Source organism: Lactuca serriola, chromosome 8 (assembly GCF_051521515.1).
Source record: "Lactuca serriola cultivar US96UC23 chromosome 8, Lser_US96UC23_V15, whole genome shotgun sequence".
Classification (NCBI taxonomy): domain Eukaryota; kingdom Viridiplantae; phylum Streptophyta; class Magnoliopsida; order Asterales; family Asteraceae; genus Lactuca; species Lactuca serriola.
This window is the reverse complement of record NC_136415.1, coordinates 227,189,995-227,262,083: the sequence shown is the minus strand read 5'-3', so window position 1 is coordinate 227,262,083 and position 72,089 is coordinate 227,189,995. Positions and strand designations below refer to the sequence as shown.

The following is a 72,089-nucleotide window of genomic DNA, read 5'->3' as shown; positions in this document are numbered from 1 at the left end:
TCAGGAGAGTGGGTGCACTAGGGTTTTGTGCAACACTGTTATTCCAACACTCTATTATATTAGAGATCATTTCAGGAATAAAAATATTTTCTGCCAAAAATATCTCAGGACTATAAATAGAATTCTGAACCAAATTCATTCATTATTCACATTTCCAACTAGAGAAAAGCCATTTTCTCTCTCACGGATCTTCGGGTTTTTATCCCAAATCATGAGTACCTCTTTCTAGTAGTGTTACAAAGCTTTATATGTGTTTATAACATGATTTAGAAGGCTAAATCACTAGATCTAGGAGTTTACTCCCCAAGGTGTTCTTGGGCGGTAAACTCACGAAACATAGCTGAGACTGACCCTTGTGTTATGCAACTGCCTTAGACTCATATGTATGTGTGTTAGGGACAAGAAAAAAAACAAGAATCACCCAAGCTTGGGAGTTCACGGACAAAGAGTTTCTTAGGCCGTAAACTCCCTTTTCAAACTCAAAATGGTGTTTTAAGGCACCTAAAGCTTTAAGACTTTTATCAAGACTTGTTCCCATTTAATCTAAGGCCTTAAACACATCAAAATCACTTATCAAAGTGAGTTCATGGCCAAGACTTTGTTCTTGGGCCAAAAACATGAAAGAATGGCACCAAAGTGTGCCTAACGTCTTCATATGATTGGAATAAAAGCCTAGAACCTATACCACCTATGCTTGAGACTTGAAAACCACAAGAACACCATTCCAAGGCAGTTTACGGCCGTAAACTCCAAAGGAAATGGCCTTAGGGCCGTAAACTCCTAAATGGAGTGTTTCTAGACCTTAAACCCTTTCAAGAATTGAACCACCAAGTTGGAATAATTCTAGAAATCATTTGGGACTTCAAAACACACAAATACCCCATGGTTGGGAGTTTACGGCCGTAAAATCAAGAGTTTACAACCGTAAACTCCATGTGTGATGGTATATGGGGAGTAAACTCACATATAGGGTCCTTTGGAACCCTAATCACAAGTGCCTTGTCCCATATTAGCTTAGATGCAATCCTTAGGGCCTAAAACACTTATATAAAGTGTTTATTATGTCTAGGATGTCTTAACATTATCAATTAGTGATTTGAGACTAATTGAGTGCATATATGTGTGATTATATGTTCATTAGGATCGTAGTGTGTGTACAAGTCCTCGCTTGACACCTAGCAATCCTATACCATTAAGTTCATCCCAATCACCAACTACAGGTGAGTTCATACCCCTAATCAATGTTTTAAATGATTTTAAATGCTTTAAAGGGGGGGGGATACAAGTAGAAACAAACATGTTATTAAATCATTGATATGTATTTTATAACTGTGTTTGTCATTTAACATATTTCACATACTACAAAATGTGATGCATGAAATGGTTTTAAAACTTAAAAACATATTGTTATCAAATGTTTTACCTTTGAAATCTATATTAAAAATGACATCAAGTCATTGTTAATTATTGTTCAAAACCCATAAGATGTCTTACAAAACCATTTTACATTCTTGAACGAAACTACGCATGTACACTTATATTCTTATATATGTATTGATGTTATAGTTTACAACTTTCATTTAGTTTTTCACACCCTTGAATAGTAAGAGTGTATAAACCTACTTGAACAACCATTTACCTTTCAGTAAATTATCATAGGGATAATTTAAAGATATCAAACATTATTCTTATTACAAGGGATCACACAAGAGTCAGTTCATTCATGAGTCCACCCCAGTACATTACCTGATACATGAGTACATTCACATATACTTACCTGATACATGAACACACTTACATGAATACCATACATGAGTACTGTTACTTAGATACATTATCATGTATTCACTTACCTGGATACTTGTACCTAGAGTTATTAGGAAGATTTATTCGTACCTTCTATGTAAATTTTCCTGCCTATCCCTTTTCAATGGGATGTCTATACGGGACTAACTATTCCGGAACCCAGTTGTTAGCAACACTGGGTGATGAACATCTACGGATGTTTAAGGTTGTTTCTAATATTAGGAGTCAGTTACGGAACTAACCATTCCTCCATCTCCTATTGCAACAGAGGATGAGATGAAATTCTTCGGATGATCATTAGGTTAACGCTGTTATGGGACTAACCCCCCCTCCACCCTGATGCCGCTACAGAGGGTGAGTGGACAATCTTCGGATGTTCATAGGGTATACCTTTCGCTTCGGCGATGTCGTGTTAATCCTGGTCACCCAGGGATAACACTTTCATATTTATACTTTTTCCTGTTTACTTTATTTTGTGATACTTTCACATAAACGATGAGTTAGATTAAGTACTTTAGTACTAGTCAATCGAAAGGAAAGACTATCATTTCACTTATAGAACATTCTGGTATTGGTAGAAGAGTACATTATCATAACAAAACATTCGGGTCTTGGTAGAAGACTACATTATCATAACAAAACATTCGGGTCTTGGTAGAAGACTACATCTCACACTGATAGAAAATAAGGGATTTTCTAGGGTTTTTCATACTTACATCAACATTTACATTTAAAGCTTTGCATGACCTTTAAAACAGCTTTCAGTAAGCAAGGCAATGACACTTAAATACTTATGAATTCACCAGCTTTAAAGCTGATACTCTCTTTCAAAATAACTTGTATTCTCAGGTCATCAGTAGACAGGTACGGAGGCCAGGTTTTGAGATGACAAAGCAGACAAGTCTCATCTTTTATTTTGATTGTATATTATTGGTGTCTTACTACAATGAAAGAACACACATGTATTAAAATTTTACTTATAATGCAATGGATGATGTTGTTGCTTGTTTATTATATTACACTGTTGTGATACTGTACATGACGTCCTCCAACCCTAAACGTTTCCGCAGTTTGTGGTTTTCGGGTGTGACAATAACATATCTCAATAACATGATAATTAAAAGAATACACACCAGCAACAACGTCGGGTACTGCGCGGACCTCCTCCGCGGTCAACTGAAAGGCTCTACCGCGAGCCCTCGGAACCTAGCCTTTACTGGTCGACTCTCTAAAGATCGTGCAGCAACACGGGTAGACCCCTGCGCTGCTCCCTGCACTAACTATGGGCACTCGGCCTTGCGATGGCCAGTCTGATTGCAAGTGAAAGAGGCAATGAACCCCTTGGGGCAATCCTTAGCTACATGCCCCTCCTTGCCTCATTGTTAGCAAGAACCTACCCGACAAACCCCCTCATGTCCCTTGCCACACTTTCCACAAATTCAGCCCTTCTCGCCTCCAGATCTCGAATCATCGGGCTTTGCCCGCTTCGCTGCTGGCTGAGACTGAGTCTCCAACTCTATCTCCCTCTTCCAGGAATTGTCCTGGAGCTCAGCAAATGTCCGGTATGATGAGTTCACTACAAACTCACAAATGTCCCTACTCAGTATGCTCAAGTATTGGCTCATGCGTGGCTGGTCAGAAGACACGTGCTCAGGGCAAAACAATGCCCTCTCATGAAACATCCTGGTAATCACTGTCACAGACTCAGTCCCCTGCTTAAGGGACAAGAGCTCCTAGGCCAACCATTCTGTCACACCCCAAAACCAAGAACGGCAGAAACGTTCTGGGGCTAAGGACGTCATGTGAAGTATCACAACATTGTAAAGTAGTAAACAAGCAACAACACCATCCGTTGCATTAATAGTATAATTTTAATACAAGTATGTTTTTTCATAGAATAAAACAACATAATAAATAATCAAAATAAAAGACGAGTCTTGACTACTCCGTCTTCTCAAAACCTGGTCATCGTACCTGTCTACTAGTGACCTGAGAATACAAGTTATTTTGAAAGAGTTTATCAGCATAAAGCTGGTGAGTTCTTAACTATTTTAGAGTTATTGATTTGTAAAACTATAAATAATAGACTTGTAAATGTTTGATGAAAAGTGTGTATAAGTATGAAAACCCTAGAAAATCCTATATTTCCTACTAGTATAAAAAGGTATCTTCTACCAAGACCCGACTGTTTCGAAGGTATGCTTCACTATAAGAATGACGGTTTTTCCCATGTATAACTATTATTATAAAAAAATAGTCTACCTCATCATTTATGTGAATGTATCACAAAATAAAGGTAATAAGGAAAATAATATACTTATTTGAAATCATATCAAAATATATTCTACCTCATCGTTTATGTGAACGTGTCACAAAGTAAAGGTAATAAGGAAAATTGTATAATTCTTGAGAATGTATCCATTTGTCTTGGATAAACACGGCGTGGTAACTCGCCGAACAGTACAACCGAGAACATCCATAGATGAACGCACCTTCTGTAGCGAGCAGCCAGGTGTAGGATGGTCAGTCCAAGAGTGTGTAGTAGTGTCTCTTCATATAGTATGTAGTAGTGTCTCTTCATATAGTATGTATTACTGTCTCTTCGTATAGTATGTATTAATGTCTCTTCGTATAGTATGTATTAGTGTAGTGTATGTATTGACTCATGTATGAACTGACTCTTAGTGTGATTCCTTGTACTAGGAATAGTAAATAGTATCTCCTAACTATACCTATTATAGTAACTAGTAATGTACGTGTATAACCGAAAGTATGCCTTTGCTACCCAAAGGTACTGAATTGACTGATAGAAATTTTATGTCTATATATGTATACATAATATATAACTAATATTTTGACGACATTCGGACAATTAACTGATACCCTAAGGCCACATCCAAACAAGGAAAAGGAATTAAAGCAAGCTAGCAGTCCTAAGTCCTTTAAACATTACTTATATAACTATACATATATAAGCATGCATTTAACAATATAAAAGTTAAAAATAAGTTTTGTAAAACCTTTGAAAAGTTTAATAAATAAGAATTGATGACTTGATGTCAGTTTAGAAAACAATTTAAAAGCAGTTCGTTTGATAAGAACAGTTTAAAGTATAAGAAATCCTTTGTTTGAAACACAGCTTGAAGTACATGAAAACCTCTGTTTGAAACATAGTTATAACAAAGTTTGAAAGGAATGATATAGTATGTAAGACAGTTTGATAAAGAGTTTAATATGTAAAAACGTTTTGAGAAATCATTGTGAAGTAGTATGCTTAGTAAAACAGATAAAAGTATAGTGAAATATATTTGTATGCTAGTTATTAATCACATGTGATTGATATAATAACTAGTATGATTCAACTTGTATTCCCCCCCCCCCCCAAAAAAAATCATTTTAAAACATTTAAAAGGTTAATTAAGGGTTATGAACTCACCTGTAGTGAGTGGATTCTATGGAAGTGTCGGACAAAGTGCTAGGTGTCAAGTGAAGGCTTGAACACACAATGATCCTATAAACATATATATATATATATATATATATATATATATATATATATATATATATATATATAACTAGTTAGTCATTAACACACTAATTAAGCACGTATAAACACCCTAAAACATGGAAAACACTTTGGTTCAAGTGTTATAAGAACTTAGGGATGCATCTAAGGGCTGTAAGGTATTGCTATTGAGTTTATGGCCCAAGGACCACTCACAGTGGAGAGTGTTAAGGAGTTTACCGCCCAGGGGAGTTTACTCCTGGCCGTAAACTCTCTAAAGAGTCATATTTAGGTTCTTCAAGGTAGGAAGTCTCAAGTGTTTAAGTGTTCCAAGGTTAAACAATAGTCTATATGAGTTTAAGGTCCAAGAATTGACCATAACATGAGTTTACGGCCTAAGGACCATTCCTCAATGAGTTTACGGTCGTAAACTCATGGTATTATGTACCAACTCAAGGTTTAATGTCCAGTCCAATGGTGGAGGGTTCTAGTCCATGTTCTATGCATAAGGAAGGAAAATAGGGCAACATTGCACCATTATAGGGAGTTTACGGCCTTGGGAGATCCTTGGCCATAAAATCTCCTCCAACCCTTAATTCTTGATGTTTCTAAGGCCTAAACATGTTTAATCCAGTACACCACAAGCTAGGACAAGAGTACTTACGATATAGGAGCTTGAAATGACCGATTATGGCCAAGAACACTAGTGTGTGTTCTTGGTGAAACTTGAAGATCTATGAAAACATGATTTTCATGGATGAAATCATGAGAGAATGCTAGATTAAGAGGTATATCAACAAGTCAAAGAAGAATACTTACTAGTTTTGAAGATCTAAGGTGAAATTCTTGATGATACTTGAGAGGATTTGAAGGAAAATCAGCCAAGGAAGGAAAGGAATGAACAAATGGCCAATACTTGATCATATAGGGTGAGTTTAAGGCCCACATGGAGTTTACGGCCGTAAACTCTAGTGTGGTGGCCATGAAATCATGGTCCTGGTGTTTTAGGCTTGATCTTTGTACTATAGCTTCAGCAGATAAACCCCAACACTTATCATTTAAGTGTACTAGGCTCAGAACGCTCAAACAGACTCTAAATTGTGCTAAATGATAGCAGGAATGAGTCTAACACTAAGTTGAGTTGATTGACTGGGCTTTCAAAGCAATAGAAAATTCCGGGTTGTCACACATTCCCTCTCTACCAGGGGAACATACTCATCTGTAAACATTGTGGTAAATCTCTCCCAAGTTACCACAATAAGCTCTACAGAAGTGAAATCAATTGTCACAAACTTCCACCAGTCCTTCGCTCCCAAGCGAAGCTGGTTGAACGCGAACCGTACCCTTAGATGCTCCGGACAGGAACAGGTGTAGAAGCATCCCTCAATGTCCGAAGTCCACCTCATCGTGGCGATCGGATCCTTGGTCCCAACAAACTCGGGTGGCTTCATGTTGTTGAACTCCCAATACAGCAACAAGTCACCCCCCTGCGGCCTGGCAGCAGCGACCGCTGCACTGGCTGCAGCGGCAGCCACCTGAGTAATAGCAGCGCATCGCTCATTGAATGTCTCAATCAACGTGTTCTTAATAGACCCAAACATCTCCGGAATAGCCTCTCGGATAGCTGCGGACACCTCCTCATGAATCATCGCATGAATCTCATCATCGCTCGCTCTGCTGCTCTCGGGATTGTGGCGCGTACCCACCATGATGTCTCTGAAATAAAACATAATATAATCAGAGACTCGATCGAGAATATTCACACTTCATCACTCGCGAATACTTCCTCCTTAGTACCCTTAGGATTCTTACTTGGAATGCTTACTAACCCGGTGTTTCCAGTAGTACGGGCCCAATACTACCTTCCACACCGCATCTGTGTTTACCCCGAGTCTTCCTCCTAGGATCCTAACTCACAAGCACTCTATCTCTTTCCAAACATTGACTACTCTCAAAGTAGATCTATCATACACTCGATCCTACTACCTACTTGCACTCCAGCAAACCACAGATATCAAATCCCTAGGCTAAGGCATCACAAATCAGGCCACTCTAGTCCTAAATTATGAAATACCTAGACTACTCACTAGCATGCATATCATATCTCATAGCAGCTTATAACACATAAAGTAAGGGTATTTTCGGAAATCACCGTTCGGGCGCTGGCTAATTGTACACACTGCTCGGGTTCTCTTTCTCTGAAAATTTATTATTCATTTTTTGAAAAATCATTTCTTCTGAAAACTTTTCTCAAATCCTCAGTTTGAGTTCAGATATACCCGAAGGTGTTTTCGAATCCCTCAAACCAAGGCTCTGATACCAACTTGTAATAACAAAATTTTTCAACAAAAATTTTCATTTATAATTCCATAAAACATATGTCTCAACATTAATCCTCAAAATCAAACAACAAGTTTTGAAAACAATTATTCGAATCCAGGATCCACAAACATAGCTCCATATCAAACGTTTGTGTGTACAATCACACCGGTGCCTTCCCGCGATCCTCTGAGTTGCCTGAAACACATAACATCGTAAACACAAATGCTTAGTGAGTTCCCCAAAATACCACATACGCATAATAGCCACTTGAGGCTATAGTTCTGTCACACCCCCGAACCGTCAGAACTAACGGCGGAAACGTCCGGGGGCGGGCGATGTCATGCGTAGTATCATAACAATCGTATCATAGCAATCAAAGTAAACACATCCATTAGATTACAATAAGAATATTTACATCTATTTGAAAACATAGTTTTTATACATCAAATGTATCAAAAGATAAAGACGAGACTCCAAAATGCTCCGTCTACTCCTAAAGCTGGCAAAGGTACCTATCTATCATTGTCCTGAGAATACAAGTTGTTTTGAAAACGTATCAGCATAAAGCTGGTGAGTTCATAAGCATGTTTTTGGATTGAAAACTAGTCATTGAATTTGTACAAATGGTTTCTTTTCATTATAGGTAAAATGTCGTTTGTTGTGAAAACCATTGTTATCAAGTTCTGAAATATGTATGCATGCTTTCCAAGAAAATCCAATATTTTCTAACATGTTTTTTGAGTACTGTATGAAAAGTATGTTCAGTTTGAAAACCCTGGCTACCACCAATATGTAGTGTATGTTCTGTTCGAAGACCCTGGCTACCACCAGTATGTAGTGTATGATCTGTTTGAAAACCCTGGTTACCACTAGTAAGTATATTAGTTTTATTACTTAAAATAAAACCAATGGTTGTGTCCCTGGAATACCCTCTGGTAAGTAGATAGGTAGTTTTATTAATTAAAATAAAACTATTGAAGAAAGAAATCCCATAAACAAAGGTTAGTTTATACTTATTGTGAGTCGTATAACCATGCTAATATGACCGGTGAGCTCCTTGGCGTGTCTTCAGACGTCGTACGATTATAAAATTTGTCACCCCAGGCATGCCCGCCTAACTGTAGCTAATAGTTCAAGTGTGGGATTGTTGGTCCCGAATAGATCTATTTACAAATTTCACGCTCTCCCTCCAGGACACTCTAGTTATACTAAAGGTGAGGATTTACTGGTACCCCAAAGGGCATAACGAAGATAGGTCTCATAATCCTGTATTAACTAGTTTACGTGCGGTTCGGTTGTTCTTGAGTTCGAAATCATTTGTAACGGTGTAGAGTATAAATAATTATACACGAAATAATTATTTAGCAAGATACTCTAGTTTTCTGTACGTAGTAATGGATAAACTAAATATGTCATAGCTTATGTGTTTGACTTTGTATGAAGTTTGAATCTGCAAAACCGGTAATGAATTTCCCAAACTGTTCCTATTATTTTTTGATTGATAAGTTGTGTTCGTATAATGTTCTGAAAACTATGCAATTATGTTTAGAAAACATCCCTTCTGCTCCGCATATTATAAAAGGGATAAAGTATCTAAATGTTTGATGTAAAACCATTGTAATTGCATCAGTTTTTAAGTTGTGAAAACCTTTTTGTTTGTCTTGTATTCCCCCCCCCTGAAAACATTTTAAAACAATAAAACTGTAGGGGTATGAACTCACAATTTTTGACGTGGGATTCGAGTGTTAATCAATAGGAGTTGTTGGGTGTCAGACAATGTCTCAGACACAAACGGATCCTATTTAGCATATAAAAGCACATATATGTATTAGATAAGGACATAACACTATTTTTATAGAAGGAAACCACCTTAGGGACTAGGAAACACTTGAAATTAAGTGTTAGAATCACACATGATTGAAGATGGGGAGTTTGCGGCCGTAATCAGGAGTGTACGGTCATGCGTTTACGGCCCAACAGGGTTTACGACCCATAGGTTTACGGCCCAAGTGTTTGTGGCCTATGGGTTTACGGCCCATGAGTTTACGGCCGTAAACAATTGGTAAAAGGTGCGACTTTTGGTGTTTCAAGGTCCTTTCTAGCCTCTTGGAAGTGTTCTAAACCTTGTGCACATGAAGGGTGTATGAAGTGTTCTAAACCTTGTGCCACCACATGAAGGGTCCTTTCTAGCTCAAGGAAGGGTTAAAGGCCAATAATCGACCAAGAATGGAGTTTACGGCCATTGAAGGGTGTATGGCCGTACACATGGGTTTACGGCCGTAAACCCATTTCGTGTTCATGATTTGGGTCGATTTTTAAGTGAAAAACCAATGGTTTCTTGTGGATATCAAGCATAGATGGTAGTTACTTACTGTAAGAGGCTTGGAATGAGGTTTTTAGCCACCAAGAACTAGTGTGTGTTCTTGGTGTTCTTGGTGAGAGAGAAAATCTAGAAAAGGATGAAATTAAAGGGGATGAAACATAAGATTCAACACTAATAATGAGATAGAAACACAATCAAAGTGATGAATCACTTACATTATTGAGGGTCCTTGAGAAAACTCAAAAATTGTAGAGATAGAGTAGAGAGACAAAGCCTTTGGAGTGTGTAAATTATGAAATGAAGGCTAGTCATCCCTTATATAGGGGTGAGTTTACGGCCAAAGGGTAGGGTGGGGGTGTACGGCCGTAAACTCAAGTTTGCGGTCGTACACTCCTCTCGAAAGGGTGTTTGGCCCAGATGATATGCTTTGACTTGGAAAAACTTGTTCCTGGACCCAAACTTCGATTGTTTTGAGTTTAGAATATATAATTAGACCCGAGATAATGCTAATAAGAGCATAAATAAATTCCGATTTTGATTTACTTAACCCAAGAAGTTGACGGAAAAATTAATAAAAATTAAATTTTATTAACAGAGGTGGGTTACAAATGACGGAAGAAATTTCGGGTTGTCACATCATCCTCCCGTTAGAGGGAATTTCGTCCTGAAATTCGAACATAGAATAAAAATTATGGATTTGTAAAGAGATGCAGATACTTCTGTTTTATTTGATCTTCACGCTCCCAAGTAAATTCGGGTCCCCTCTTGGCATTCCAGCGAACCTTCACTATCAGGATGTGACTTTGTTTCGTTAGTCCAGTTTCCCTATCTATGATTTCGACCGGTTCTTCCGCGAATTTTAGGTTCTCGTTGATTTCAATCTCATCGAGAGGGATTACAAGGGTTTCGTCGGATAAACACTTCTTAAGATTTGAAACATGGAAGACAGGGTGAATGTTACTAAGCTCTTGAGGTAAACGGAGTTTGTATGCTACAGGATCAATCCTAGCAAGGATCTCGAATGGCCCTTTCTACCTCAGATTTAGCTTTCCACGCTTTCCAAAGCGTATCATGGCCTTCCAGGGTGAGACCTTCAGCAGAACATGGTCTCCAACCTGGAATTCCAAGGGTTTTTGTCATTTATCGGCATAGCTCTTTTGTCGTTCCCGGATTTGTATTATCTTTTCAGTGGTTTCACGGATGATTTCTAGATCAGTGAGAGTGCTGTCGGGGACTTGTCCCTTGACCAATTGCGTGTCACCCACCTCAGCCCAGCACAGAGGGGATCTGCACTTACGACCATGGAGGGATTTGAATGGTGCAACTTTGATGCTGGTATGATAACTATTGTTGTAGGAAAATTTGACCAAGGTCAAATCGGTGTCCCAAGACTTACCGAAGTCAATGACACATGCTCGCAACATGTCTTCCAAGGTCTGAATGCTCCTCTCACTCTTCCCATCTGTCTGAGGATGGTAAGCTGTACTAATATCTAGCTTAGTTCCAAGAGCTTTCTGTAGGGACAACCAAAATCTCGATGTGAACCTTCTATCTCGATCAGAGATAATGGATACAAGCACACCATGCAATCAAACTATTTCTTGGATGTAGATTCGTGTGAGCCTCTCCATTTTGAATGTTTCTTTTATTGGCAGGAAGTGGGCGGATTTTGTCAATCGATCGACTATTACTCAGATGGTGTCGTACCCACTCAGAGATTTGGGTAATTTAGTGATAAAAGCCATGGTAATCCTCTCCCACTTCCACTCAGGTATCTCTGGTTGTTGAAGTAAACCTGAAGGTAGCAATCTCTGCTTTCATGTTTGGCCACCAATATAATTTCTTGAGATCAAGGTACATCTTGTCCGATACTGGGTGAACAGAGTATCTAGTCTTGTAAGCTTCATTCATGATAACCTCTCTGTAACCACCGAACTTTGGGGTCCAGATCCGGTTCATGAAATAGTAGATTCCGTCTCCCTTGATCTCTAAGTTCTTTTCCATTCCTCTCAAGGCTTCACCCGGCAGGTTTTTTGGTTTAAAGGCTTCTAGTTGAGCCTCTCTGATTTGTGCAAATAAGTGGGAATGGATAGTCATCATTAGTGCTTTCACTCTATGACCTGAGCATTTCTTCCGGCTAAGGGCATCCACCACTACATTGGACTTGCCGGGATAGTAGCATATTTCGCACTCGTAATCGCTAAGTAGCTCTACGCATCGTTGTTGCCTCATGTTCAACTCCTTCTGGTCGAAAATGTGCTGTAGGCTTTTATGGTCAGTGAAGATTGTGCACTTGGTTCAGTAAAGGTAATGTCTCCATATCTTCAATGCGAAGATCACTGCTCCCAACTCTAGGTCGTGACTTCTATAATTTACTTCGTGTGACTTCATCTGCCTTGAGGTGTAAGCAATAACTTTTCCTTGCTGCATGAGCACACAGCCTAAGCCCTGATTTGATGCATCACAGTAGACTACGAAGTCCTCCGTCCCTTCGGGCAGAGACAGGATAGGTGTGCTGCATAGGGCCTACTTCAACGTTTGGAGTGCAGTGTTTTGATTTTCACTCCAAAATAAGGGTACACCTTTCTGAGTCAGAGTGGTTAAAGGTTTGGCAATTCTGGAGAAATTTTGGATAAATCTGCGATAATAGCCGGCGAGGCCCAAGAATTGATAAATTTCTGAGGGCATCTTCGGTGCTGACCAGTTCTCTATCGCTTTGATTTTGGAGGGGTCCACGTATATGCCTTCATCGCTTACCACGTGACCTAGGAAGGTTACTTTTCGAATCCAAAATTCACACTTGGAGAATTTCACGTAAAGCTTCTACGCGCTTAGCGCTTCTAACACTAATCTCAAGTGTTGTTTGTGATCTTCCTCGCTTCTGGAGTAGACAAGTATATCGTCGATGAACACAATTATGAACATGTCCAGGAAAGGATGGCACACCCGATTCATCAGGTCCATGAATACCGCCGGTGCATTAGTTAGACCAAAGGGCATTACTACAAACTCGTAGTGACCATATCGAGTCCGAAATGGTGTTTTAGGAACATCACTCTCATGGACTCGTAGCTGATGGTACCCCGATCTTAGGTCTACTTTGGAGAAATAGTTGGCTCCATGAAGCTGGTCGAACAGGTCGTCGATTTGTGGAAGGGGGTAACGGTTCTTGAAGGTGAGTTTGTAACATCCGAAAATTTTATGCCATAATTTAAACTTTTCATGCATAAATAAAACCAAATAGTAATTGTTTACAAAGGTGTTTTCAATTCATTATTCAATCAGAGTTTCTTAAAAGCTAGATCATAAGGATGAGGAACGGTATGGTCATGCCTTCGCCTTGCCATGAACTCCTGAGGTACCTTAAACAATAAACTAAAAATTGTAAGCCCGAGGGCTTAGTGAGCTACCCCTAAAATACCAATACCACACTGATAATACCATATCTGTAATAACCAATTAATCAACATGCATACTAGGCCATCGGCCTGAGTGGACCACCCTACAGGGCCTACAATCCAACTGGATATACATCGAGCCTTCGACATGACTGGACCACCACGTGGGCCTACAATCTTCCCGGACCGCTCCTAGGGTGTGTTGGCCTTCATTAAAAAGCAGGACCGCCTCAACCCATGCAACAAGCAAAAAACCACGTGCGCGTAACAAACATTTACTGGCATATACAAAACATCGAACAAATCTATCTCACTGATTACCAAACATAGCAATCACCCATAACTAGAGCACTGACCTAGCAGGTCACTAACATATCAATCCCTACGGATCATAAGAACATAACATATAGTCTATCCTAATTCTGATCTAACAGATCATATCAACAAGTAGCATAACATAATGATAACAACTAAAGGGCCGACCTTGGTGCCTTAGACCCTATCAATATAGTGAGGATAATTCACCTTGCAGATGTCGACTCGGAAGATAAACCCCAACTCTCGGGTAACTTGACATAGGCTCCACCACTTATTACCATAGTACATTATACTCATAAGTCCTTAACCTTATAAGGTACTCCATAACCCACTAGTAAACCCCTGGCGAAGGTCAAGGTCCTCCGTCAAGGTCAATAGTGCATGTTGACCTTAACTTGCCGAGCACCCTTGGCTACTCGCCTAGTTCCTTGAAGCACTATCCAACTCACCGAGTCATCAAGGTGACTCGTTGAGTTCCTCCGATTCTTGATGACAATTTTAAGCCACCCGTCGAGTTTCCTTCTTGCAACTCGACGGATACACACACATCCATATCCTGGAGAAAACTCATCCTACTCGCCGATTTGTTCATACAACTCGCCGAGTCTACGACAATCTTCATCAGACTCGCCGGGTTGCTCATCCAACTCGTCGAGTTCAAGGCCATCATCATACGATTCACCGAGTCAACCTTGTGACTCGTCGAGTTCCTTCAGCCCTTAAGCCATACAGACTCATTTAAGCCATGCAATGGCTCCAAATTACAGATCCAAGCTTCTAGAGCATGCTTTTCACGTAAAGTTGCAAACTTTACGTGTATGCATGGCTAAAAAGGCTCTTAATGGAAATTCTAAGCTCTTAATGGGATTTAATGCACAACGAGGGTTTCAATCACCCCCATACCCGCAACTTTATGAATCTAGGACTTAGGAAGGGTCCAGATCTGAAGTTACAACTTTATATCTAGCCCATAGCTCCCCATATCAACTCAAAATCCATAAAACCCTAAAACTCAACCAAAAGAAATGAGATCTAGAAGGAAAGAGAAGTAAAGATTGCAACTTTATACCTCAAGAAGTTGCTAGCTGAGGTAAGTTCTGCTTCCCACACCTTCCTTGCCTCAACTCCTTTGCTCTTCAAGGTTTTCCCTCCTAGCCAACCTTCTTTCCAAGGCTTAAATCACACCAAGAAGAGTACCGCACTAATTAGGGTTTCACTGAGCTTCTCAAAGACTTTAAAGAGGCCAAAGGAGGCTGAGGCTCCTATAAATAGGGTACAAAACCCCAGGACTTAGGGTTTCATCTGTCAACTCGTACTTGTCAAGTCCCTTCATGGACTCAGCAAGTAGGTCACTAAACATGCGTATCAAACCCGTTGCTACTCGACGAGTAGGGAAACCAACTCGTCGAGTAAGCCTTGAAAGCAATTAAATTCTTATTTAAACAATACCTGGGAATTGGGGCGTTACAATTCTCCCCCACTTGAACTAGACTTCGCCCTCGAAGTCTGCTGGAATAAACAATGTCGGGTAATGCTCACGCATCTTCATCTCCGGCTCCCATGTCCACTCAGATCCCCTCCGATGTTCCCACTGCACCTTCACCAAGGGTATTTCCTTATTCCGAAGGATCTTCTTCTTCCTTTCCAAAATGGCCACCGGCCTCTCCACATAATTCAAGCACTCATCGACATAAACATCATCCAGTGATACCACTGCCTCTTGGTCCATGATGCACTTCCACAATTACGAGACATGGAACATGCTATGAATGCGGCTAAGCTCTTCCGGAACCTCCAGCCTATATGTCACCTTGCCAACCCTGACAATGATCCTGAATGGACCAATAAAATGGGGACCCAGTTTTCCCCATTTCCTGAAACGGATCACACCCTTCCAGGGTGAGACCTTCAGGAGTATCATGTCACCCACCTAAAATTCCAACTCAGATCGGCGTATGTCGGCATAACTCTTATGCCGACTCTGAGCAGTCTGCACACACTATCTGATCTGCTGTATCTTGTCGGTAGTTTGCAGAACTACCTATGTCCGTCCCAGCACCCTGTGCCAAATCTCACCCCAATAGACTGGGGTTCTACACTTCCAACTACAGAACAACTCGAAAAGCGGGGTGCCAATACTGGAATGATAGTTGTTGTTGTAGGTGAATTCTGCAAGCGGTAGGTGGGAAACCCAACTCCCACCAAAGTCAATGACGCACGCCCTTAACATATCCTCGAGGGTCTAAATGATCCTCTCACTCTGCCCATCGGTCTGTGGATGGAAAGTTGTACTAAATTGCAGCCGCGTACCTAGTTCCTCATGGAACTTCTGCCAAAAACGGGAAGTAAACCTGACATCCCGATCGGAAATAATAGAAACTTGAACCCTATGGTGAGAGATAATCTCGCTGACATACATGTCGGCCAATTTCTCAGCCGACGAACTCTCCCGAATGGCCAATAATTGGGAACTCTTGGTCAATCGATCCATGATGACCCAAATAACATCAAACCCCTTCGCCGTCCTCGACAACTTTGTAATGAAATCCATCGTGATCTACTCCCATTTCCACATGGGAATCTCTAGAGGCTGCAACTTATCATGCGGCCTCTGATGCTCGGCCTTGACCGTCCTACAGGTCAAGCACCTCTCAACATACCCAGTGATTTCTTGCTTCATTTCGGGCCACCAATAACTCAAACTCAAATCGTGATACATCTTGGTGGCCGTCGAATGGATAGAAAAATGAGACTTATGAGCCTCCTCCATCACCGTCTGTTGGATCCCTCCGGACGTCGGGACCCAAACCCGACCGTGCCGGGTCAATAACCTGCGGCTTTGCTGAACTAACCAGGCATTCTCGCCCTTAATCCGCTCCATCTTCTAGTTCTCTAGTCTCATGCCCTCGTACTGAGCATCCCTAATCAAGCTCACAAGTGGGGAATCCACCGCTATCCTCATACACCTTTCTGGGGTTGAAGACCCAGCTGACTTGTGGCTCAAAGCATCCGCAACCACATTCGCTTTACTAGGATGGTAAAGGATCTCACAATCATAGTCCTTGACTACATCCAGCCACCTGTGCTACCTGTAACAGCCCGGATTTCTAGGTATTTTCTAATCATATAATTTTTGGTGTTTTGTGAGGGGACTCGGCGAGTTGGAGCTCAAACTCGCCGAGTAGGATCGCGGTTTTGGACGCAGGTTCGCGCCTGGACTCGGTGAGTCCAGGGAATGGACTCGGCGAGTCCGCGCTGTTTAATGAAACCCTAATTTCCCGGTCCTAAGCCCTATTTAAAGGACCTTATGGCCCTTCATTGCGGCTGCCTTGACCTTAAGAGCACCCAAAGCAGCTGAGGGTTCCTGTAAGTGAGATAAGAGGCCATTTTTCACCAAATTTGTGTGTAATTACAAGAAAGGAAAGGGAAAGTCAAGCTAGAAGAGTTGGAGAGCTTGGATCTACTTCCATTTCTTCAAGGGAAGTTTCTTGAGGTATCATTCAGAGCTTATTTCTGTGTTTTTGTTGATTTGGTTAGATCTAGGGTTTCTTCATGCCTTTTTTGCTTTGTAATTGAAGTGTGAGAGGTCCCATGGGGATATGGTACCTAGATTTGGACCTTAGCAGGTCCAGAGAGTCCCTAATGCCATGGCATGGACTCGCCGAGTCTATTAGAGATCTATTAGAGAGTGGCATATGCATGATAGAGTACTTGGAAATTGGGATCCGAAGAGGAGGACATGGGGTGTATTCTGATACGGTGCGGACAGTAGTATTGGGCCTGTACTACTGAAAGCACCGGAGTGGTGTACAGCCCAAGTAAGAATCTTTGGAATACCAAGGACCAAGGAGGAATGAGTTGTCGAGTGTGAGTATACTTGAATGGGTTCTAATTTATCGTATGTCGTGTTTCAGAGGTAGATCATGGTGAGGACACGTTTGATGCCTGAGAGCAGTGGTACCAGTGATGAGGAGATCCGTCGGATCATCCACGAGGAGGTGGCTGCGGCCATCAGGGCAGAGATACCAGAGATGTTTGGGTCTATTAAGACCACGCTGATTGAGACCTTTGACGAGCGTTATGCCGCTCTTTCCGAGGCTGTTGTTGCAGCGGCCACCGTAGCTATTGCTGCCGCGAGGCCGCAAGGTGGTGATGCGTTGCTGTTCCGGGAGTTCAGCAACACAAAACCACCAGAGTTTGATGGGACCCAGTATCCGGTGGCAGCTATGAGGTGGATTTCTGATATAGAGGGGTGTTTCTTCACTTTCTCATCTCCTGAGCATTTGAAGGTTCGGTTCGCGCTGAACCAGCTTCGCTTGGGAGCGAAGGACTGGTGGAAGTTTGTGATGGCGCATCTTACGCCTGTTGAGATTGCGGCAGTGACCTGGGAGAGGTTGACTGCCATGTTCCGAGATGAGTACGTTCCCCAGGTGGAGAGGGAGCGTCTGGCCCAGGAGTTTCTGACCCTCAAGCAGGGTACTGAGTCTGTTACGGTGATCACCAAGATGTTCCATGAGAGGGCGATGTTCTGCCCTGAGCACGTGTCTACGGAGTAGGCACGTATGAGCCGCTATTTGCGTATCTTGAGGCGAGACATTAATGAGTTCGCGGCGAACTCCTCGTACCGGACATTTGTCGAGCTTCAGGCAAATGCCCGGAAAAGGGAGATAGAGCTAGAGACTCAGGCTAGGGAGGAGGCGAAGTCTCAGGGGAGGGATCAGCGACCGGCACAGTCTCAGCCGGCAGCCAAGCGGGCCAAGCCCGCTGATCCCAAACCAGGGAGCTAGAAGGGCTGCACTTGTGGGAAGTGTGGCAAGGGTCATGATGGAGTATGCAGAGCGGGATCTTGCTACAAGTGTGGAAAGGAGGGGCATATGGCCAAGGACTGTCCTAAAGGGTTTGCGGTGTGTTTCCACTGCAATCAGACCGGACACCGGAAGGCAGAGTGTCCGCAGTTCCAAGGATCATCGCAGGGAACACCTCAGGGATCTGCCCCTTCCGCCATCAGAGCTACAGAGAGTCGGCCAGTGAAGGCCGAGACGCCGAGGGCACGAGAGAGAGCCTTTCAGCTGACTGCGGAGGAGGTCCGCGCAGCGCCCGATGTCGTGGCTGGTATGTATTCTTTCATGTATTTATTTTGATGTTGAGATATTATGCTTATGTTATGTTTTCCGTAGGTACTTTTCTTGTGAATTTTGTACCTTCCTTGGTGTTATTTGACTCGGGTGCGAGTCGGTCTTTTGTATCTTTGGCTTTTAGCCAGCGTATCAGTGTTAGTCGTGAGGCATTGAGTCGGCCTCTAAGAGTTTCCATAGCTGATGAGAGGGTGATATATGCCACGGAGGTTCTCCGAGGTTGCGTAGTCGAGATTTTCGGTGTTAAGTTCCTGATTGATTTGGTCCCTATTGCGATGGGAGATGTCTGTGTCATTGTGGGCATGGACTGGTTGAGCAGATTCGGTGCGGTTATCGACTGCGAGCGTCAGCTGGTGACCATACGAGACCCTAGTGGGGGAGTTCTTTCGGTATATGGCGAGGGTACGCGTTCAGGATCAGCGTTTTGTTCGGACGCTAGAGCGAGACAGTGTCTACAGCAGGGTTGTAAGGGTTTTGTGGCGTATGTGATGGATATGCGGGTGGAGTCCGAGAGGCCGAGTTCAGTTGAGGAGGTTCCGGTGGTGCGTGAGTTCCCGGATGTGTTTCCCGAGGAGTTGCCGGGTGTGCCTCCTGTGAGGCAAGTGGAGTTCAGTATCGATTTGGTTCCGGGGGCCGCGCCTATCGCCAAGTTGCCTTATCGTCTTGCACCTCCAGAGATGCAAGAGTTATCCTCGCAGCTTCAGGAACTGCTAGGGAAGGGGTTTATTCGGCCGAGCAGCTCGCCGTGGGGAGCGCCTATGCTGTTCTTCAAGAAGAAGGATGGTTCACACCGGATGTGCATTAATTACCGGGAGTTGAACAAGCTAATGGTCAAGAACCGTTACCCGTTGCCAAGGATCGACGATTTATTCGATCAGTTGCAGGGAGCATCTTGGTTCTCCAAGATCGATTTGAGGTCTGGATATCATCAGGTGAGGGTGCGGGATGAGGACGTCCAGAAGACATCGTTCAGGACGCGTTATGGGCATTATGAGTTTGTGCGGGATGAGGACGTCCAGAAGACACCGAGTGTGTAGGCCGATGTTGGATCGGTCAGTGATTGTGTTTATCGACGACATTCTGGTATATTCGAGATTTAGAGAGCAGCATGAGGAGCATTTGAGAGAGGTTCTCGGGGTTCTGAGATCGGAGAAGCTTTATGCCAAATTCTCCAAGTGTGATTTCTGGTTGCGGGAGGTCCAGTTCTTAGGATATCTCGTTAACCAGGAAGGGATATTGGTCGATCCGGCCAAAGTTGAGGCGGTGATGAGTTGGGAGGTGCCGAGGTCACCCTCCAAGATCAGGAGTTTCCTAGGATTGGCAGGGTATTATCGGAGGTTTATCAAGGATTTCTCCAAGATCGCAGTACCACTCATCAGATTGACCCGGAAGGGTGTTGCTTTTTAATGGGGCCCCGAGCAGCAGGCCTCCTTTGAGACACTTCGCCAAAGGTTGTGCGAAGCCTCGGTGTTATCCCTCCCGGATGGGATAGAGGACTTTGTGGTATACTGTGATGCATCGATTATGGGGTTGGGAGCGGTGCTGATGCAGAGAGGGCATGTGATAGCATATGCATCGAGGCAGCTGAAGCCTCATGAGACGAGATATCCCACCCATGACCTAGAGTTGGGGGCAATGGTGTTCGCCATCAAGATTTGGCGTCACTACCTGTATAGGGTTCGGTGTACGATATACATGGACCATAAGAGTTTGAAGTATTTAATGGATCAGCCCAATCTAAATATGCATCAGAGAAGGTGGTTGGACGTGGTCAAGGATTATGACTATGAGATCCTATACCACCCAGGCAAGGCTAATGTGGTAGCCGATGCATTGAGCCGCAGGGCGGAGAGCACCCCACTGCAGGAGGTATGTTTGAGATTGACCGTGATAGCTCCAGTATTGGACGTCATTCGTGGGGCACAGGCCGAGGCTGTACAACCTGAGATGCAGAAGAGGGAACGGGTTATTGGTTTGGTTTCTGAGTTCGTTACCGATGGTCGGGAACTTATGACATTTCAGGGGGGCATCTGGGTGCCGTTTGTGGGAGGAATGGGTACCATTTTGATGGAGGAGGCTCATCGGTCGAAATTTTCGATACATCCAGGGGCCACTAAGATGTTTTTGGATCTGAGAAAGGAGTATTGGTGGCCCTGTATGAAGAGGGACGTCGCGTGTTTTGTTGAGAGGTGCTTGACCTGCCGTAGGGTCAAGGCCGAGCACCAGAGGCCGCATGGTAAGTTGCAGCCATTGGAGGTTCCCGAATGGAAGTGGGAACAGATCACTATGGATTTCATCACCAAATTGCCGAGGACTGCCAAAGGAGTTGATGCAATTTGGGTGATTGTGAACAGGTTGACGAAGAGCGCTCATTTCGTTGATATCAGCGAGAGTTCTTCAGCAGAGAAATTGGCGGAGGTATATGTGAGGGAAGTGGTATCTCGGCATGGGGTGCCGATCTCGATTGTTTCATACCGTGATGTGCGCTTCACTTCCAGATTCTGGAAGAAGTTTCATGAGGAGTTGGGTACTAGACTGCATTTTAGTACCGCATATCATCCCCAGACAGACGGTCAGAGTGAGCGGATGATTCAGACGCTCGAGGACATGCTTCGAGCATGTGTATTGGATTTCGAGGGCAGCTGGGATGCATATTTTCCCTTGGCAAAGTTTTCCTACAACAACAGCCATCATTCGAGCATTGGTATGCCACCCTTTGAGCTGTTGTATGGGAGGAGGTGTCGAACCCCCATTTGTTGGGGAGAGGTTGGACAGAGGGTGATGGGCAATATGGAGATCATGCTTCAGACGTCAGAGCAAATCCAGCAGGTCAGACAGAGGTTGTTGACCGCTTAGAGCCGACAGAAGAGTTATGCAGATAGACGTCGGTCCGAGCTTGAGTTTCAGGTCGGCGACCTTGTTCTCCTGAAGGTGTCCCCTTGGAAAGGGGTGATTCGATTCAGGAAGAGGGGCAAGTTAGGGCCCCGATATATTGGACCTTTTCGTGTGATCGCGAGGGTAGGCCGGGTAGCCTATCATTTGGATTTGCCAGTAGAGTTGGGGCAGATTCACGACACTTTTCATGTGTCGCAGCTCAGGAAGTGTATAGCCGACGAGTCGGCAGTAGTTCCATTAGAGGATATTCAGGTGGATGCGAGCCTGAATTATGCCGAGAGACCAGTGGCCATCAGAGATCGGAAGATCAAGGTTTTGAGGAACAAGGAGGTACCTCTGGTGTTAGTTCAGTGGCAGCATCGGAAGGGATCAGAGATTACCTGGGAGCCGAAGCGTGAGATGCGAGAGCAGCATCCGGAGCTATTTGCAGAGCGAGACTTCGAGGGCGAAGTCTAGTTCTAGTGGGGGAGAATTGTAATAGCCCGGATTTCCAGGTATCTTCTAATCATATAATTTTTGGTGTTTTGTGAGGGGACTCAGCGAGTTGGAGCTCAAACTCGCCGAGTAGGATCGCAGTTTTGGACGCGGGTTCGCGCCTGGACTCGGCAAGTCCAAGGAATGGACTCGGCGAGTCCACGCTGTTTAATGAAACCCTAATTTCCCGGTCCTAAGCCCTATTTAAAGGACCTTATGGCCCTTCATTGCGGCTGCCTTGACCTTGAGAGCACCCAAAGCAGCTGAGGGTTCCTGTGAGTGAGATAAGAGGCCATTTTTCACCATATTTGTGTGTAATTGCAAGAAAGGAAAGGGAAAGTCAAGCTAGAAGAGTTGGAGATCTTGGATCTACTTCCATTTCATCAAGGGAAGCTTCTTGAGGTATCATTCAGAGCTTATTTCCGTGTGTTTGTTGATTTGGTTAGATCTAGGGTTTCTTCAGGCCTTGTTTGCTTTGTAATTGAAGTGTGAGAGGTCCCATGGGGATATGGTACCTAGATTTGGACCTTAGCAGGTCCAGAGAGTCCCTAATGCCATGCTTTATGTCCTCCCTTTTGGGTTAGAGACTAGGGTTGCCATCTTAGAGGCCTTTTCTTGAAAAAGAGCCTTGTTGGTGTTTCATGGTAGCCAAGACTGTGACTTTATGTGATGAATGAGCTTAGGAGGGCCAGATCTATGAGTGGATGAAATGGATCTGACGTCAGAAGCGAGATTGAGAAGGTGCATGGCATGGACTCGCCGAGTCTGAAGAACAGACTCGGCGAGTAGCAAGAAGATTGTCCTTAACCACTCAGTGAGTGGTCCTGCCGAGTTATGGGTTGACTCAGTGAGTCAGGGAGAGTTGGAGAGGGTTGACAGGTGGACTGAGTCGAGCTGGAACTCGCCGAGTTGTTCTTGAGACTCGGCGAGTTGAGTCGTGGTGGCCCCGCGATTCATTCCAGGTGGAACTCGTCGAGTCAGGGGCGTACTCGATGTGTCGAAAGAGAATCCTAGAGAGTTGGTAAAAACGTGTAGACTCGTCGAGTCGCTTTAGTGCACTCGGTGAGTCCGGTCAAAGTTGACCGTTGACCGTTGACCGGAGTTGACCAGCGTTGGCTTGTTAGGGTTAGTCAACCTTAGTTGGGAAAGTGTTAATTAGATATGTATTGTGTTATAGGGGGATTTTAGCTCGGAAGATCGAGCACTACTGATTTCTGGGATTTGCGAGCTATCGAGATACGCGAGGTGAGTCTTCTCACTATACTTTACCTTGAGTAGGTAATCAAAGTTATGTGACAGAGTATTTGTATGCTATATGTATGTGATGTGGTGTACTGCATTATTTCTATGTGATTTATGTTGTGCTTGCTTATAGAGTTGGAACCGGAAGGTTCACAGAGTTAGAACTAGAGGGTTCACAGAGTAGAGTTCACGGACCCACGGAGTTATAGCCTCGAGTGGCTAATATGTGTTATATGTGGTATTTTGGGGAACTCACTAAGCTTTGTGCTTACAGTGTTAGTGTTGTTTGTTTCAGGTACTAGTGATGACCGTGGGAAGGCGCCGGCTTGATCTGTACACACGCATGGGATTTTTATGATATGTGATCTTGGGATTTTGTATGATGTGAATTGGAGTTTTAAACTTGATGTTTTATGAAAATTAAATGAAAAATGTTCTAATATTATGCGGAAAATTATTTTGAAATTCATGGTGTTACACTACCTCATGTTCAGGTCCAGCTGATCCATCATGTGCCTCAAACTCTTGTGATCCGTATATATAGTACATCGGACCCCATACAGATAATGCCTCAAAATCTTGAGAGCGAAAACCACCGCTCCCAACTGAAGATCATGCCTAGGGTATCTCGTCTCATGTGGCTTCAGCTGTCGCGATGCATAGGTATCACCCATCCCCTTTGCATGAGGACCGCCCCCAGACCTGTGATGGATGCATCACAAAATACCACAAAATCCTCGACTCCCTCAGGGAGCGTCAACACTGGCGCTTCACACAAACGTCGCCGGAGGGTCTCAAATGCCCTCTGCTGCTCAGGGTACCACCGAAAATCCACCCCTTTCCTTATAAGACGAGTGAGGGGTACAGCGAACTTGAAAAAATCCCAAATAAATCTCTGGTAGTACCCTGCTAAACCCAAGAAACTCTTGATGTCTGAGGGAGATTTCAGAGTCTCCCACTGCATAACCGCCTCCACCTTGGACGGATCGACCAAAATCCCTTCCTTGTTAACAAGATGTCTGAGAAACTAGACCTCTCGTAACCAAAACTTACACTTCGAGAACTAGGCACACAACCATTCTTGCCGCAGAACCCCCAACAGCTCCCTGAGATGCTCCTCATGCTGCTATCGGGTCTTGGAATACACCAATATATCGTCTATGAACAGAATGACTGAGGGATCGAGCATCGGTCTGCAGACCCGGTTCAACAAATCCATGAACACTGCCGGCACGTTGGTGAGCCCAAACGGCATCACCACAAACTCGTAATGACCATAACGAGTCCGAAACGCGGTCTTCTCTACGTCTTCTTTCCTTACCCTGACCTGGTGATATCCGGACCTCAAATCGATCTTGGAAAACCAAGATGCACCTTGCAGTTGATCGAAAAGATCATCTATCTTCGGGAGTGATAACAGTTCTTCACCGTTAACTTATTCAACTCCCTATAGTCAATGCACATCCTGTGCGAACCGTCCTTCTTCCTGACGAAAAGGATCGGTTCTCCCCAATGTGAACTACTCGAACGAATAAACTAATTACCCAGTAGTTCCTGCAACTGAGATGACAACTCCTGCATCTCTGGCGGTGCCAGTCAGAATGGCGCCTTAGCGATAGGTGCTGCCCCCAGTACCAGGTCAATCCTAAACTCCACCTGCCTCTCCAGAGGCACTCCAGGTAATTCCTCCCGAAACATGTCAGCAAACTCTCTAACCACTGGGACCTATGAAACTGAAGACTGATCCCTGACCTGTGTGTCCACCATACACGCTAAATAACCTGCACATCTGTGTTGAATATACTGTTGTGCCCTAGCAGCCGAACAAAACCCTGATCTTACTCCGTTGCCATCACCATATACCACCAGTTCTCCCCCACTTAGGATTCGAACTACTACTCGCTGTCCCTCACAGTGGATCGTGGCGCCAAACCGGCTGAGCCAATCCATCCCTACGATCACACTTACTTCCCCCATGGGAATAGGAATCAAATCTATCGGGAATGATACCCTAAAAATCTCCAGCTCGCACCTCCGGTAAACTGAAGAAGCAGAAATCCTATGCTCATTGGCGATCGAAACTCACAACGGACAGTCAAGCTCATCTACCGACACACTAAACTCTCTACTGAAAGTCTGAGATACAAACGACCGACTCGCCCCCGAGTCAAATAAAACCAATGCATGCAAAGAGTTTACTAAAAACGTACCTAAACACATGCACCAATGATAAGCACAACATAGATAAAATGACTGAAACAGAAAATAGAACATACCAGCAACCACATCTGGTGCTGCCTTGGCCTCCTCGGCCGTGAGCTGGAAGGCGCGCCCCTAAGCTTTCGGAGGCTCCCCTTAACTGGCCTCCCATCCCCAATCATCAAAGTAGCCGGTGCGGATCCCTGCACCGGTTTGGCGGCGAGCTGCGAGCAGTTGGTCTACATGTGACCAACCTAATGACAATGATAACAGATCCTCATATTTGCTGGAGGGGCGGACTGGCGACAGTCCCTGGCATAGTGTCCCTCCTTGCCACATTTGTGGCACCCACCTCATGGTCGACAAATCCCTGAATGACCCCTGCCACACTTTCCACAAGTGTGGCTCTGTTGACCCCCGATCCAAGTATCAATGGTCTTGGACCACTTAAGTGCCGACTAAGACTATGCCGTAACCTGACGCTGCTTTATCTCCAACTCGCGACTTCCTGAAGATCCAAAAGAGTCTCACAACATTGCGTAGCAACAAACTGTCGAATATCAGTCTTGAGTATACTCAAATAACGAGTCATCTGAAATTGATTTGAAGCAAACTTCGGGCAGAACATACCCTCTCCGTGAACATATGAGTGATCTCCATCACTGACTCCCCATCCTACGTCAATGTCAAAAACTCCTGAGCAGGCCACTCCCGCTCAACACGTAGAACGTAGTGGGTGCAGAACATATCCCGGAACTGCTCCCAAGTAGCAGCTCGCTGATCATCCGTGTACGACTCTGTCGTCAATCTCCACTAGTCCTTTGCCCCAAGCCTCAGCAGGTTCAGGGCACACCTAAACTTCTGGTCAGCAGGACATGAACACGTGAAGAAACATCCCTCCATGTCAGATAACCACCTCATAGCTTGGATCGCATCCTGTGTACCATTAAACTTCAGGGGCTTTCTATTATCGAAGTCCCGGTAATGGAAAGCCCTGTTGGCACCTCCTCCAACCCATGCCGCAATTACATATGAAGTGGCTATAGCGGCAGCTGTCTCTACTAGAGCTGCATATCGCTCATCAAAGTACTCAACCATCACGGTCTTAATCGACCCAAACATCTCTGGCAGCTGCGCTCGGAACGCTGCAACAATCTCGCCGTGCATAATCTCCCGGATCCTAGCATCCAACTCCTCGGTCCCTATCTGTACCACGGGCACAGGTGCTATCGGCACCACTGACCCTCCATCTCCCGATCCTGATCCTGATCCTGATCCTAATCCAGAAGCAATACGTGTCGTCACCACCATACTGAAATTTATATATATAAGTCATCAGATAAATAACATAATATCGGGAGACCAAAACCCACAAACGCAAGGGGTTGTGACTTCCTTGCCACGCATATGGGTCCTGTGCTTTTAGTAGTACGGGCCCATACTACCTTTCACACCTACCCATATTTGTCTCAAGTATCACCACAACATCTTAGCACTATCATCAACATAATATGCGCTCAACCCTTACTCCTAGGGAAACATCGCCCATCCCTCAACTGATCTTACAGCTCCTCACAACCCACACATCCATGAAACTTTCATCATCCACTGCAGAGCTAGTGTATGCTAGCTACACATAACGCTGGACCCAATAGTCTTTCGAATATCCAATCCTACCCGAAGGCCGAATCAACATTCTCAGACTATAAGGTCTTTATTATGCACAACCGTGATGCATACTCTAAAAATCTACAGTTATGATGTCCATTCCATATACAAGAAACCCTAGGCTAATAGGCATCATATAATCAGGCAAATCTACCATGTGATTTCTGAAGATCCCTAGGCAAGCACTAGCATGCTGTTCTAACATATCAAAATATCAAATAACTGTGTTGTATTTTGGGCTTCACTTACAGGCTTCGGGTGATCTTACCCTCTGCATCCTCCATCCTTTATTTTGAAAACCATTTCAGAATTTATTTCGAAAATTTCCTTCATTTGAGACTGGGTTCACACGTGTTTTTCCCCCAATTCACTAAAACCAAGGCTCTAATACCAACTTGTAACATCCGAAAATTTTACGCCAAAATTTAAACTTTTCAAGCATAAATAAAACCAAATAGTAATTCTTTACAAATGTGTTTTCAATTCATTATTCAATCAGAGTGTCCCAAAAGCCAGATCATAAGGATGAGGAGCGGTACGGTCACGCCTTCGCCTTGCCATGAACTCCTGAGGTACCTGAAACAATAAACTAAAAACTGTAAGCTTGAGGGCTTAATGAGCTACCCCCAAAATACCAATACCACACTGATAATACCATATCTGTAATAACCAATGAATCAAAATGCATATTGGGCCATCGGCCTGACTGGACCGCCCTACAGGGCCTACAGTCCAACTGGATCTACATCGAGCCTTCAGCATGACTGGACCGCCACGTGGGCCTACAATCCTCCTAGACCGCTCCTAGGGCGTGTTGGCCTTCAGCACAAAGCAGGACCGCCTCAACCCATGCAACAAGAAAATAACCATGTGCGCATAGCAAACATTTACTGGCATATACAAAACATCGAACATATTTATCTCACTGATTACCAAACATAGCAATCTCTCATAACTAGAGCACTGACCCCAGCAGATCACTAACATATCAATCCCTACGGATCATATGAACATAACATATAGTCTATCATGATTCTGATCTAATAGATCATATCCACGTGTAGCATACCATAACGATAACAACTAAAGTGTCGGCCTTGGTGGCTTAGACCCTATCGATATAATTAGGATATGTCACACCCCAAAACCGAGAATGGTGGAATACGTTCTGGGGTGGAGGATGTCATGTACAGTATCATAACCATGCATAATAGTAAAAACAAGGAAGAACATCCATTGCATTAATATAGTAATTGTAATACAAGTGTGTTCTGTACAGTTTGTTAGACACCAAAAAAATATAATCAAAATAAAGAGGAGTCTTGTATGTGTTCCGTCTTCTCAAAAGCTGCATCTGTACCTGTCTACTGATGACCTGAGAATACAAGTTATTTTGAAAACATGTATCAGCTAAAGCTGGTGAGTTCATAAGTATTTAGTGTCTTTGCTTGTATAAAAGTGTTTACAATCATATAATATAAAAGCTGTTATCAAAGTTTGAAAATAGCGTGGAACCCTAGAAAATCCTATATTTTCCAGTAAAAGTAGTCTTCTACCAAGACTTGGTTATTTGTAAGTTTGATCCTTTGAGTGTGTAAAAGTTTTCCCAATGAGATTATCAATTATAAAAATATATTTTTCAACTTCATTCATGTAAAGTAAATGAGTAAATAATGTTTTATCCCAACAGTTTTACTGTCGTCTGAATGAAATAGAAATGCAGACTCTAAGTAGTGACAAGTATGCAATACACCTCGGGGAGTCTGTTTTACCTTTAATTCTATATTTATTAATTAGAGGTCCGAATGTGAACTCGTATGTAACCATGCTGATAGACGATCGAGTGGCTGATGACCCTCCAGGTCATACGTAGTGTGGTGACATTTTGTCATCCCTGGGCCTAGTCGGCTCGGACTGTAGCTAGAAGTCAGGATGTGGGAGTGTCTGTCCCGTATAGATCTATACACATAATGTCCGCTGTCCCTCTAGGAGACTCTGGTTACACGGTAAAGGTACAGTAGAGTGCCACAAAAAGGAATAGTGTGCCACATTCTGTTTTAGTGTATTCTCTTGTATTATAGTATAATGTACTTTTTAGTATAGTGTATTGAGTGTTCTCTTGTATAGTATATAGTATTCCCCTTATATATTATTTAACATGTAGAGACTCATAACAGTTCTAGCTATAGTAAGTGTCATAATAATGGTAGGAATGAGTGGTAAACCCTAACTATACCTATTATAGTTAAATAGAATGTTGGTTGCATACCTTTGATACACAATGGTATTGAACTGCGTGAAGATTTTCATATCTAACACAAATATATACAATATATAACTAAGAAATCAACGACATTCGGACCGATAACAATATACCCTAAGTCCACAATCAAACAAGAACAGGAAGTAAGGCGAGCTATCAGTCCTAAGTCCTTCAAGTCTTACTTATATAAATATATTGGTGTAGATATAGTCTGGGAACAAGAAGTTTAAAAGAGTTTGGAATTAGTTTTTATAACAATTTAACATGAAAAATGAGTTTGATAAACATTTAAAGCAGTTTTGATGGCAAAGCGGTTAAAAGTATAGAAATCCCTTTTGATTGCAAGTTACAAATCACATGTGATTGATACTATAAATTGTTGGATTCAACTTTCTATTCCCCCCATAAAAGCATTTTAAAACATTTGAAAGGTTAATTAAGGGGTATGAACTCACCTGATGCGTTTGGATCGGATGGAAATGTCGGTTGAGTGCTTGGTGTCAAGTGACGACTTGTACACACTTAATGACCCTAGTAACATATGAAGACATATGTTTATATATAATTAGTGATTATAACACTAATTCAACCTATATAAACATCGTAGTGCGAGGAAAAACGCTTTGGTCAAGTGCTAGGAGGCTATTGGGTTGCGATAAAGGAGTGTAAGGCCTTACAGAGGAGTGTAGGGTCAAATGACCATGTTTGTTGGAGTTTGCGGCCCAGGGGAGTTTACTCCTATCCGTAAACTCTCAATTGGGTCAACAAATGAGTCTTAAAACTATTATAATTTAAGTGGTTAAGTGTTCCAAGGTTTAAACAAGAGATTTGGTGGGTTTAAGGTCCAAGAATGGTCTTGTATGGAGTTTACAGCCTGGGGACCACTTCCCCATGAGTTTATGGCCATAAACTCATGGTATGAAGTGCCAATTCATTGATTGAAGTCCCTAACTCATTGAGGTATAATTCTAGGTTAAGTTCCAAGGCTAGTTAGGGTGATTAGGGCACACTTTGAGGGAGTTTACGGCCCAAGAAGATCTTGGGCCGTAAACTCTTATTCAACCATCCAAAACTTGATGTTTAAGGTCCTTAATGCTTCAAGGGTATGATCTAAGCTAGGTTCTAAGCATAAGGAAGGAGTTAAGGGACATTTTGGCACCCAATTAAGGGTTTACGGCCTAAGAAGTTCTTGGGCTGTAAACACCTTGTTCTTGTGATTCTTGGGTGATTTCAATGATATATGAACATGTAATAAGCTCTAATACACTCTAGGATAGAAGTAGTTACAATTTGGGGCGATAGCTTGACGATCCTTGGGAGAGAAATCGGGTTTTCAGTAGTTGAAATGGAAGAAATGAAAGGAGAATGGCTAAGTGCCATTTATATAGTCCTTGGAGTTTAAGGCATTGTTTTGGTGTTGGGGCTTTAGTGGTTGCTTTCTAACACTTGATCCTTAAGTGCACAAAGCTCGAAATACTCAAACGAACATTAAATTGTGATAAATTATGGCAGGAATGAATTTGACTTTCTATGAACTGTTTGACCGTAGAAATTATATATATGAAAATTTTCGGTTTGTGACATTATCCCCCCGTTAGAGGGAATTTCGTCCCGAAATTAGAGTTCAAACAACTATGCTATTACACAATAACCAAGCAAAAAGATGAGGATATTTAAGTTTCATTTGATCCTCACGCTCCCAGTTGAACTCCAGTCCTCGTTTGTTGTTCCAGCAAACATTAACAATTGGGATGCGGCTTTGCTTCGTTCGTTTGACTTCTCAATCCATAACTTCCATAGGTTCTTCCACGAATTTGAGGCTCTCATTGATCTCGATCTCGTCGAATGGAATTACATGAGTTTCATCGGATAGGCACTTTTTCAAGTTTGAGACGTGGAAGGTTGGATGTGTTGGGTTTTGAGCATTCTAACACTTCCTAAGTGTACATGCAACCCTAAATACCTTGGATCTATGTTTTCTCTATTATACATGCAAATAAGAACATCCAAGGTATTATCCTAATCTAGCATACAAAAACTATGAATGTAACAAGATAGAATACATACCTCTTGATGTAGCTTGATGTCTTCAAGCTTTAAGAGCTTAGCCCCAATAGTGTGGAAGCCTCAAGTGGAATCACAAATCACCAAGACACCTTGGAATACTTTAGAGAATATGATTACTTGGTTCTCTCTAGTGAAATTGGCTAGCCCTTCTTTAGTGTATCCACACTAGTGCCAATTTCACCAACCAAAGACATCTTTATATAGTATGGAGAATAGGGTTAAACCCATGACCTTTCATTTCATATGATCCATGGATTAAACACTACATGGACTATCCATGAAAGCTTAGCCCAACCTAAATGAACTTGGCCCATTCCATATATACAAGAGTCCATATTTAATTAGTTCATTTTGATCACTTAATTAATTCTAAATTAATTCTTGATCAATACTAATTAAATAATATGATTCCATATTAATATATTAGAACTTATAATATATTAATATTAATCATAAACATACTATTCTCAAAAGATTATCCATATAAATTGTGTCAGTGAAGTGCAACCCAAATGGACCATGTCGGGTCGGGTCAAGTACATACCAAATATAGTTATGGACTTAGACATTAATCCAACAGTCTCCCACTTGGATAAGTCTAAAACTATTATTGCGTATGACTTCAAACCTAACTGGCAATCGTAGCTCTTAAAGCCGCTGTCGAACTCTGATCTTGTCAACGAACTTGTCCATTAGATAAGGGATCATATATTCCTCCATTCTAGATATCATATGGACTGATACATGGATTATAATCATTCTCTCTGTCCATTTGTTGTTTCCCGATTTTCGATTTATGACGACTGACTAATTGAACAAATCAAATCAGTCCTGGCCCGGCCGAGCACTTCCATTTGTCATCATCAAATCATCGAGGGGCCCACAGATATCGCTTTTATCCTGAAGGTAAAAGGAACGGATAAACTTCGACTCATATGGCTTGTTCTACTACTTGTTGAATCATACACAAAGGCACGTTTTATAACACCGAGTTACCGTATGCGTTTTCGTGCAATCAATGTACTATCAACTCATAGTAACAACTCATATCTCTAGGTTTGAAGAATATAAGATATTATCGTCTCATGATCACTCGTGATAAAATCCATGAAGTGATTCCAATGAGCGCGGGTTGAATCCAATACTCAGAACTTATGAGCACTCATGAGTGTTGTAGCCCGTTGTCCAACACCTTAGACCTCTACAAGCCAACCCATGACAGTCTTAATTCATATCTACTTCCAACATATGACCGACTGTGGATGGTTTGAATAACTTAGTCATTCCGGAAGAATAACCCAGTTTATTCGGGAAGTCAAAACATGCAAAATGAAACACAATAATAATTGAATCCAATATGGTATCAACCCTTTGAACATAAATAAAACACCTTTTATTTATCACCATATGATTACACATTATTCATTTTATACTATTTCAGCTATCAACTTTATTCTTGAATTTAAAACAATAGTTGTCCCATGCTCCAAGCATGTACACTATGTTTTCTTAAACACTAGTCATGCCATACACCAAGTATGCATACTATGTTTGTCTATGATCTTTACTTTGTGAACTAGATCAATTGAACATAACTTCAATGGTTCTCTTTTCACACTCCCAAATCCTTACTGCCAATGCAAGAATTCCAAATTCATGCCATTTACTGAAATCTGTTAGATTCTAAACTTATATGCATTGATACTCTTGTAACGATTATGCACAAACTCACAAAGACTTGGCAACAATAGTTACAAAGTATTCCAAAGGAGATCAACTCCTTGGAAATATTCTTCTTGCATTAAGTTTCCTTAATCTTACACAGATTGATAATTCTAACTTTGAAACATTTCCAGATTCCATGTCAATATGGTCCTTCCAGAATTATCACTATACTTCCAATTGTCCTTGAGTAACCAATCTTTGGTAAACCTTAGATTGTCCTCGACAATTGTTTAATCCTTTTAGTCATATCCAGTTCTAAACCTTTTCCCTTCTTAATGCCCCAGGCATTTGGAAAATTTTAGAACGGATGATTATAGCACATGTAATCGATCCTATATCCGAAGCATATGGGACACGATTCATGATGTCTCACATAAAGACTAAACCAGTCTTTTGCTATAATATGTCCATTTCAATTTGCTAAGTTCTCATAATTCAGATTATGAAAAGGGATGCCGTAATCATAATCGAATTTTAGAACGCAAATAATGGACCTATATACAGAATTTCCTTATGTTGAGCCATTCCAACATGAAATTCATATATATCCTTGACTAAATGATTAAAACCTCACGATCTAAGCTTATAGATTTGAGATGAAGCATAATTTCCTCTCCCTTAATTATAGCAAAACAACTTTTTCCTAATTGAAACTTTTGTTTTCTATAATTAACATTGCTAACTTGCAATACTTATCATAATTATCATGCTCCCACTAACATGATGATTATTAGCATAACACTTATGCTCCCACTAGCTTTGACATGTACCCAGAAATCAGTTGGACTTCTAGAAATCAATACTTCATTGACTTTCTTACCAAAGTTCAGATTTCTGATACTAGATTGTTTTAATAAGACTTTATCAAAGTCATACACCTTCCCTTAGATAGCACACTTGTGTGTCTAAACAATTATGAAGAGGTATGCCGTAATCATAATGGTTAGACCTTTTGCCATTTCTCACAAGTCCAGGTTAGTGTGCCGGTAAACCACACACGCTCCACTAACGACTTTGAGAATGCAAATATCACAATTGCTATCTAGATAAAATCTACTTAGTGAAAGTGTTTCCTCACCATCATTTTCATGAATCGGAGAGAAACCTTATGACACTTAGATTTACTGGTGTATGTGTTCTTATCCATGTGAATTGTCAAAATCATAGTCACGAGACAAGGATAATGACAAACCCAAACTCATATGGACTGAACTCAATCTTAATTTCTTGCCACCTGGCAGCTCAAGAGCCTGCCATTGCTTCCAAGTTGTTGTGCAACCAATTGAGAACTCTAAGAACTCATATGCAAAGCCAACTTTAACTGGAATGGGCACAGAATATGTCAACATGATAGGTTATAAACCTCAAGTCATGTGCTAGAGAAGAACTTCAGGTTTTATTCTTGATTAGTTCTTGAGACTTTCAAGACCTTTAAGACTCCCACTGTCCTCTTGACCTATAAGACTCCCTTGTCAAACATCCAAGAGATAGTGCGGATTCTAATCAAGACAAACACTTCACACATTTGGCCTAAGTTGGTCTTTGTTTTATCCAAAACATCACAACTTACCAATTTCAAATGTACAAGAGTAGAAAACTTTTACTCTTACATTTGACAAGTGTTTTACACCTTCTTTAAGACATGTCACTCAAGTTACAATCTTGGAGTATGACTCTATGACTTGTATTGGAACGAAGTATGACTCATCTTCTTGATTTAACCATTTCAACAATTCAAGATCCCTCTTCTTAGTCATAAGAATGCACTAAGATTTCCTTAAAGAACTAATTGTGATATGGTTTCTTAATCATTAAGATGATCACAAAACTGATACTAAAGTACTCTCCCATCTTTTCAGATTTGAGAGACTTTTATCCTTCTGCCTAATTTGATTCTTCTTATTCGCTCTGCCTTACATTGGAACCTTTTTTCCAATGTCTCAGAGTTACACTTAAGCATGTAAGTATAATCATATTTACTGAGCTTTAGTAAACTATGACGAATAGTCTTATCAAACTTTTGTGGTGGACTTAATCAGTGCACAAGAATGTGTACTCGATCCCTTAGTCCTTTACTTGACTCACACATCCATGTGAACAAGTAATTAATCTTAATTTTCCAAAACTTGGAAGTTCTCATTCATCATGCTATACAACTTGCATGATTCCAAGTTCCGGTCCACTTGAAACTTGGGTGATGAGAATCTTTCCTTATTTGGTAAATTTAGACATTACCACAAATGAAAGAATCAATTTTATATTTCCACTCTTGCTCTTAATGGAATCATATAAGCAACAATTTTCCCTCAAATGCCATTGTAAGGATATTTTAAAATAAATAAAATAAAAAATTTTCTTTTATTTTAAACTTTGCGGAAAACTTATCCTTACAATCCATATGAAAACTTGTTGTTACCTATTCCTAAGAAATATCTCATAACTCCTAAGAAGTAGCTCAAGAATCCGATCTTCAAACTATGCGATAGAAATCCATCTACGCCATCAGATTCAACATATTCTTTCTTTAAGTTTCTTCACTTTTCTTTGATTCTTAAAACATCACCATGTGACCCAGTCACATCATGTATCAAGAATCTCAGAATAGAAACTTAACAGAGTTAGATAGTGGACTTTACCTGAAGTAGAGTCAAACTTATTGACTTTAACATCCTTAGGTAAATTTGGCAGCTTCGCAACCATGCCCCTTCCTTTGGCAATATAAACATATGGACCCTTTTGATAAAGGTACACGGGACTATCACAGACTTAGCTTTTCTCTTTACCATTTGGTCAACCGAGTTGACTATGGCCGATCCCTTTCCACTGGGAAGAGAGAGCTTTACTAGATATCCAATGTCATCATTGTCAATGTCCATAAAGTTTTTGGAAGTTGATCTTAACAAATAGATAAGATCATTAAGGGTCTTGTCATAGTCTGTTTCATAGGTGTTCCAAAAGAACTCACTATGTGACTTAGAAAGTGATTGAACCACCAACTTTCTCAAGACTTTGACACCCAACTCTCCCGGCTTGTCAATATGTGACTACATCTCCAAGATGTGATCACACCTAGACCTTGCCTTGCCAATAGGGCTTGAGTGACCTTAAACATTTCAAGATCTTGTGGGTTAGGGAGAATAGTTGGAGGAGGAGAAAGAAGTATGATATCCATGGGACATCATCTTCATTAGGAAACCTTGTTTCAAGAGATTTGGGAAGATCATAGGTGCCTAAACCAGACAACTTTTGGGAGATATTCAAGATAGTTGATTTAAAGTCCTTAATATGACACCCAATATGAAATATTAAGGCTAGGACCCAACAAACTATTTTATAACTTAGAAGAGGTATGTCGTAATCCAAGCTATAAAATATTTGAAGGTAGGTGAATGATGATTCACCAATTTCCACCAAGATAAACGAAATGTATTATTAGGTTTTAATTGGTTTTGAAACTCCTAGATCTTTGAGATTCATTGAACTGTTCAAAGGCATGTTTCAATCTCGAGTGTGCCCTTCAGGTTTAGTGACTGGGATGCCGAGGATCACAAAACAAGGTGTGAAGTAACCATGCAAATCACTTGGTACCCTTAATAAATTACCCCTCAATCGATGTGCCGGTTAACCACACACGCTCCATCGATACTATGATAAATATTAAGTCACCCTTTACCTACCTTGTTAAGTCCAAGTTAGTGTGCCGGTTAACCACACACGCTCCACTAACGACTTAGACAAAGTGTAAAGTGTAATTTCATGGGTTAGCACCTTATTCACATTTTTCCTAAGTAACTAAGATTGGGTATTATTAAGAGTTTAGTTACTTAGTATTTATCATTAATACTTTTATGAAGGAGAATTATAGTCTTGTCAAACCCGTTCAGCTAACGACCCTCCACCGGTCAAGCAAGCGGTGGGTGAGAGTGGACACCCATTAAGTTGCCATTTTATAGGCAACAACCTTATACCCACCTTATAGACCGGCTTCGTGAATGAGGCGTACTAGCGGTAAGACTGACTTTACTCTTATACATATATATATATTATTAACTTATAATATTATAAAGTATAAGTGGTTGAATTTTAACTTTTAAAATTCTAAGGGCTAACTTGGAATTAAAGTATTCATAAGGAAAACTTTTCAAATTCCAAAACTTGAGGGCAAGTTTTGAAACTATTCAAAACTAATTAATTCCATAACTTATGTGTTTAAAGTAGTTTTAATCCAAAAACTCTTCAAGTTCCATAACTTGAGGACAAGTTATGGAAGACTTTAAACTAATAAAAGAATTAACTTTTCATTATTTTATAACTTATGGAATTAATTAAGGTTACACCTTTTTTTATTTTATTTATTTTATTAAATGAAGAGACTCTTGGTCCTCCATAACTTGAGGACAAGTTATGGAGTCATAAAACTATTTAATTAGAACTAGACTCTTCATGTTTGTAACCTTTGCCAATTTTTATGAGTTTTATGATTCTTAAATGTGACTTTTCATATAACTTGAGGACAAGTTACAAAAACACATTTTAGAATCAATTCTTAGATTAATTTGGATTAAAACCAACTATCACATAATTTTATTCATTAATCTAAATTCACTCATAAAACAAGGTAACACAAAAAACTTTTGGTGATCCATAACTTATTCTTAAGTTATGGAATCCTTTAAAACATTAACACCAAATTTTGTAACTCCATAAAAACTTTGAATCAATTTTTTTTTTAAAACCTTTTCATATCCATAACTTATGGAGGTTTCAAAAAATAAAACTCTTTAGATCAAACTTTTAAAACTAATAAAATAATCATATTATTTTATCTTTTATTAAATTTGACCTAATTCAACTCATAAAGCAAATTATTCAAATTTTACAAATAATTAGTTTTTCACAAGAACAAGTAATTATCTTAAAATTTGACAAACTTCATGTTTTTTTTTTCAACTTTCAAACTAAAATATTTGCATCAATATAACAGAAAACAACCTGTGGCTCTGATACCACTGTTGGATTTTGAGCATTCTAACACTTCCTAAGTGTACATGCAACCCTAAATACCTTGGATCTATGTTTTCTCTATTATACATGCAAATAAGAACATCCAAGGTATTATCCTAATCTAGCATACAAAAACTATGAATGTAACAAGATAGAATACATACCTCTTGATGTAGCTTGATGTCTTCAAGCTTTAAGAGCTTAGCCCCAATAGTGTGGAAGCCTCAAGTGGAATCACAAATCACCAAGACACCTTGGAATACTTTAGAGAATATGATTACTTGGTTCTCTCTAGTGAAATTGGCTAGCCCTTCTTTAGTGTATCCACACTAGTGCCAATTTCACCAACCAAAGACATCTTTATATAGTATGGAGAATAGGGTTAAACCCATGACCTTTCATTTCATATGATCCATGGGTTAAACACTCCATGGACTATCCATGAAAGCTTAGCCCAACCTAAATGAACTTGGCCCATTCCATATATACAAGAGTCCATATTTAATTAGTTCATTTTGATCACTTAATTAATTCTAAATTAATTCTTGATCAATACTAATTAAATAATATGATTCCATATTAATATATTAGAACTTATAATATATTAATATTAATCATAAACATACTATTCTCAAAAGATTATCCATATAAATTGTGTCAGTGAAGTGCAACCCAAATGGACCATGCCGGGTTGGGTCAAGTACATACCAAATATAGTTATGGACTTAGACATTAATCCAACAAGATGTATGCTACTGAGCTTGTGGGGTAGGTTATGTTTGTAAGCTATGGGGTCGATTCTAGCAAGAATCTCAAAAGGCCCTATGTAACTTGGATTTAGCTTTCCATGCTTTCCAAAGCGTATCGTTCCCTTCGAGGGTGAGACTTTCAAAAGGACTCGGTCTCCCACCTGGAACTCCAAGGGTTTTCTTCGTTTTTCTGCATAGCTTTTCTGTCAATCTCCATTGGCTTTTAATCGTTCACAAATCTGTATGATCTTCTCGGTAATTTCTTGGATGATCTCCGGACCCGTGAGAGCACTGTCAGGAATGCATCCATTAGCTAACTGAGTGTCACCCACCTCAGCCCAGCACATAGGGGTTCTACACTTTCGGCCGTAGATGGCTTCAAATGGAGCTGCCTTGATGCTCGTATGATAATTGTTGTTGTAGGAAAACTCGACAAGGGGTAAGTGGATATCCCATGCCTTACCAAATTCGATCACACAGGCTCGCAGCATATCTTCCAGGGTTTGGATAGTCCTCTCACTTTGTCCGTCGGTCTGCGGATGGTAGGCTGTACTCATGTCCAGCCTCGTCCCTAAGGCGTTTTGCAGTGATTGCCAAAATCTCGAAGTGAACCTACAATCTTTATCGGAGATAATAGATATAGGGACACCATGCAGCCGTACGATCTCCCTAATGTATGTTTTTGTGAGTTTCTCCATCTTGTCTGTTTCCTTGATGGGCATGAAGTGTGCGGGCTTGGTCAATCTGTCGACGATGACCCATATGGTATCAAGCCCACCCGTTGTCTTGGGTAGCTTAGTTATGAAATCCATTATGATCCGTTCCCACTTCCACTCAGGTATCTCCGGTTGCTGTAGTAGAGTTGATGGTTTCTGGTATTCGACCTTGACCTTGGCGCAAGTAAGGCATTTTACTCATGAAGGTATCAATCTCTACTTTCATGTTAGGCCACCAGTATAACTTTTTAAGATCCAGATACATCTTATCTGATCCTGGGTGAACGGAGTATCGAGTGTTGTGGGCTTCCTTCATTACCGAGTCTCTGAAGCCACCGTGTCGCGGTGTCCAGATTCGGTTCATGAGATATAAGGCTCCGTCACCCCTGACTTCGAAGTTCTTATCCATTCGTCATAGGGACTCTCCCGCCACATTTTCCAGTTTCAAGGCTTCGAGCTGAGCTTTCTTAATTTGTGCGGATAGATGTGAATGGATAGTTAGTGTTAATGACTTGACTCTTCGACCAGAATGTTATTTCCGGCTTAGGGCGTCTGCTACTACATTGGCTTTACACGGATGATAACGAATTTCGCATTCGTAATCATTGAGTAGCTCGACCCACCGTCGTTGTCTCATTTTGAGCTCCTTCTGGTTGAATATATATTGTAGGCTTTTCTGGTCGGTGTATATCGTGCTCTTCGTACCGTACAGGTAGTGTCTCTAGATCTTTAGAGCGAACACAACCGCTCCTAATTCGAGATCGTGTGTGGTGTAGTTGACCTCGTGTGTCTTCAACTGTCTTGAGGCGTAGGCAATGACCTTACCTCGTTGCATCAGAACACAACCGAGCCCCTGATTTGATGCATCGCAATATACTACAAAATCTTCTGTCCCTTCGGGGAGGGATAGTATTGTTGTGGTGCATAAGGCTCATTTCAGGGTTTGGAATGCCTTCTCCTGCTTCTCTCCCCAGTCAAAGGTTACGCCATTCTGGGTCAATGTGGTAAGGGGTTTCGCGATCCGAGAGAAGTTCTGAATGAATCTGCAGTACTAGCCAGCGAGGCCTAGAAATTGACAAATTTATGTAGGCGTCTTCGGTGCTGACCAGTTCTCAATAGCTTTAATCTTCGATGGGTCCATTTGGATCCCTTCTTTGCTAACCACGTGTCCTAAGAATTCGACTCTTCGGATCCATAATTTGCACTTCGGGAACTTCACATATAGCTTCTCCGCTCGTAGGGTTTCCAGGAATTGTCGTAGGTGATCGCTATGCTCCTCTTTACTTTGAGAGTAGATGTGTATGTCATCAATGAAGACGGTGACGAACTGATCCAAGTAAGGATGGCACACCCTATTCATTAAGTCCATGAATTCTACGGGCGCGTTGGTCAGTCCGAACGGCATCACTACGAACTCGTAGTGTCCGTAATGAGTTCGGAAAGTTGTTTTTGGAACATCCTCTTCAAGCACTCGTAACTGGTGATACCCGGACCTCAGATCAATCTTGGAGAAGTAAGTCGCCCCTTGCAGTTGGTCAAATAAATCGTCTATATGAGGAAGGGGGTAACGATTTTTGACCGTCAGTTTGTTGAGTTATCTGTAATCGATGCACATATGGAACGATTCGTCTTTTTTCTTTACAAACAAGACCGATGCTCCCCAGGGTGAGAAGCTTGGTCTTATAAAGCCCTTGTTGAGTAGCTCGTTAAGTTGACCAGACAGTTCTTGCATCTCAGCAGGTGCTAGATGATAGGGCGATTTGGATATGGAGGTAGCTCCTGGAATTAAGTCGATCCTGAACTCAACCTGACGTTGGGGAGGTAAACCTAGTAGCTATTCTCGAAAAACGTCGGGAATGTCGCATACTACGGGGAAGTCTTTTAGATCTTTCGTTTTCTGGCTCGTGTTGACAACATGTGCAAGGAATGTACAATATTCTTTACGCAAGTACTTTTGGGCTTGAATACTCGAGATGATGTGAAGACTCGTACTGGGTTTGTCTCCGTAGATTAACAGGGTTTCGTTATTCAGTAGATTTAGACGGATTGATCTATCAAAGCATAGGATATCAGCAGGATGGAGACTCAACCAGTCCATGCCCACGATGACATCGAAATTCTTGATCGATACTGGTATGAGGTCGATTGGGAATGAATGATTAACTAGCGTGAGGGTACAGCCTATGTAGATTTCGTTAGAACTCTCTGTCTTTCCGATTGCCATTTCCATGACGAATGTTTCTTTTAGTGGTTGTGGGGATTGCTTAAGTAAGTGTTTAAAGTTTTGGTTTACAAAGCTTCTTTCCGCTCCACTATCGAATAGGATACAAGCATAAGAGTTATCGAGAAGGAACGTACGCACGACTACTGTAGGGTCTGCTACTGCTTCATTGTGGCCAATAGCAAGTAGTCTCCCTGTTCCTCGTGCATTCCTAACTTTCGGGCAGTGTTTCTTGAAATGCCCTACCTCGCCACAGCCATAACAGGCTTAGCTTACTCCCGAGTCGGGGACCTGAGAAATAGGTTTGGGTTGACTCTGCAAAACCGGGCGGTATGGCCCTTCCGGTCGCAGTTAGTGTAGTGCAGTTCACGGCAGGGGCCGTTATGATGGAAAGGGCACTTGGTGCATTTGGGTAGGTTCCCTGCGTATGTTTTGGCTGGTGCAGGGGCAGTAGGAGTAGTGGCATCATGGACAACCACAATCTGTTGGTTTTTGGAAGAGGATTGAGTTGACTTTCCCTTCTTTCGGTCCCAACGCTTCCTCTTGTTGTCGGTTGATTTGGTCGGTGCAGTGGCAATCGTCGTGGTTGTTGATGGAGTGGAGGGAGTTTCATGATCAATCAACCTTTGGGCCAATTCCTTGGCGCTGTCAAAGGTCGTAGGGCGTGACGCTAACACGTTCCCTCGATACGGAGGTACTAAACCCCAGATGTATCGTTCAATCTTTTTGCCCTCAGTGGTGATCAGGTTAGGCACATAGTTACCAGCTCGCAGAACCTGGCCGTATAAGCCACTATGTCGGTCCCCTTAATTTGAGGTTCCAGAGTTCCTCCTCGAGTTTCTGAACTTCGCCCCTAGGGCAGTAGTCTCTCATCAACAGGTCCTTCAGTGTGTCCCAGCCCATGGCGTTGGCTGTTACTAAGGAGAGTGATTTGACATGGCCATTCCACCATGTCAAGGCCCTTTCGGTGAAGGTGCAGGCAGCGAACTTAATCTTGCTTTCCTCTGGGCACGAGCACATCTCGAAGATGGCTTTGGTTCTTTCGATCCATTGGGATAGTGAAATGATCCCTCCGGTTTCATTGAAGAATGTTGGTTTGCAGCTCATGAAATCCTTATAGGTGCACCCCTGCGTACGTGCGTGGATTTCACCATGTCTTGAGTTGGTGCCCGTTCCGGCTCCACTTGCATATCCAGAATTCATTTGGGCCATAGTTGCAGTTACAGCTATCTGAAACATCACCAGATCAAATTGCGGAGGAGGAGGTGGTGGAGGTGGAGTTTGAGTCGCAGGTCTGCCTTTGTTCGGGCGCTTACGGGGAGGCATCTTTTGCTGAAAATTAATAAAGACGATGGCAATAGTAAGAATCGGTTATAAACATGATGAGAGTGTTTCACGGACTAAATCGTCATAGTCCAACTATCAAATAGAGTCATAGTAACAGAGTAGGGAACACGAAAGTATAGGTTTGCCCATAGGGTAAATAGCCGTCAATATTACTGATATTAATGATGTAAAATGAGTTCGGGAAAAGTGACCTAACAGTAGGTCTTACATCAAACCATAAGGGAAAATGTTGGCAGTCTAAAAGCCTAATTAGAGTACTTTCAGAGTTAGGGATGTTTACAGACAAGTTCCCTATCGAGCATAGAAAAGGAAAGGCTAGTCCTTAAACAAAAGGAAAAGATGAGTTGACATCTTCTACTGGCGACGGGTACCCATTAGGCGAACCCTAAGATCAGCCAGCTGGCGTACAACTTCCTGAAGATGTCGTTCCTGAGCCCTCTGACGCGCTCGGAGTTCCCTAACTTCGGCTCGGGATGCAGCTAGCTGTTGCTGCAGAGACTCATTGGTCCTCCTAGTCCTATCCATGACTTCTTCCAGTTGGTGGATACGGACAGTGTTAAGGTTGGAGTTGGCATCAATTTCCACAACTCTGTCAATGGCTGCTTGACCTTGTTCGACGTTCCTAGCAATCCTACGAACCATGATGGGTAAGACTCTATCAGTTGAACCTCCCTTGCTTATGTTGTAGAAACTTCGGTCTTCGTTGAAAGGTAAAGGCTGACCCTGCTCATCACTCCATCGGTTCAAGGTTATGGCCCACATGGGAGTGGGACCTTGAAATGTTGGACGGGGGTTAGGGTTTGGGGCTATTGGGGGCAGGTTGTTGACTTCCGGTTCGGAGTCGGAGCTATCCGAAAAACGCTCTGCACGGTGATCATCCAAAGGGACCGGGTGATCATCTTTTGGCTCTTCATTGAGCCATCTCCCATTGCCTTGGTTTGGATAGTACGGATCGTCGGGAAGGTGGATACCAGCCATGCTATCTACGCGAGAATGGGGAATGAATAGTTAATAAACGTTCAAATCTAAGATACTTATAGGATGATCATTATGAGTTAGACCAATACTTGCATAGGGCATACTAATTACATGCGACCAAGGCAAAATAGACCTTCGAATATGCGACCCTAACTCTAAATCCACAACCAAACAAGGAACAAGAAGTAAAGCAAAGGTCACAAATTCTAAGTCTATAGCGTCTTAATCGTATGTAACCGTAGGGTATCCACTTAGCAACTATTGCCCTACTAATAACGACTCTTTTAGTTATCACATATGTAAATCACAGAATTACAGAATACTCCTGTAGTATTCTCGTATTTATGTTCTTGTGGTAGTGTTGGTAAGTTTTTAGACTTGTTGCAACATCACAATCACTCTTAGGCACATGCTAGTCACTCCTAGGAAAATGTAGTTGATCAGGCTACATCCACCTAGATGTGACTATATGTCTCTAAGCCCAATTGTGCTGTCCAACAATCTTAATACTTTTGTTCTATTCTAGTATGATACAGACCCTTTGTATATATATATATATATATATATATATATATATATACACTTAGATAAATATTTTAGTATTTAAAAGTATATATTCTTGGTCAGAGTATTATAATCCCGGTGTGTTTATAGTTCGTATATCTTTTATGGGTTGATATACTTGATTCACTATAAACAATGCTCTGATACCAATCTGTCACACCCCAAAACCGAGAATGGCGGAATACGTTCTGGGGTGGAGGATGTTATGTATAGTATCATAACAATGCATAATAGTAAAAACAAGCAACAACATCCATTGCATCAATATAGTAATTGTAATACAAGCATGTTCAGTACAGTTTGTTAGACACCAAAAAAATATAATCAAAATAAAAAGGAGTCTTGTATGTGTTCCTTCTTCTCAAAAGTTGCATCTGTACCTGTCTACTGATGACTTGAGAATACAAGTTATTTTGAAAACGAGTATCAACATAAAGTTGGTGAGTTCATAAGTATTTAGTGTCTTTGCGTGTATAAAAGTGTTTACAATCATATAATATAAAAGTTGTTATATATAATTAGTGATTATAACACTAGTAACATATGAAGACATATGTTTATATATAATTAGTGATTATAACACTAATTCAACCTGTATAAACATCCTAGTGCGACGAAAAACGCTTTGGTCAAGTGCTAGGAGGCTATTGGGTTGCAATAAAGGAGTGTAAGGCCTTATACGGGAGTATAGGGTCAAATGACCATGTTTGTTGGAGTTTGCGGCCCAGGGGAGTTTACTCCTAGTCGTAAACTCTCAATTGGGTCACCAAATGAGTCTTAAAACTATTATAACTTAAGTGGTTAAGTGTTCCAAGGTTTAAACAAGAGATTGGGTGGGTTTAAGGTCCAAGAATGGCCTTGTATGGAGCTTACAGCCTAGGGACCACTTCCCCATGAGTTTACGGCCTAGGGACCACTTCCCCATGAGTTTACGGCCGTAAACTCATGGTATGAAGTGCTAATTCGTTGATTGAATTCCTTAACTCATTGAGGTATAATTCTAGGTTAAGGTCCAAGGTTAGGTAGGGAGATTATGGCACACTTTGCACCATTTGAGGGAGTTTACGGCCCAAGAAGATCTTGGGCCATAAACCCTTATTCAACCCTCCAAAACTTGATGTTTAAGGTCCTTAATGCTTCAAGGGTATGATCTAAGCTAGGTTCTAAGCATAAGGAAGGAGTTAGGGGCATTTTGGCACCCAATTAAGGGTTTACAGCCTAAGAAGTTCTTGGGCTGTAAACACTTTGTTCTTGTGATTCTTGGGTGATTTCAATGATATATGAACATGTAATAAGCTCTAATACACTCTAGGATAGAAGTAGTTACAATTTGGGGTGATAGCTTGACGATCCTAGGGAGAGAAATCGAATTTTCACTAGTTGAAATGGAAGAAATGAAAGGAAAATGGCTAAGTGCCATTTATATAGTCCCTGGAGTTTAAGGCATTGTTTTGGTATTGCGGCTTTAGTGGTTGCTTTCTAACACTTGATCCTTAAGTGCACAATGCTCGGAATACTCAAACGAACATTAAATTGTGATAAATTATTGCAGGAATGAATTTGACTTTCTATGAAGTGTTTGACCGTAGAAATTATATATATGAAAAATTTTGGGTTGTCACAGGATAACTCACCTTGCAGATGTCGACTCAGAAGATAAACTCCAACTCTCAGGTCACTTGACACAGGCTCCACCACCTATTACCATAGTACAATATACTCATAAGTCCTTAACCTTATAAGGTACTCCATAACCCACTAGTAAGCCCCTGGCCAAGGTCAAGGTCCTCCATCAAGGTCAACAGTGCATGTTGACCTTAACTTGCCGAGCACCCTCGGCTACCCGCCGAGTTCCTTGAAGCACTATCCAACTCGCCGAGTCATCGAGGTGACTCGTCGAGTTCCTCCGATTCTTGATCACACTTTTAAGCCACCCATCGAGTTTCCTTCATGCAACTCGACAGATACACACGCATACATATCCTGGAGAAAACTCATCCGACTCACCGAGTTGTTCACACAACTCATCGAGTCTATGACAATCTTCATCGGACTCGCCAAGTTGCTCACCCAACTCATCGATTTCAAGGCCATCTTCATACGACTCGCCGAGTTAACCTTGCGACTCGCCAAGTTCCTTCAGCCCTTAAGCCATACAGACTCATTTAAGCCATGTAATGGCTCCAAATTACAGATCCAAGCTTCTAGAGCATGCTTTTCACATAATGTTGCAAACTTTACGTGTATGCATGGCTAAAAAGGATCTTAATAGCAATTCTAAGCTCTTAATGGGGTTTCATGCACAAGGAGGGTTTCAATCACCCCGATACCCACAACTTTATGACTTTAGGACTTAGGAAGGGTCCAGATCTGAAGTTACAACTTCAGATGTAGCCCATAACTGCCCATATCAACTCAAAATCCATAAAACCCTAAAACTCAACCAAAAGAAAAGAGATCTAGAAGGAAAGGGAAGTAAAGATTGCAACTTGATACCTACAGAAGATGCTAGCTGAGGTAATTTCTGCTTCCCACACCTTCCTTGCTTCAACTCCTTTGCTCTTCAAGCTTTTCCCTCCTCGCCAACCTTCTTTCCAAGGCTTAAATCACACCAAGAAGAGTACCACATGAATTAGGGTTTCACTGAGCTTCTCAAAGACTGTAAAGAGGCCAAAGGAGGCTGAGGCTCCTTTAAATAGGGTACAAAACCCCAAGACTTAGGGTTTCATCTGCCATCTCTACTCGTCGAGTCCCTACATGGACTCGGTTAGTAGGTCACTAAACATGCATATCAAACCCGTTGCTACTCGATGAGTAGGGTAACCAACTCGTCGAGTAAGCTTTGAAACCAATTAAATTCTTATTTAAACGATACCTGAGAATCGGGGCGTTACAGAGTTTGTTAAGTTCACGGTAGTCGACGCACATCCGAAAAGATCCATCTTTCTTTTTCACAAATAAAACTGGGGCTCCCCAGGGTGAGGAACTCGGTCTGATGAATCCTTTGCTGAGAAGCTCATTGAGCTGACTGGACAACTCCTGCATTTCCGTTGGCGCTAACCGGTATGGGGATTTAGCTACGGGGGTAGCTCCGTGAATTAAGTCGATGCGAAACTCGACTTGACACTCAGGAAGAATTCCCGGAAGCTCTTCAGGAAGGATATCAGGAAAGTTTCAGACTTCGGAGATGCTCTCGAGGTCCTTAACTTCCTGCTTCTCGTTGACGACATGAGCTAGGAATGCATGACACTCCTTTCGCAGAAGTTTTTGGGCTTTAATACACGAAATGATGCGAAGGTTTTGAGCTGAGTTTATCACCATAGATCATGAAGGTTTCTTCGGAATGAAGATTGAGATAGCTTGTAGCAAAGAATATCAGCACGATTGGGGCTCAACCAATCCATGCCAATGATAACATCGAAGCTTTTTATGGAAACTAGCATAAGGTCGATGAGAAAGGAATGATCGTTTAGGGTAAGGGTACAACCGATGAATATGTCGTTAGTGCTCTCTTTCTCGCTGTTAGCCATCTCAAGGGTAAATGTTTCGGTTAAAGATTAGGGTTTATGTTTGAGAAGATGTTTGAATGTATGACTGACAAAACTTCTCTCCACACCAAAATAGAAAAGAATGCATGCATAAGAGTTGTCGAGGAGGAACGTACCCGTAACAAAGGTAGGGTCAGCAACTGCCTCCTCTTGACCCATCGCTAGAACTCTCGCAGTGTTGCTGGTTGTTGTTGCCTTGGAGTAGTTTCTTTTATAATTCCTGACCTCCCCACAACCATAACAGGCTTGTCCAACACCTGCTCCAGAGGCTTGATTGGTTGGTTGGACTGGTGTTCTGCACCCTAGATCCGTGTGACCCTTCTTGCCACAGTTACTGCGGAGCATTTCCAGACAAGGGCCGGGGATGCGGTGGTGATAACTGCACTTGTTACACCAAGGGAGGGTACTAGTATATCCACTGGTAGGTGCTTGAGTTGCGGGAACAGCGGCAAGAGTAGTAGCAGCATGAACTGCCACCGTATTTTGTTTCTTGGAGGCTACTACGATGACTGACCCTTTTTGTTGCTTCCAGAACTTTCTTTTCTCGCCACTCCCTTTCGCTGGTTCGGGAGCGACTGTTACTTTATCTAGATCAACCCCGTGATTTATGAGAGTCTGCGCCAGGCACTTGGTGCTGTCAAAAGTGTTTGGCCTGGTAGCCAAAACATTCCCTTGAGTTGGGGGCATCAATCCCCAAATGCATCTCTCTATCTTCTTGCTTTCTGGGGTGACCATTCCCGGGCAAAGAAATGCTAGATCTTCAAACCTAGAAGTGTAGGCAGCAATATCAGAACCCTTCATCTTTAGGTTCCAGAGTTCGTGTTCCAGTTCCTGCATCTCACCCCGTGGGCAGTACTCAGCGAGCATGAGCTCCTTCAAGCTCTCCCAACCCATAGCATTTGCTACCGGCACGGTTAGGGATTTGACCCGACTATTCCACCAGGTCAACGCTCTGTTGGTGAAAGTGCAAGCGGCGAATTTCACCTTGTTGGCTTCAGAACAAGAGCAAATTTCGAAGATAGACTCGATCTTCTTGAACCATCGACTCAGGGCAATAACACCTCCATTGCCGTCGAAAGGTGTGGGTTTTGCATTCATGAAGTCCTTATAGGAACACTCCTTCTGGTGTCCATGGTTTCCATCGAGGTTAAGGGGTTAGGAACCACTTCCTGTTCCACTAGAACCACCAGGATTCATTTGTGACATCGTGTCAGCCACATCAGTAGTAACGGCTGCCTGAAACATAGCGGGATCGAACTGAGGAGGTGGTGGTGGCATTGGATCCGTCGAGGAATTGTTGCTCTTTTTGTTGGATCTTTTCTTTAGAGCCATCTTGTTCTATATCAGGAAGAAGAAGATGATAATCCCTTTGACTTTAGAATCAAGAGATATGAAACAAGGTATATCTCTATTTGATAGATAAGGTGTTCTACTAAGCAATATACAGTAAATGGGTTACTAAAGCAAGTAAACTATCGCTATGAAAGAATGAGTAGAAACACTTGGAATGAATCTCTACAATGTATTCGGCTCCGACTAAAATACTCATATAGTATTTTATTTTGAATGCTTTGTTCTATCGATATCTTGTGGTAGGAATACTTGGTAAGTTTTAGGCTTACTGCAACACCACAGTCACTCCCAAGCACATGTTGGTCATGTCACGAATGAATATATAGTTGATCAGGCTATATTGACCCTAGAAATGATTACATAATTGTCTAGGTTTAACCGCAGTATCCAACACCCAAATACTTTTGTTTTGTTCCACTTATGATACTGTTTCTGGTATGTAATTATACTTCTATACTTTTTGTAAAAATACTTATATTTTAAAAGTATACTTGTAGTTCAGAGCATTTCAGCCCCTCAGTGTTTATGGTTATATAACCTGTAAGGTTCGGTATACTTAGTTCACTATAAACAATAGCTCTGATACCAATCTGTCACACCCCCGAACCGTTAGAATTAACAGCAGAAACGTCCGGGGGCGGGTGATTTCATGCGTAGTATCACAACAACCATATCATAGCAATCAAAGTAAACACAACCATTACATTACAATAAGAATATTTACATCTGTTTGAAAACATAGTTTTTATACATCAAAAGTAACAAAAGATAAAGACGAGGTTCCAAAATGCTCCGTCTTCTCCAAAAGATGGCAAAGGTACCTGTCTATCGTCGTCCTGAGAATACAAGTTTTTTGAAAATGTATTAGCATAAAGCGGGTGAGTTCATAAGCATGTTTTTGGATTGAAAACTAGTCACTAAATTTATACAACGGTTTCTTTTCATTATAGGTAAACTGTCGTTTGTAGCGAAAACCATTTTTATCAAGTTCTGAAATATGTATGCATGCTTTCCAAGAAAATCCAATATTTTCTAACATGTTTGTTGAGTACTGTATGAAAAGTATGTTCAGTTTGAAAACCCTAGCTACCGCCAATATGTAGCGTATGTTCTGTTCGAAGACCTTGGCTATCACTAGTATGTAGTGTATGATCTGTTTGAAAATCATGGTTACCACCAGTAAATATACTAGTTTTATTACTTAAAATAAAACGAAAGGCAGTGTCCCTGGAATACCCTCCAGTAAGTAGATAGGTAGTTTTATTAATTAAAATAAAACTATTGAAGAAAGAAATCCCTTAAACAAAGGTTAGTTTATACTTATTGTGAGTCGTATAACCATGCTAATATGACCGGTGACCTCCTTGACGTTTCTTCAGGCGTCGTACGATTACAAAATTTGTCACCCCAGACGTGCCGGCCTAACTGTAGCTAACAGTTCAGGTGTGGGATTGTCGGTCCCGAATAGATCTATTCATAAATTTCACGCTCTCCCTCTAGGAGACTCTAGTTATACTAAAGGTGAGGATTTGTTGGTACCCCGAAGGGCATAACGAAGATAGGTCTCACAATCATGTATTAACTAGTTTACGTGTGGTTCGGTTGTTCTCGAGTTCGAAATCGTTTGTAACGGTGTAGAGTATAAATAATTATAGGCAAAATAATTATTTAGCAAGATACTCTAGTTTTTTGCACGTAGGAATGGATAAACTAAATCTATCATAGTTTATGTGTTTGACTTTGTATGAAGTTTGAATCTGTAAAACCGGTAATGAATTTCCCAAACTATACCTATTATAGTTTGATTGATAAGTTGTGTTCGTATAATGTTCTGAAAACTAGGCAATTATGTTTAGAAAACGTCCCTTATGCTCTGCATATTACAAAAGGGATAAAGTATTTAAATGTTTGATATAAAACCATTGTAATTGCATCAGTTTTTAAGTTGTGAAAACCTTTTTGCTTGTCTTGTATTCCCCCCCCCCCCCGCCTGAAAAACATTTTAAAACAATAAAAGCGTAAGGGTATGAACTCACAATTTTTGACGTGGGATTCAAGTGTTAATCAATAGGAGTTGTTGGGTGTCAGACAATGCCTCGGACACAAACGGATCCTATTTAGCATATAAAAGCACATAGAAAGAAACCACCTTAGGGACTAGGAAACACTTGGTAAAAGGTGCGATAGGTTTACGGCCCAACAAGAGTGTACGGTCATGGGTTTGCGGCCCAACAGGGTTTATGGCCCATAGGTTTATGGCCCAAGTGTTTGTGGCCCATGGGTTTACAGCCCATGAGTTTATGGCCGTAAACACTTGGTAAAAGGTGCGATTTTTGGTGTTTCAAGGTCCTTTCTAGCCTCTTGGAAGTGTTCTAAGCCTTGTTCACACCTCAAGGAAGGGTTTAAAGGCCAATAATCGACCAAGAATGGAGTGTACGACCATTGAAGGGTGTATGGCCGTACACATGGGTTTACGGCCATACACATGGGTTTACGGCTGTAAACCCATTTCGTGTTCATGATTTGGGTCGATTTTTAGGTGAAAAACCAATGGTGTCTTGTAGATATGAAGCATAGATGGTAGTTACTTACTGTAACAGGCTTGGAATGAGGTTTTTAGCCACCAAGAACTAGTGTGTGTTCTTGATGTTCTTGGTGAGAGAGAAAATCTAGAAAATGATTAAATTAAACGGGATGAAACATGGATTCTGCACTAAAAATGAGATAGAAACACAATTAAAGTGAAGAATCGCTTACATTTTTAGGGTCCTTGAGCAAAATCGAAAATTGTAGAGAGAGTAGAGAGACAAAGCCTTTTGAGTGTGTAAATTATGAAATGAAGGCCACTCATCCCTTATAAAGGGGTGAGTTTACGGCCAAGGGGTGGGGTGGGGGTGTACGGCCGTAAACTCGAGTTTGCGGCCGTACACTCCTCTCGAAGGGGTGTTTGGCCCGGATGTTATGCTTTGACTTGGAAAAACTCGTTCTTGGATCCAAACTTCAATTTTTCTGAGTTTAGAATATTTAATTAGACCCAAGATAATACTGATAAGAGCAGAAATAAATTTTGATTTTGATTTACTTAACCCAATAAGTTGACGGAAAAATTAATAAAAATTAAATTTTATTAACAGAGGTGAGTTACAAATAATGGAAAAAATTTCGGGTTGTCACAAGTTCTATAAGACCTTCCGGTCAATGTGTCTCAGTGGGACCTTCTGGTCGCCACTAGTCAGGTAGACCTTCCGGCCCTACCATAACTTGCCTTCCAACCCAAACTCTGTTTGCCTTTCAGCCCAAACTCTGTCTGCCATCCGGCCATAACTGTGATTGCCTTCCAGCCATAACTGTGATTGCCTTCTGGACTAGACTCTGATTGCCTTCCGGCCCAAACCATACGATATATATATATATATATATATATATATATATATATATATATATATATATATATATATATATATATATATATATATATATATCACATAAAATCACATAAGACCTTCCGGTCACATAACACATAAAGTCTCATAACTCATACATATACATAAGACCTTCCGGTGACACATAGTTACCATTCCAGGCAAAGTATAGTGAGAAGATTCACCTCGTAAGCTAGCAAATGAAACCTCAAACTCGGAATCTCGAACTCTACTCACCGGCCTAATCTCCGCCTAACACATGATAATAATCTTCAGTTAATATAGACTCGCAAGAGCCATACTAACCCATTTATACTAGCAGAAGGGTGAAAATTCCATTTTACTCCTCCGTAGGCTTAGAAGACCAATACTTGACAAATCCCTAAAAGTAAAAAAAAAAAAAAGTTAACGGCAAGGGGTACGTTGCGCGTACTCGAACTCTACATTGTGTGTACCCGGCTGTCATGCAAACACCGGGGTTACTAAACATCTACGCCTCACGTACTGGGATTACACCTAACGTACGCCCCAGATTCATCCTTCTCTCATTTTTGGTCTTAATCCGATAAGATACAGGCCCATATTTTAGATCTGGACTTCTTAATACCTCTTAGTCCATAAAGTCAATGACTTTAAGCCTTTGCATGGCTGATTAGGTCACAAACACTCCAAACACTCAATCCCTTTCTATAAGAAGCTCATATCTCATGTATGGCTCACCCTAACACACAAGATTGGATTTTATGACTCTACTATATGCAATACACTGAAAAAGGGCAGATCAAGGCTCTTGGAGTTCATTACTTCACAAAGTCTCCATCTTTTTAGGACAAAACCCTAATATGCTCAAACTACATGCTCATGACAAAAGAAAGGCAAAGTTCGAATCTTTATACGTCAATAAGAAGCTCCCACTCAGATTTGCTCAGATCAAGAAGCTTGAGCTCCAAATCCTTCTTCTTCAATGCCTTCTTTTCTCTTCAAGATTACACAAACACTCCCAAAACTCAATCACACATACACACACAAGCTTTAGAACGAGCGTGAGGGCACTATTAGGGTTTTCTCTCTGGGAATGGTGACCAAAAATGAGGCCATCATATCCCTTATATAGGGGACTCACCCCAAATTAGGGTTGCATTATGGTCCTAGTACGCCCAACGTACTCACGGGTACGCTTAACGTACTAGGTGGTCTCCGTGTTACATGCATGCTGACGAGTACGCTAAGCGTACACCTTAGGTATGCCCCGCGTACTCGTTTTTTACTCTTTATATAATAAGGGCTAAAATGGACAATGACTCAATAAATCAAGGTTCTAGAAGTAAACCTGGAGTTGGGATGTTACAGATTTGTTGTTTAAAAGACGGTTGTGCATTCATAATACGTAAACGCATTAGTAACTTGATGTTATAAAACATATTGTTGTGCGTAATTTGATGAGCAAATAGTGGAAGCATAAGTTGAAGTTTATCCATTCCATTTTTCCTAACGGGAAAAATGATATATGTGGGACCCTCGATGATTTGGTGTTGAATTATAAGTGCTAGGCCTAGCCAAGACTAAATTGATGTGTTCGATTAGTAGTCTAATGTCATCCTCACAAATCGGGAAATAGGGAAACAAAACTTGGACAACGAGATTGATTATAATCCGTGTTTCATGTCTATACGATATCTTGAAGAACAGAGGAATATTTGATCACTTATTTTAGGACACGTAACGACTGGGTCAGTGTTTGACAATAGCTTTCGGTAGCTACAATTTGCTAATCAATTTGGTAGGTATACTGGCAGTTATAGTTATTAGTCTTATCCAAGTGGGAGACTGTTTGATTAGGGTGTCTAATCGCATAACTATAATTGGTATAAACGTGAATTGATGGTAGTATAGTCCTTTTGGGTTGCTCTTAAAGCTAGCAATTGGACATGATTATATTGGAGAGAGAGAGAGAGAGAAAGATAATTTATTATTGGATTAATAAACTGGAAAATATAATTTTTTTAATATATTATTAGAATAATATATTAATTCGAAATTATAATATTTAGTTATTAGTTAGTTTGGAATTAATTGAATTTAATTTTGGGAAAGACGCTCTAGAACCTCCTAGCAGGGGTTGTTTGTCAATTTATTGACAGTTGAGGAAAGACGCTCTAGAACCTCCTAGTAGGGTTAGATGAAAACTTATAGGAAGGGCCTAGAATTTTTGTCCAAGGCATTCTAGGTGGGAGGCTGATGAGTTGCTTGGTTCCAAGCTACCTCACTTATATAAAGGGCCTTAAACCCTAACAATTTCGTGACCTACTCCTTGAAAAGACTTCTGGCCGAAATTCTCTTCTCCTCTCATCATAATCCTAAGTTGCTAGGGTTTGGGTGTGAACTACTAGAGTTGCGACACTTGTGGCGCTTGCTACCTAACATTTTCAAATAAGGATTCACGATTGTTTACAATAAGAATCTTTAAGGTTCGTTTTCTTATCTTATGAATTAGTTTTTCATAGGAAAGTTTTGTAGATTAGTCATTCATAGTATGTTGCTTTTACATGAAAGACATAGATCATATTAGGTTGCACGTGTACTAATTAATTGAAATTGTTTTTGATTATTTTTCGCTTATGGAATTTAACTTGTAACCCCCAAAACCCATCAAACGTAACCCCCAAAGTAGATGGTGACATCCCAATTCATCTACTAATCACCCAGCCTGTGGCTACAATCCTTGAACTGATCATCACAATCACTTCCTTTTTGTATCCCACAACTTAACTGTCACTACCTTAAGCAAGGGTCTTAGTACCTCCAAAATCAACTAACCCACTTAGGTTTACATCATTCAAACCCATACTGATATGGCCACTAAGGCCCAAACAATCACCAGGCCCTTGTGCTATCAGAGGGCAATAAATTTAGAGAATGAAAAGTTCAATCCACGGAAGGAAAAACTAAATTTGATTTTTTTTATCATGAAAATATAATACATGGATGAGAATGTATAAACCATAAAAATATAGGTGGCAAAGGGTTTCACTCTAATTCATATGAGGAATCACTTTTGCTAGTAGATTTTAAACAAAAACTAATACATATCATTATGGTTAGTAGTTGTGTTAATGATGTTCTCAAATTCGCAATATGATTACGACATCCATTTTCATAGTTCGAATTGACAATGAATTGTTTTGAATGTTTAGGATATATGACTATAAGTTTTGAAAGTGTCTAAACTAGTGTTCTAAAAAGCACGTGGCAAGGCGTGATATGGTGTGGCTTTGTCGTTACGAAAAACTTCATAACGTTAATGTTAGGTTTGGCGTGTGGGAATGCGTGATATGACGTGCAATGACACGTTATGGCACATGTTTTTTTTTTGTTTGAGACACGTGTTTTTTGCTCTTTGTTATGTCTTTTCTAATCGGGGATATAAGTATTGTGGTTTTTGTTAACTTATTGTTATTAGTTATTGATATAACACTTTTAAGAAGTAGTTATATTTAATATAAATTTTTATTTATGTGGTAATATAATTATAAATTAATACAAAGTCACTGTGTTACATCACGCCTTAAAAAACGCTATGGTTTGTTAAGTTTGAGGCTTGGCCTTGCCGCTACGTCACGTCTCACGTCATTTGGAACCTTGGTCTAAACAAACACATATGCTTTCTAATGAAGGTGTATTAGCTTAAGAAGTCTAGTTGAAGACTTATCAAAGCATCACAACCTTGACAAATCATGTGTACAACCACTTGACAAATCATTCGAGACATTATCATGATCCTCATGACCCAAAGTTTCATATCCAAGACCCATCTTGGTAATCCAACTCCTAATAGTAGTCCACACATAAGTACAGACAAACAAATGCAGCCATTCAGCAAATACAAAAACTATAAAATACGTTGATCGGAAAAGGAAAGAAAATGATGAAGAGAAAGATAAATGCAGTGATGGTTCGTCGAGCATAGAGGAAAACCCTTGAACTAAAAGAAAATCACCTTCTGGTTATCCTTATTCATGAAAGTTACCCTAAAATCTGAAAACCATGTTCATTATAAATTTACATAATCAAAGATTTGGAGTTGAATTCGTAAGAATTTGTACCTGTCATGAAGGCAATAATGAAACGCTTCAAGGTCCCACCTCAATCTGAAGGTCCTCAATGTCTATGATTTTCAGTTGCACGAAAGTGCTACGATCACAGAGCACTTCTTGTTCGGTGGAGCATAGGCTGTTCCATGCTGCCGACCAATTTGCAGAGCTTGAGGGAAAGTGGGTTGCAGAGATCGAATCCCCAGTCCATCACCATCACTGGTCATCTCGCATCCCTAACGGAAAACCTAGGAACAACCCCTCCTATTTATCGATCATTCCCATCGACCCCTGATGGAAGAGAAAAAGGAGCAGGAAATCATTTTAAGAAAGACAAAGATATGACTGACTTTGTTTTGAGAATGACACCGTTCGTAATACATGGCACACAAAATAGTCAAAAGACGAAAAATGACATATGAAAAAACTTCCGTGGCCAAATTTCAAAGTGCACAAAATGCATTGTTCAAATAACATAAGAATTAATAGAGCATAAGAATATAATATAATTTGAAAACCATTATATTTAAATACTTAAAAAAAAATGTATATACAAAATTCACCTTCGCTTACTGGTTCTTACCTATATTTGCGACGTTGACTTTCTTGCCGTGGGGTGCAAGTGCTTCTAATATCTCCATATATATTATTCAATATTATGAAATATGTCTCATCACCAAGAATTTGCTTCCGATCGAAGTCTGTTCTTTGCAAATCCAGTTTGTCCCATTAACTCAAATGGAAGAACAAAAGGTATGCGACGCCATAGAACTTCAGTCTTCACCTGCGGAGATCAACAAACAAGAGGCCGAAAAACAATACCATTTGTTGACTCTTACTCGATCCCGTATCAGAGAAGATCTAGAACAACGAAAGGTAGCCATAGAACTTAGTAGTCTTAAAAGTTTTGTGTTTTCCCATGGATCAATTGTTGCAAAAGGAAAACTCACATACGCCTCTTTGTTTATTTGTTTGTAAACTTGTTAACTAACAGGCAGATGCATATCAAATAAACCGGAAATTAATGTGGTTTTTACAGCATGATCATTATATACAATGGAAGACGCGGGAAATCAAGAATCTTGAACGTTGCTTAGGTAAAGCGGAGATTCATATGCCAACGAATTTAGTCCCAAAAAGAACTGGTTTTTTTTCCTTGCCTGAAAAAGATGGTCGAACACCTGTAAGACCAGATCGAAAACGCTGCCAAAACAGGCTGATAAAGAAAGAGAGGGTGGACTCGCATTATTTGCAACAAGTTCAGGAAGAACTTCTTTGTTCCAAGAAATCGGGTGGAATGACATCATCTGGTAGACAAGAAGTTAACGACCTGGTAAGGTTGATATATTCTTAAACATTATATCTATATACCATTTAATTTACCCTAATGATTTCTTCCATTCACCATTAAAAGATCGATAGCATGGCACAAAGGATCCAACATGGGAACAAGTGTCGGGCTGATGAAATGAGAATTTATCGTGAAATGAGAAACGTCAAGGAAACAAGAGAAATGTATACTGCACCAGATCAACCCAAGCATACTCGTAATTGGTATACAAGAGAAAGAACGTCAAAGAGAGATATAGATTCCCAAAGATACATACAACACAAGATAAATGTACGCAACACTTTTTAGTTTTAATATCTTCGGTAAACTAAGTTTTTCTTAGTATTAATTTAATAATGTAATTATACTTTCGTTTGTTAGATCCGATTAGACGATATTGAGGACTTGAAAATGGATATGAAGGGACGTAAAGCGAGAGTTACACGACTTAAAGCGGATATGGAACTTGTACGAAAGAGCATTAGTTGTTTACAGAAGGAGCTTGAAGATGTTAACACAAAGAGAATTAAAGCCTATCAACGTGCTTATGAGCTTGGAGAGCAAAAGAAAGGATTGGTACAGTAGTACATATTTTTTGTAATCACAAACATACATATATTATTAAACTGCAAGGCTATAGCTAAAATGATTGCTTTTGCACTGAAAGGGGATGCTGATCAGCATTCGTTCTTAGGTGTTGTTTTAGCTCTATTATATCTAGTTGTGGTCATCGGTGCTCTTTTAGGCTTTTATTCTAGTGTCTGTTTTAATGTTGTTTTGTCTCTGTTTTCCTCATTAGATGTTTAGTTTTATAGGGTACAGCTTCCTGCTGGTTACTTTATTTCTTACTACTAATCATAGCTTTTCTTTGCCCTACAAAAATCGTGATACGCAAGTTTGTAACAAAAGACAACAAATCATCAAACACACCCAAAAAAAGGGTGAATAATTAAAGTCAAAACCACTATCTTATTTTTGAAACCCGACTTTATGACTTTTATATATTTTTTATATTTTTTAATTTACTTTACAAGGGGATTACCCCATTTTTGGTGCAACACTTTTACCCCCATATAGTTTAAATATATTTTCAATTTATATCCTTCTATATTTTTAAAAAATTACTTTCAATCCTAATTAATATATTATTAACATATTGATGTTTTAACTTTTTCCATACAGGTATACACATAAATGTAAATATTTTCAGTTTATATTATTCTCTATTTTAAAAGATAATAACTCTTCCACCTTTCCATTTTGTATTAGGCAAAACTAGTAACTATATTTAAATTTATGGTCCTTTAACTTATCTTATATTTACAATAAATACCCTATCTTTATTTTAGTGTTGTCTAAACGAATACCACTACAAACGGTATATTTAAAAAATGAAAATCCAATAACACTTGATTCCATTCATAACTTTTAGTAAAAATTTAATTTAGATCCATGCATCCAACTAGAAGATGATGATGTTAATGTTGAAGGCCAAACGTCTAACACACACTTGAAAAAACAATCAATATCTAGTAAAAGTTCAGTTGGGTGCGAAAGTTAAAAGATATATTTTCACCATCAACAACTTCGCTTTGGGAACCTACTTCTCATAAAAAAAAAGTACAAAGTGGACGTCTGCGGTTGAGTACACAAACAAGACCTACTGTTCCTCCTACTCAAGATCCAACGACTCAATATCCTCGTAGACATAGTTTTGCGACGTCTATGTCAGATTATAATGGGTCTAATCAGTTTGATTTAAATCAGGCACCAGAGACGCACAATACATTTTCGTTTCAACAACCTTCAATATTTTATTCAAATTCACTTATGAGTGAAATTCCAAATGAATTTCATCCATACGTTACAAACATTGAAGATGTGGAGGGAGATGGAAATTGTGGATTTCGAGCAATAGCTGTCTCCCTTAGGTATAATCAAAATTATTGGCGTCAAATTTGCTCAGAATTACACAACGAATTATTAGAAAACTAGGGACGATATGAAATGATTTTTCAGAATGATATAAACAGCGTATATCACTCGTTGAGTTTCACTGGATTGGGTTCTGCACAAAGTGAATATTGGTTGATTATGCCGGATACTGGATTCCTCGTTGCTAATAAGTATGGTGTAATCGTCTATTTTTTAGACAAACAAGGTTCGTCAACATGTTTTCCGCTTTGGCATGGCCCGCAAGACATCTCACATCATAGATCTATTGTTATCGTCTTTGTTTATAATGGTCATTACGTAAAAGTTGATTTACAAGAATCACATCCAATGCCTATAGTTTTGTCACTTTGGCGTCACTACAGATCAGAACGTGCCACCGGATGGGAAATATTGTATAATGCTCGACTTAATGCATATATTCCACCGAATGCACCACGTAATAATTGTAATATTCATGTAGTTGATGTTCCTGATAATTAATAAAATTAAAATATAACCGTGTTTGACAAAATAGTAGTAATTGAAAATGATAATTTTATTTGTTATAGTTGTGAGAAAATATCATATTATATTTTTTATTGTTCGTTTAATTGTTTGTAATCGTTATTTTTTATTGTTCGAAAAGTAAATAAACTCGAATTTAAACCGAAAAGTTTATAAAAAACCATGTAATTTAAAAAAAATAACGAATGAAAATTTTGAAAAAATAAAAAAATATATATATTTTGACAAATATATATATATATATATATATATATATATATATATATATATATATATATATATATGTATATAATTTGAAAAAAAAATTATATGAAATCTATACAAACTCTATTAAAATAAAGAACAAATAAAATTGTTATATAATAATAATAATAATAATAATAATAATAATAATAATAATAAATTGTTAAAAGAAAATAAAAAAGAAAAAAGAAAGAATAAGTTAATGTCTTTATGTAAAACAAGGACTAAAAGTGTAATATTTATAAAGCATAGGGAACAAAACTGAAAAACGAAACAAAACACAAAGACCATTTCTGTATTTTATAAAGCATAAGGAACAAACCTGAATATCAAAACAAAACACAATGACCATTTCTATATTTTATTCTAAACAATAACATTGGGTGACGGGTGATCTCATTTGCTATCATTACTTTTTAATATTTTTTAATTAAATTTACTATTCATGGTATTAAGCAGGTGGTTTTGACTCTTTTTTGGGTGTATTTAAAATCCCCCGTGTTTGAAATACAAAAAAACATATATGTGATAGTACGTTGTTATTGCTTGCATAAAATGTTATGTGTGCAATCACGCTTACCGAAGTTATTGCTTGCATAAAATGTTATGTGTGCAATCACGCTTACCGAAGTACCCTTCCATATTGACTTAATTTGGGTCTAGTTTGCTTCTTATGTAAATAATGAAATTTTGAACATGTGTTGTTTCTCTCTCTAAAGTTAACACGAGTTTTTCCAAGAGTTGCATCAACCTTACAACATGTAAAATAGATAAATAAATGTCACAATAAATTAATTTTTTAAGAGACAGTGAATTTTTAACTAAAATTTGAAAATGGTACCTTATATTCCGTTTTATGCGCTCCACATAAACTTCCAAATGCAACTCTCCTCACTAATTTATTACATAAACATACGATCCTATATTTCCTTATAGATTTATTGTCTCTAAAAAGATGTATCTTCGGACTGTACTGACGAATTAAAGGCGTTGGCATATGGTCCGTTGCGTGCATATTCTTACACTACGTGCATAGTAAATGGTGTCCGATTTGTCATGAATAGTCGTGACTCCGACGCACTACTCAAAATAGTGGTGTTGTTACATTCGAAGAAGACGGTACACCACTTTATGGTCAATTAGAGGAGATCATAGAGTTGCATTATTTATATGATAAATCAGTTGTATTCTTTCGTGGTAAATGGTTCAATGCCTCATTACGTAATTGACGTTTAAAGACTATAAATAATATAATTCTTATCGATACCAGTCATGAATGGTATGTCGGTAAAACGTGGTATGATGATCAACAATACATCTTAGCCACACAAGCTAAACAAGTATTTTATCTCCAAGATCCCACTCAAAACAATAACTACAATAACTGGAGAGTTGTGGAAGAGGTTCATCATCAAAAACTTTGAAATCATCCAAGTATCGGTGTTGTGAATGAGATAGATGTCGTGAACAACACTCAATCAACTGGTTTTACCTTGGTTGTCGACTTAGGCACCTTACGTATGCAGATGAATTTAAGTGAAGTTGGTGAATCAAGTGTGGTTGCTAGGAGGAATGTTGCTCCTAATATAAACGATAACAATTTCATTAACGATGAAAATGACGATGATGATACTTACTCTTCAGATGAAGAAATAAATAATGAAAACTATGACAGTGATGATGATGTTGTACATGTATATTTTTCTAGTGATGAATCTGATTGACGGTATGTTATTGTTATTATATATCCTGATTGCTTATAATATTTGTTAAATTTTGAAATGTTGCTTATTTGTAGCTTCATTATATATTCTGAATGTTTATAATATTTGTTAAAAATATGGCAGAAGTCGCGAGAGGACATGGAGGAGTCGGTGGGGATAGACCTCCACACGGGATTGTACGTGGTGTACCACCGGCTTGCAAATCTTGTAAGTTATATGAAATTTTTAAGTATTAGATATATTAAAGTTTTAAAATTCTAAATTTCCAATTGTATATGTAAATATAGCACAAGCGAAGAATGTGAATGTGAATGTGCGTGGCAAAGGAAGAAACTTAAATTTATATGTGAGTATGAAAAAAACAAGTGTAGGCCTTTGGATTTGAGAATTGATATCTTCGGGCAGGCGTATCGATTTATAGGGGACAACAGGCAAATGTTTGTCAGACTGATCTCAAATCTGGTGGGATCAATGGTACCGTTGCATTATCATACTTGGTGTCGTGTTCCTACCAAGTACAAAGATGATTTATATCCCGAGCTAGAGGTAAGTATACAATATATTTTATATGTATTGAATTTTACACATTAAATATTTTTTTACTAATCAAATACGTTTTTCCTTTTGCAGACTTATTGTGATATTAATAGGTATCGAGGCACAAACTTGTGGGAACCCCTTCGAGCGGGTATCCAAGCAGATATGCAAAGAGCTTATCGAGAGCGCAAGTATCAGATAAAAAAACATTTTGAAAGAGTTAGTGGATATCATAATGTGGAAAGGGCAAGAAGACATCCACCGGATGATTGGACCACCCAAGCTTGGAACGATATGATTGATTTATTGTTTTTGACCGAGGAATACAGACGCACGTCGGAAAAAAATAAAGTTACTAGGTTGAAACTTCCACACACAAGTGCTCACGGATGTAGACCTTATGCTCAACGACGTTATTTAGAGGTAATAAAATACATTAGTATTATTTAAAATTGTTATTAACATTTGTACAAATATATTTATTGTTTTTTCACTTATTATAGGTAAAAATGGGAATCAAGCCACAGCATGTTGAGAGTTGGAGACAAATGCGCTACAAAGAAGGTTCGGGTTGTAGCAAAAGAAGACTGGGTAAGTGATAAACGAAATGAATATGTTGTTCAAATATATTATTATTAATTATAGTTTCTTGTTTAAGGAATATTATTATTATTTGAATGTTTAAGTTTAGTTGTTTGTTTTAATTAACGTATGTTAATTGTTTTCTTTATTTTAGGAGAAAATTCAAAATGAATATGAGAAAATGCAAAACGAGGTTGGGGAATGAGGAGAACTAGACGAGGAAGAATGTTTAGAACGTGCCCTTGGGACGAGACGTGGACATGCTCGCGGGGTGGGTAAGAGACCAACCGCCAACTTCGGTTTAATTTCAAATGAACGGCCTTCCACTTCCAAATCGTCTCAATCTCAATCCCAATTTGATGGACAACAAATGCAAGAATATTTGCAACAATATAATGCATCATTGGCGGCATGTATTCAGAACTTCCAACCACCATCATTTCCTAACTTTCTATTCAACTATAACACACAAGCAAATACCTCTCAAAAATTTGCCGAAAGGATGGAAGAAGAAGAAGAAGAAGAAGAAGAAGAAGAAGAAGAAGAAGAAGACGATTATGACAATGATGGTTGACGTTTTTTTAGTATTATTAACAATGTTAGTTAACTACTTATTGTAATATTAAACTTGAATTTGAACAATGGTAACTAGTTAATGTATTTCAACTGATATATGCTGCAATGTTTTTTGGATTTGTTAAAAATACAGGAATGGTAATCTACAAAACCTGTAACACTAAAAAAAAAAAAAAAAAAAAACAACTAGTAGCTATGCCGACGACAAGTCGTCGCTATAGGTCCATAACCGATAACTTTTAAAACCCTATAGCGACAACATGGCGTCGAAATAGCTTTAACTTGTCGCGACGACTTGTCGTCGCTATAGCTGTCCCGACGACATGTATTCGCCAAAGGTTTTTAATAAAACTTTATTTTTTCCCGCCGAAAATATCGTTGACAAAAGTTGTACCGACAACATGTTGTCGCAATAGAGTACGGTATGCCGACGGCATCTATGCTGACGACGTAACAGACCAATGCCGACACGTCTGTGCCGACGACCCTTTTCCGACGACTTGTCGTCGCCATACCCTATACCGACGACTTCTTGTCTGGATAGGGTCTGAATTTGTCGTCTCTAAAGGGTCCGATTGTTGTAGTGCCTATTCCGTATATGATTGTATGTGGTCTGATTGAAGCTTTTTATATTTTGAATAACGAATATGTCATTTAAAAAATTAAAGAACTTATAGTAAAAAGCTTTTTAAACAATAACTTTGTATCCTGTAAATTATTCTCAAGATATAAAAACTTTACACACATTATGCATTGGGATACAAACTTTTTTAATGCTTTTTCATTAATCAAACTATTATCAGAAAATCAAATTGGCAAGTAACATAAATCTTCATAAAAGAAATACCTTACAACTCTCAAAGTTCAATCCAACACGTAGGGTCATTCAAAGCTTTTGATAACTGAAAATATAAATAAACACTATTAGTTTCAAGAAATATAAAAAATAATTATTTTGAATGCGTACTTATTTTTCATAAACTTTTTGAAACAGGTGAAACATCTAATGAATGTCATGTTTTGTACGAAAAGTCTATAATCAAGTCAAAGATCATATGTGTACGATATCGAGATTATGTTGGACGATGATGCTTCTTCTTTAATTGCGCATTTCCTTCCTGTTGAAATCAAAGCTGCACTATGGCGTTGTGGCTAGACAAGGGGCCACCCTGATGGGTTCTCCTGAAGGGTGGAACACGACGAATACTATAAGTAATGGCCGGAACCAGAACTTCCAAAGGAGACCGCATAAAAAGTTTAATATGGTTTAAATTATCACAAGCTCAAAATCTAAAGAAAGTTAATATGAAATATAATTGAATCATTGATAACCGTTAGAACAACCAATAGCGACCACATCGACTTTTAGCGGCGACATATTGAAAAGTCGCCGCCAAATGCCAATGTCGCCGCAAAAGGGCCATGACACGGATCCGCGCTTTGACATTCTGGTAAACAAGAATCGGCCGATCATGTTTCTAATCCAACTGATGGGGTGCTCCTGGAACGCACAAAATCAATACCGGCGACTTTTGTCACTGCCAAAGACCTACAAATGTCGTCGCTAAAGATTGAAAAATGATGCGGCAATAATTCCCTCCGAAGAGTTGCCACTAATGATAGGAGTCGTCATTAAAGCCCCAAATGTCGCCGGTAAATGTGTCGCCGCTAAAAGTCAATGCAATTAACCCGAAAAAATTGATGTTTTTTTTTCCTTTTGCTCTTCTGTTTCCATTCGTTGCTGCTGCGTTTTTCTTTTGCTTACTTCCATCATCAATTAAGTGGGTGTTACTGGCGATATTACATAATTTTCCACTGGGTGAATCGGCCACAGAAGAAGATAACGACGAAGCCTGTATTTTCCGCTAAGGACCATTTCTCCGGCAACATTACTCAATTTCCGATGACTAAGAGGTATTTCCAGGTTGGTTTCATTTTCCTTTTCTTTTGTAACATCAATTTTAAGATTATTGTAGTGGTTAATTTCAAAAAATTGTCAATTTCAGTTTTTTTACTGTGTTAGGGAACCACCACCCGCGACTACCGCCACACCAGTGGACCATTTTCATTGATTTCCGCCATCTCAGGTTCTATTTACTTCTATTTATTGTGAAATTGAGTTTAATTGTAAAATATGTGTAGTTGTATAATTTATATTAAAATTGGCATGTGTGCATATATTTGATATTTGTATGTGAATCTATAAATATTTGGTGTATATATGTGAATGTATGTGTGTTTGATGTATATGTGGTATATGAGTATTTGGTAGAAGTATGGTGTTAATATATATATATATATATATATATATATATATATATATATGTGTGTGTGTGTGTGTGAATTTATATGTATTTGGTATAAGCAGAATGTTATTATGTGTGTATGTGAATATATGTGTTTTTGTTGTATATGTGGTATGTGAATGTGAAATTTGTATATTTGGTATAAGTAGGATGTTATTATCTATATATGTGAAAGTATGTGCATTTGGTCTAAGTAGGATGTTATTATGTGTGTATCTGAATGTATTTGTATTTGAAAAAAAAAAACAAAAAAAATTATAAAATTTTTTAAAAACATATATACGAATACTAGAAAGTTTCTATTTTGTTCCCAAACTAATCCCAAATTAATCAATAAGTTGCAAAACTGATATATTATCCAATAAGTTCCAAACTTATATACAAATACTAGAAAGTTAATTTCTTAACATTTTAGCTCCAAACCTAATAAGTCAATATCATACTTATTTTTTTTAGTTTTTTATTTTTTTGAAAGAGAAATCAATATCATTCTTAAATTTATTTGGCATGTTTGATTCATCCTTTTGCAAATCTTCAACTATACTCTACTGATTAATCCAACACCAACTGCCTACCTTCGCTGGCCTTTCGCCTGGTCATCCTGACGACCCTTAATCTTTTTGAATAGTATCCTCGGGTTCACCCTAACCCTGGTCATCCTAGAAACACAACTTACTCAACTGACAACCTTCTGGTACTCCCCAATTGCTCATGCTGAACACCCTGGGAATTCACCCCTTTCTTTCCTTGTACGATTTCCGGCCTTTCCAAGGCAACCTTCCATAACCAACTACTTCCTCTATCACGGTGAAGGTTCTATCCTTCACCAACTCCATCACCCCCGCTACTTCCAGTACGGGTCATTACCGCCAGTATTCATTGGACACTTTTCACTGCTATAACTTAGTGTTGAGCACCCCTCGTTCAACAAATTGCATTCCACCATAGACTGCTTACCATCGCCACCTCTGACTGAAAACTTATGATGTCCCTTTTCTACCTTCTGGATAAACCGAGACCACCCTGGTCCCTACTAATATATCAATATTTGGATTACCGGCTCCCACCGGTCGCTAGCCCCCAACACAAACTTCTAGTCGCTCCCGGCGACTTTCGAGGAAACTTAGGCTATCTAATATTGCCCCCTCTACTCTGCCACTCTGGCGCTACAAGTCTTGGGATCCTCGATCCCCCAACTTGACCCTAGGGTCCTTACCAGGTCCCACCTGTACTATTAAAACTCACGGGCCTCGCCCACAGGTCTCACCCGACTATACTACTGAGCAACCCTGTTCTTAGGTCTCACCTATACTGCTACTCTCACATGGACCTCGCCCACGGGTCTCACCCAACTACATCCTGGAGCGGCCTCTCCTAGGTTCTCACCTCGCTAGGGCTATACAGGCAAGCTCCCTACTATCCTCAACCACTACCCATTCCTGATCCCTACCTTGATCACTATGAGATAAGAGCCTCACCCCAGCTTCGCTAACGAAGCTACTAGGGAATGCTACAGCTTACTCGGAGTCTTACAACACTTTCCACCACTGACTGCTGCTGGAGAAAGATACGGCTCTCCCGCCGCTCTACTATGCTCTACAAGCTGCCTTCGCCACTGTCTACTAACACGAAAGCATCCCATGCTATCTGTCCTCAAGATCTTCATTCCGACTCACTCGAGTCCTACAGGCGATCCTCCAACCTGAATTCCCAACCAAGCTTTAACCATCACCTTTTCACGCACCAACCGATGGGGAGTTTCTCAATCCGGAATTCTTCAATCCATTAAACGTTGTACTATTTCTTTTCCTTCTCAGAGATCGTGTACTCATCCTGGGTCTGTGTACTCTTGCCCTTGTACACTCGGAGGGTTCTCCCCCACTTCGATCCTACTTACACCTCGCTGCTTAATGCTCGAAAAGAAATCCCAAATCCTTGCTACCATTCCATAATCAATCTGCTGAGGAACCCAAGCTTACCATAGCTAGGGATCTAACCAGTCCATCTCTAGAACTGTACAGCTCCGAACTAGCGAGACATACCAAGTCCCTCCCAGGCATGCTATAGTTACTGCATCCTAAGTAACCTTCTCCAATAGATCACATCCCTTAACTACCATTCAAATATTCAAGGTATGCAGATGGCATATAACTCAATCACAAGCAAGCCACACAAAATTTAAAAACTCCTACCGATAATGATGCAGAACCATAACAATATAATCATGCACAAATAAAGACTGAAAACGGAAGTCGCATACCTGCAACGTCCGACGCTGCTCGCGTCTCAAGGGTAGTCATCTGAAAAGCCCTGATGGCCGTCTATGATCCTCAAAGTTGCAGGGGCAGGTGCCATCACTCGTCCTGCCGAAAACAAACTGGGGCACTGGGCCTTCTTGTGGCCCCGCTGACTGCAGTGAAAACATATCAATTTTGATCCCTGTGTGGTGGTAACAATACAATCCCTGCTAAAATCACCAGTCCGACCGCACTTGAAACAGCCAGACTCACCACCTCTACCACTCCTGCACGCGCCCCCGTGCGCCCTGCCACACTTCCCGCACCGACTGCGGTACTGATAATCCCTCGGTCTCAAATCCGATCCCTTGGGCCTTTTGCCCGAGCCTGTGGCTGCCTGAACCTCATCCGACTTCCTCTTCCGGATCTGCTCCAAATCAATCTCTCTCTCTCTCTAGCTCGCGCGATCATCTCCTCCAATGTTTTACAGCTGGACCTGCTCACAAACTGCCTGATGTCATTCCTTAACATCTCATGGTATCGGGCCTGCTTCATCTCCTCATCCGTGACATACTGTGGTACAAGAAGAGCCCTCTCCCTAAACTTGGCGGTGATCTCTGCCACAGTCTCAGTGGTTTGCGTCAAATCCTGAAACTCCCGTGCCAACTGCTGCACCTCAATAATCGGCGAAAAGTCCGCCCTGAACCTGGCCGAGAAATCGCTCCATGTCATCGCTTCCAACACGGCATCATCCCCCAAAACATGACCAATATCCTCCCACCAATCCCTCGCTCTGTCCTTTAGAAGACAGTAGGCGATTCTGACCTTGTCCCCCTCGAGACACCGGCTCATACGAAATGCATTGGCGACATCGGCCAACCACCTGCTGCTAGCAATGGGGTCCTTAGCCCCATGATAATCTGGCGCTCCGCAAGATCTAAAATCTCGGAATGTCAAAGTACGAGCCCCCATCAAAACCATCATGTTTGTACAGAAGGCTCCCAGCCTCTCATCCAAAATCTCCAGTATACCCTTCTTGACCGTGCCAAAAATCATAGGAGTCTGATCTAGAATATTGTGCGTAACCTCCGCTGATATCAACTCCCTCATCCGCTCCTCGAGCTGCTCGGCCCCTGAACCCGAGCCTGATCCCTCTCCGGTGCCTGATCCGCCCACTGACCTCTCTCGCAAAGTCACCATGTTGAAAACATATCACGATAACTATCAGAATACTCATCACTGCTGAGGTATCATACGCACATACTACAAGTTTCCCGGTCTCATCTCGGCCTTTCTTGAATCGAGTACGGATCCTCTACTTTCAGTAGTACGGTCCCATACTACCTTCCACATCTATCCGTACATTCCTCAAGAACTGCTTCGACTCCACCAGGTCCCTTTTCTACCACTACTGCTCTCAGCACTATCTCATCCTAGGCTTACCCTAAGGAAACCTCTAACTCTAACCAAACCAATCCTCAATCGCTAAAGGCCTCCTTGTGATGCCAATTAGCCATCACCTGAATACCATCACCTGTGATGAGGCTCAGATAATCCTTCGAGTAAAAGACTCGTCCCTACAACGGTTGGACTCAGACAAGAGCTGCGCAATAGGGCCAAATCTAGTACTCTAAGATTATTCAACCCTGATCACATGTGACGTGATGTATTCACCTAATGGCTAACTCCCATCACTCAGAATCCCACAATGCACAAAGCAAGCAGCATTTAGACAAGGGAAAATCAAACCATAACATACTCAAGCAATCATATCCACATAGCAAGAATCCGTACTAGCATGCAACATAAAAGCACATATAACAGGCACATAAGGCATCCTCCCTAGATCCTTAGTCCTAGTCTAGCATGCTGTTCTACTAACTGATAATCATAACATAAACTTGTATGGGTATTTTAGGGTACTTACTTGAGCTCGTCTGATTGCATGCACCACACCCTTTTCTCTTATCAAAATTCTTTTCTTTCTGAATTCTTTTTGCTTTTCTAAAACTGTTTTCTTTCTCAACACTCTTTTTACAAAACTGTCTTTTCATTTTAAAAACATCCATACCAATTCCTTAGTTTGAGTTCAGACACACCCGAGAGTATATCCGAATCCCTCAAACCAAGGCTCTGATACCAACTTATAACGTCCCAATTTTCAAGACTAAAAATTTCTTTTATAAAACAGTACTTAAAACATATTTGTCAATCCATAACAAAATCAGAGTAATAATTTCCAAAACATATGTTCATTACTAGAGTAAAACAACCCAGGCTGACTAATCTATGGTGTGTGCCATGCGATCACCCCGAGCTCTTTCCACCGCTACCGGAAGTACCTGAAATCAAAACTGAAAACCATAAGCACGAATCTTAGTGAGTTCCCCAACCTACCACATACCTTGCAAAAACCCATACAACATATATTGGGCCATGCCCGCTACTTCGGGCCTCGCCCGCTAATTCTGGCCTCGCCCGCTACAACGGCCCCGCGGCTCCAGGCCCCACTGGGCTTCGAGCCCCACTCAGATACATATCTGTTTCACTTAGGCCTCTCCTATCACTGGGCCTCGCCCACTAACATATAATAGCACATAAGCATATAACAACACATAAGCTAACATATACTAATAAATCCTGTCCTGAGGCCTCGCCTTTGTCCTGCTTACTGATGAGTCATGGAACCCCGTCCACGCCCCTACTGGTGGTGAGATACGGGCCCAGCCCACACTCACTCTTTCCCTAACTTGGGTCTCGC

General features: G+C 40.5%; 2 protein-coding genes across 3 annotated transcripts; both read left to right on the top strand.

Moving 5' to 3' along the window:
* Positions 1 to 58,020: 58,020 nt before the first annotated feature.
* On the top strand, positions 58,021 to 59,518 carry LOC145069270 (uncharacterized). Of its 2 annotated transcripts, none has more exons than XM_079016216.1 (4): positions 58,021 to 58,209; positions 58,373 to 58,666; positions 58,748 to 58,954; positions 59,045 to 59,518. In XM_079016216.1, the coding sequence occupies exons 1-4, from the start codon at positions 58,072 to 58,074 to the stop codon at positions 59,246 to 59,248; spliced, it is 843 nt and encodes a 280-aa protein (XP_078872342.1). In that variant the 5' UTR covers positions 58,021 to 58,071; the 3' UTR covers positions 59,249 to 59,518. The 2 variants fall into 2 exon arrangements, with proteins under 2 accessions (XP_078872342.1, XP_078872341.1); XM_079016215.1 differs by having other exon boundaries at positions 58,328 to 58,666.
* Positions 59,519 to 60,388: 870 nt separating this feature from the next.
* On the top strand, positions 60,389 to 61,099 carry LOC145067909 (uncharacterized). The gene is made up of 2 exons (XM_079014936.1): positions 60,389 to 60,594; positions 60,697 to 61,099. The coding sequence occupies exons 1-2, from the start codon at positions 60,389 to 60,391 to the stop codon at positions 61,097 to 61,099; spliced, it is 609 nt and encodes a 202-aa protein (XP_078871062.1).
* Positions 61,100 to 72,089: the final 10,990 nt, after the last annotated feature.

What these genes read in the sequence shown, in the direction of transcription:
- LOC145067909 (XM_079014936.1), top strand. Translation starts at nt 60,389, where the DNA reads ATGTCAGATTATAATGGGTCTAATCAGTTTGATTTAAATCAGGCACCA. An exon ending in GCAATAGCTGTCTCCCTTAG is followed by an intron (nt 60,595 to 60,696) that starts GTATAATCAAAA and finishes TGATATAAACAG; the next exon opens with CGTATATCACTCGTTGAGTT.
- LOC145069270 (XM_079016215.1), top strand. Translation starts at nt 58,072, where the DNA reads ATGGAAGAACAAAAGGTATGCGACGCCATAGAACTTCAGTCTTCACCT. An exon ending in GACAAGAAGTTAACGACCTG is followed by an intron (nt 58,667 to 58,747) that starts GTAAGGTTGATA and finishes CACCATTAAAAG; the next exon opens with ATCGATAGCATGGCACAAAG. An exon ending in ACATACAACACAAGATAAAT is followed by an intron (nt 58,955 to 59,044) that starts GTACGCAACACT and finishes TTCGTTTGTTAG; the next exon opens with ATCCGATTAGACGATATTGA.